This window comes from Otolemur garnettii, unplaced genomic scaffold (assembly GCF_000181295.1).
Source record: "Otolemur garnettii isolate 467f Iridium unplaced genomic scaffold, OtoGar3 scaffold00010, whole genome shotgun sequence".
NCBI lineage: Eukaryota > Metazoa > Chordata > Mammalia > Primates > Galagidae > Otolemur > Otolemur garnettii.
Genome location: NW_003852405.1, coordinates 2,036,473 through 2,108,047, shown reverse-complemented (window position 1 = coordinate 2,108,047; position 71,575 = coordinate 2,036,473). Strand labels below are relative to the sequence as shown.

The window sequence follows — 71,575 nt, the reverse complement described above, 5'->3', positions numbered from 1 at the left end:
AAAAAAAAAAAAAAAAACCAAACACCAAAAAACTCCCTTTAGTTTAACAAAGCTGAACTTTTGAGAAATGACTCTGAAACCTTGTGAATGTCACAGTACAGGTTATGGTCCCAGAACAGACATTACTATCATCATTTTTTGGAGCAAACATTAGACGGCATTTCAATAGATATACCTGAGAAATTCCTTCTTATCCAGAAACAATCTGTTTAGTTCCCAAATATTATATAAATAACATTTGCTTGGAAGGACAATGAGGATTTTCATTTCAGGGATACAAAAACAATGTTGTGTTCATAATAAATATAAAGGTATTATAAACTTCATCCTATGTTCCCACAAATAAGTATTTGCTTAAATTAACATAAACACACACACTCCTATATGCTCTTCCTTCCTTTTCCTGTATTGTTCTGGCCTTTATTCAGGTCAAACTAACCTCCCTGGATCTAGCTCCTCAGGTTGCTAGGTAGATATTAAAAGTGTGCTGAGCCCAGGTGTGGTGGTGGATCACACCTGTAATCCTAGCACTCTGGGAGACTCAAGAGGGTATTTGAGACCAGCCTGAGCAAGAGTGAGACCCTGTTTCTAAAAGTAGCTGGGCACTGTGGCAGGTGCCAATAGTCCCAGCTACTTGGGAAACTGAGGCAAGAAGATCTCTTGAGTCCAAGAGTTTAAAGTTGTGGTGAGCTACGACACCATGGCACTCTACTGAAGGTGACAGAGTAAGACTGTCTCAAAAAAAAAAAAAAAGGTGTGTGAGTGGGAAAGTCTGATAAAAATTTAAAATGGCTAGAAGATGTTTTCAATTAACTCTTAGACTCCATCATGTCTAAAAATGGGGAAACCTATGTTCCCAAGTGTTGCTTAGTCAAATACCCCTCACATATGTTATTGATCTCACCTTCGATACAGCTTGGACTGTCCAAAAGTCATAATTACCAATGGTACATGGAAGGTAGTCAAGACTAGAATGACCTGGAGAGAGACAAAAACATTCTGTAAATAAGATATTCCAATTACATGTTTATGTGCGATGAAATTAAGTCAACACCCGAAATATTTTTGCAAGTTCTATCCTATAGTAGCCTATATTGTAATATATTCCCAAACCAAGAGGGATCAAGTCACTAGGGCTTACAATGATTCAAGAAGTCCTCGGCTCATTTGCTGCAATGATCCCTATCGCTTACACTTGAAGCAGTGAGGCAAAGCTACTCAAACACACATTATAATAAAAGAAGTATTTAACTATTTTATATTCAAGGTATTCTCAGGCAAGAATCATTTCTTTTTTCTGCTTACAGAGGCTAGTGTGTGTGTCATAGAGGTCACTATGTCACATATATCTATGTTTCCTTTTCTTTTCCCTACTGTTGGTTTTCTATGAAATTTATTTTTAAATAATTATTTTTCTACAGAAAAATGTGAATGAGGAAATGATTCTGGATAGATTTATAGTGGTCTAGAGAGTCTCAAAAAGCCATATGATAAGACAAAAAAGATAGAGACTTCACATCTTTTGTATTAACCTGCACTGAGGTGAAGAATATTCTTTTTAGTAAAGTATCACAAGAATGGAAAAGCAAGTATCCAATGTACTTAATATTAATATGGAACCAAAAGATAACTATACTCCCACATGAGAGAAAAACATAAGTATATTCAAACGGGGGGAAGGGGTGAGAGAGGAGGAGGGAGAGAGATTGGTGTACCCCACCTAATGGGCACAATGTAAGGGTATACAGCACATCCCCTGGGTGAAGGGCTCAACTTTGACTTGATCTTTACCTAACAAATGCAGACAGTGTAACCTAATCATTTGTATGCTCATATCAATCTGAAATAAATTAAAAAATGTTTTAAAGCCATAAAATAAGAAATCTTGACGATATCAACTATCTCAGAAATTAGGATATAACCCCAAATTTTAGAAGACACTAAGACACACTTAAAGAAATTCTACTGGAAGCTTAAAAATTAATTAAAACAAGATATTCACAATTTATTTTTCAGTACGGAATTTTATTTCTTTTGGTTTCTGATACAGCTGTCAAATGCCTCAATGTTAGTACCTATCCGCTACTGGAATACCAGGGAGCATGAGACTGCCCTGATTTTGTTCAGGCAGGATAATACCAGAGCCACGTAATACCGAGCCCTGAGTTGAGAGACCTGGGACCAATGTGTCCCCAGCATATGCTCCAGGGGGAGACCAGCTACATAGTAGGAAGGACAGGAGCTGAGTGAATCTCCTTCTGCTCCCCCAACCCTGGCAGTACCTTCCCTCTGTGGAAGGGGCAGGCACAACAGATGGAGCTGAACAACTGTGTGCCCAGCCCTTCAACACAACTGTGGAAAAGGACATAGGAATAATACAGTTTGGAGGAAAAATACCAAGATGCATAAGGCACATTTTCTGCTTCTAAACAGGAGTTTCCCCAAGTATTATGAAGATCCTATCTTAACATACAGCATTCACTTTCCTCTTTCTTCTTGCTCATCTTGATGCGAACACCACCAAGGACTAAAGGTATCTATCTTTCCACTAGGGAAAAAGGTGGTCTCATAATGTTCCCAGTTCTAAACCAGCTACAACTTTCTGAAAGTCTGTCCTTCAAACACATGCATTTTCTACAAATGAATTTGGAGATGGTTTCAGAAAGTAATGACGTTAGGTGCTTAAACTCCCCAAATCTATATCATCTTCTTGCCAGGCTGAAATAACCAATTCAAAATATGACTTACCCCAGTGCTATCTCCAACCCAAGATAAAGATACTGAGCCTCTGAGATCATCAAACACATGCTATAAGGAAAAAGAAAATAAAATTAATTTAGAAATGACATCATTTTCCTTTAATTATTTACTTCCTTAAGTAATTCATAACTCTATTACAGTTCAGAGTGATTAAGTTCATAGTTATAGGGGGATATGGATTCCCAGAACACAATTTGGGAGAGAGGGGATTTAACTACTTAACCTGAATCACAAATAACTTGGAAATTTAAATTCTCTCTCATACAAAATAAGCCAAGCAGATGAGTTTTCTTCACTGCACCAGATGGGGAGATGGAATAATCTAATTGCTTTCTCCAAAAGAACGAAATAAAAAGATATAGCAATGTATTTTTAGGATGCTTTAAAACAAGAGATCAGAGCCCACATTGACAGACATAATTGTAACCCAATCAGCATAATTGAAATTTTTCTGGGAAGCCTTCACAGTATAGCTGAATAATTAGTAGCTGGATTCCTTCTGCTTCTAGGCTAACTCACTCAAAATGACAAGGGGCAAAATGAGAAGCAAAAGCCCTTGTTTTATCTTTTTATTTACCACTAATGGCAATAATAATAATAACAGAACAATCTTAATAGAGTTGCAGTGAGAGCAGAGAGACAAAAAAGGGGAAGGTCATATATGAAAAATATGGTAAGCATGCTAAAATATAGTTATAATAATCATTGTAGGCATTTTCAGGTTTTGTTTTTTAAATACTTCCTTTTTCTTTTTATTAAATAATATATATTCATCATGGAAAATATAGACAATTATAAAGAAAATATGTCATTCGTAACCCTTCCATGTAGAGATATTCAAGGTTAACATTAGATGCACAATTTCACAGTCTCTATAATTTTTTTTTTGAGACTTTGTTGCCCTCAATAGAGTGCCATGGCATCATACCTCACAGCAACCCCAAACTTTTGGGCTCAAGCCATTCTCTTGCCTCAGCCTCCCCAGTAGCTGGGACTACAACACCTGCCACAATGCCCAGCTACTTTTTTTAGAGATGGTGTGTCACTCCAGGTCAGGTTGGTCTTGAACTCCTGAGCCCAGGCAATCTGCCTGCCTCAGTCTCCCAGAGTGAGCCTTCTATAACATTTTTAATGTATAAAAAATTAAAAATTCCAAAGAGGCAATACCAGCACTTGGTAAAAACTTCTAATCATTGATCCTGCAATTCCTCTACTAGTTGTATATCTAAAAGACCAAAAATCACTTTATAATAAAGATATTTGCACCAGATTGTTCATTGCAGCTCAATTCATAATAGCCAAGTCATGGAAGAAACCCAAGTGCCCATCGACCCATAAATGGATTAATAAATTGTGGTATATGTATACCATGGAATATCATGCAGCCTTAAAAAAAAGATGGAGACTTTACCTCTTTTACAGTTCACATGGATGGAGCTAGAATATATCCTACTTAGTAAAGTATCTCAAGAATGGAAGAAAAAATATCCAATATACTTAGTACTATTATGAAACCAATTTACAATCACCCACACTTTCATATGAAGAATAGATTACAACTATGGCCCAAGAAGTAGGAGGGAGGCGGGGGGAGGGGAGAGAAAGGGAAGGTCAGCTCAAGGGAGGGTGAATGGTGGGATCACACCAACAGTGCATAATGCAAGGGTACATGCTGGATCTATTAGTATAGAGTATAAATGTCTTAACACAGTAACTAAGTAAATGAGATGAGGTATATATTAACCAGTGTGATGTAAAGCATTCCTAATTCTATATGAAATCAGCACACTGTATCCCATAAATGCATTAATGTATACATGATCTATGTGATTTAATATAAAAATTAAAAAAAACTTCTAATCATACAAAAATTACACACTATATACAGTATACACGTGTATAACAAAGATCCTTCCCTTTTCAGCCACATGCTCACCACTCCAAGCCCCATTCTTTGCAGGGTTTAATAGTTCAGTGTATATTTCTACTAAATGTTGATGATTATCCTTTTTTAAGATTTATATCTTAAGATTTAAAAATTTTAAACATGCTTTGCCTTCCCCCAAATGAGAAACTCCTCACAAGCAGAGGATGTAACTTCATACTTCTTGGTACTCCCTGTGCCTACCGCAAGTACTCAGTAGCATTTGTAGAAAATAATTATATATCCTTCCCAACCCACAAACTCAATCTCAAAATAGAAGATAAATGGTGGGATGCCAACTACTTGGTCACTAAGCCACCAATCTCAACAGAGAAGTCCGAAGAACTCAAAACATAAACTATTATATTTTGCTTGTCTTCTAATTTTCTCTTGTGATCTTCCTGAATGGGCCTCTGAATTTTACCTTTGCTGTCTTCCCTCTGACTGTAAGTACCTTTGAGGTCAAAAGGAACTCTTGTATAACCTCTGTAAGTAGTATAATCAGCATCTCACATAACTCTCAAATGCTCAGCACGTGTTTCTCATAGCTGCTGCAGGACAGAAAGGCTATTCAGAAACGCAGACTCACAAAGCATCTGAGAAAAAGTAGGGCTGCTAGAGACACCTGGCACCAGAAGTTTAAAAGCTGACACAGACGTGTATCTTATAGTAAAGTTTACACTGAGGAAGACCGCATGGTCTCTTGGGCGAGGATATGGTATCTGAAATTTTTAATCACCAAAATGTGGAAACAGCCTAAATGCCCACCAAACCAGGTATGGATTAACAAGCTGTGGTATATGTATACCATGGAATGCTATTCAGCCATTAAAAAGATGGAGACTTTACATCTTTTGTATTAACCTGAATGGATGTGGAACACATTATTTTTAGTAAAGCATCACAAGAATGGAGAAGAATCCTATGTACTCAATTGTGATATGAGGACAATTAATGATCTAGTACATGGTGGGGGGAGGAGGGGAGAGCAGAGAGAGGGAAAGGGGGGGGCATGGTGTGTGACACACCTTTTGGGGGTAGGACACAATTATAAAAGGGATTTTACCTAACAAATGGAATAAGTATAAACTGGTTCTTTGTACCCTCAATGAATCCGCAACAGTAAAAAATAATAATAAAATAAAAACTGACACAGATGTGTATCTTATAGTATATCTGACATTGAGGAAGACTACACATTCTCTTGAGGCAAGGACACAGTGTCTCAAGTTATATCGGTGAGTAGTTTCTTAAGGAGGAGCTGGACTATCTAGAGCTACCATGAGCACCAGACCGACCACATAGGCTAAAAGTAATCTAAGTGGGAGGATTCTGGTTATGACAACTGACTAGGATAAAAGAAAAATTTCATCAGCTCTGCCACTGGAGTTCATGGTTGTCTTGATGAGACTATAAGGTAGTCAGTCTCAAGCAAATCAGGACTTACAGCTTTTACCTCTCAGGTGATTCTCTATAAACCTGACCTGCACAGTGCAGATCAGCATTATTCACATTTTCCTATTGCACAATCACAGAACGGGGAGGATTACTGGATGTCACTAGCAACTCAGTTTCACCCAACAACTGAAATGATAATTGACCTTGTTCATCATCTGGAGTTTCTTTGGAAATATAGGCCAGATTTAAGGCTAATACAATTGTGTTAACCTTCTCTCCTAGCCCCCAATAACCAATTAATGTTTGCTTTTGAAAATCTACAAACTCTTTGAAAAACTCACCCACTTACAGCAAATTTTTTAAAATACTTGTCTCTACCATATTAATACTAGTGAAAGTTTAAAAAAAAATGAAATCAAGTCTAATTGTAGGCCAAAGCTCATTGGAAAGAAAAGGACATACGGAAAAGAGATCAACAAAGGAGAAGTGGGGGACCAAGAGTCCACACTCAATCCTGCCCCTTCAGTGGGAGAAGGAATATGGACAGCCTGGTCATGGTTAGGAGAAAGAATTCAGCAGAAAACCCCCAGTACTAATCCCTAATCATTTACCATATTTAACACAATTTATATGCCATTCTACATTGTGGTGGCATCTTAAATCTTTCAAAATATGTATGGTACTTTTATTTATTTACAGCAACAAGACCCTTGTCTGTCCCCCTCACTAGATCCAAAGCCCATCTGCTGAAGGCATCAAGCCTACACATTTTAGAAACTAACATACAGCATGGCGCAAAGTCAGCACTCAATAAATACTGAGTCCATTTTTTTCTTTAAGAACTACTTGTAGGCTCGGCGCCTATAGCTCACCCGGCTAAGGCGCCAGCCACGTACACCTAAGGTGGCAGGTTCGAATCCCCAGCCCGGACCCGCCAAACAACGACGGCTGCAACCAAAAAATAGCCGGGGTTGTGGCAGGCACTGTGGTCCCAGCTACTTGGGAGGCGGAGGCAGGAGACTCGCTTGAGCCCAGGAGTTGGAGGTTGCTGTGAGCTGTAATGCCATGGCACTCTACCCAGGGGGACAGCTTGAGGCTCTGTCTCAAAAAAAAAAAAAAAAAAAAAGAACTACTTGTAAAGTTCTGAAAAGAATGATGAAATGAAAAGCTAAGGCCAGACTTATTTAATTTCCCCAAGACAGAAATGAATATGAAATGTAAAAGTTCTATTCTGAGAGGACTTTTGCTATGGGCCAAGACAGAGTGACAGGGATCAGATTTGCCCTCCCATTTGAAATAACTAATTAAAAAAAAAAAAACAGAGAATGTATGAAACACAGTCGTTAAGTACTGGAGGTAAAGAGGGACAATGACCCCTGAAAGACAATAAATGAACAAAGAAGACCCTACAACTGCCCTGCTTTCCTGCCTGGACAGAATTTCCAGGCCATAGTTTAGGGAAGGGAATGCAGACAGAGGTCAGAGTTCTCTCTAAATTGAAGAGATGAAGCTGGTAGTCTGGGAAGACCAAAAGGTCAGAGTTGGCTAGTGAGGACAGAGTTGCAGAGAGAGAAGGGAGATCTCTGGAGATCTTGCGGGGGCCGGGGGGGGGCGGCTCCCCAACCACACACTAAGTCTTCTGCCTAAACACTGATTAGCACACAAATTACCTGATGCCAGGGAATGAATTACCTGAAAGGATCGGAGAGAACACTATATGGACCTCACACAAAACCAAGAATAATTCCTGTTCCAAACAATCACAGTAGGAAATCTCACATTTCAGGAGAATTGGGTCACATACTCAGAAAAGGTTACCTCTATAGTGAAGAAAAATTAACCCTTGACTAAATGCTATTCTGGTTGTGCCCAAAAGAACTTTATAGGCAAGACTGAAAAGGATCAAACTATTCCCAAATAGCCTGTGACCCACAACAAAGTTCATAAGTATTTATAAGAATATGAAAATGTCTAGCGCCAAAAAAGATGAAATTCATAATATCTAACACTCAATCAAAAACCACCAGGCATGCAAAGTAAGAAAACAGAACCCATAAAGAAGAGAAAAAATCAATCAAACTGACTCAGACATAATACATATAAGAGAATTAGTAGACAAAGGCATTGAAACAGTTATAACTGGACTCTTGATGTTCAAGAAGTTAGAGAGTAGGGTAAGTATGTTAAATAAAGACATAAAAGATATTTTTAAAAGGCCCAAATAAGACTTGTAGAAAAGAAAATTACAGTCTAAGATGAAAAATACACCGGATAGGATAAACAGTAGATTGGATGTTGCTTGAAGACATACTAATAGAAACTATTTGAAATACAAAGAGAAAAAAAGACAGAAAAAGTGAACAGAGCATCAGTGAGCTGCAGAGCAACTTCAAGTAACTAATATACATGCACCTGAGGTCTCTGGAGGAGGTTAGGGGGATCAGGAACAGAAAAAGAAAAGAGGAAGAAGAAAGAAGGAAGGAGAAAAAAGAAAGAAGAAGAAGAAAGAAGAACAAGGAAGAAAAAGAAATAACAGCCAAATATTTCCAAATTTGAGGAAAAGCATAAACTCAGAGATCCAAGAAGCCCACAAACCTCAAGAAACCTGATAAAAATGATACCAAAACACATCATACCCACATTATCTAAAACCAATGATACCATCTTTCCACGTAAAAACAACCATCTGGCCCTCAGTTGCCATAGCTCAAAGTCTCCTCTCCCTAGGTATTTTCACAGCACTTACGGACATTCCTTGTAGTGTAACTATTTACATATTTGTCTACCTCTCAAATTATGCTGTGAATTCTTAAGGGCAGACATTATAATCTGGAATTATCCATCAAGCCTCGCATAAACACTTATACATATTAGGTGCTCCACAAACAACTCCATAACAGTTTATTGACACACGCCTTCTACTAACATTACTGATCTGTACATAACCTTCTTTGTACCACAGTTACTACCATAACAGTAAATGATGGTCGAACAGAGGTTATTCCTGCTCCTACAGGAATAACATGCCAATACCTGTTAACCATCCATATGTGTTTTTTGGTTTTCATACATAAAGTTGTGACCTTGCTCCCATCCTTCCCACTGTAGTTACCATTAACTCCATACAGTTAAAGATGACCTGACATCCAAGTGTTTAGTGGCACTGACTATACAGAAGAGAAATTCAAAATTTGAGTATGCAGAAATGCATGTCTGAATACTGAGATTTAAGCAGAGCTTACAGCGGTGGGAGCAGATACAAGCAAAAGCAAGATGGTGGTAGAAGGTAACTGTGCAGGTAGAACAAACAATACGATCCATGCAAGACTACCAGCTTCATGCTCTTGACAATTTTCAAAGGGTAACACAAATAAAATCTCAATATCACCAGCTATTACAGTGATGAGTATACAGGCTCTATGAAGCACTTGTTAAATAAGAATTTCAAGATCTTATAAACAAAGTTAAGGTTGAAACAGAAGGAAAATTAAAACAGCGAAAAGGAAGCACGTTCGAGAAGACACCTTAGGAACACGACTTCTGCTTGAAAGACTCCAAGAAAGCTGAGATGAGGACACGGGATCACTCACTAGACAGGAATGTTTGCCACTGGTACACAGAGTTGAACATAATCAACCAACAAGTTATGGTTCAATTGTTTTAATAAACACAATGGAAGAAGAATAAAAGAAATATGAGCAGAGGATAAGCTTTGTGGCTAGAAAGAACTGAAAGGCAGAATAATCCCTTGAGGAAGAGAAAAATAACCTCCCTGACACAATATCACCAATGAATATTCTACAACATTAAAATATTGAATCACATAAAAACATTTAGGACTAGGCAAGTCCAGCCAACAGAAGGTTGAGTGAACGTCTACCTCAAGAACTGTTATGAAAAAAAAAAAAGTTATGTGTTAGTTGTACAAATGACAAAGGAACTGGAGAGTGTGGGAAGAGCTGAGGCATGTTTTACTTTTGGTAAACAATAGCTGTGCTGCTGCAATGTTGTATACCTGAGAAGTAGATTATTTAGTACAAAGAGAACATGATCTGGTCACTACGTATCTTTAAGGAGTCAGCCAAATGTATGCTCTAAAAGCAGCTCAAAATTAAAGAAAACTATATAAATCTTGTTTCTCTGATTGACAGTCCAAAAGTCAGTATCCAGAACAGGCCCAGAATAAATGCAGTAGTGCAGATTACCTAATCATGTCCTAGGGAAGGAAGCTCAGAGACCAAGAAGTTTAATACCAGTTGGGTAAAATGTCAGGTTGAATCTATCAAGAGCAGATGAACATGAAACTATATTATGCTTCTGGAGAAATGTATTAATCCTGTGGCACAGGTCCTGGCACAAGAATGGACAAGGCAGATCAATGGAACAAAACAGAGCCCAGGAATGGATAAGTTTTCTTTTAGCATGTGATAAAGCCCACACTTAGAGTTAGTAGTAAAAGAACATTGGAAAAACTGGCTATTTGGAAAAAAATAAAAAGCTGAATTCCTAACTCTTTTTTTACTATTGTCAAATAAATCCCATGTAGGGCAAAAATTTACATGTAAAATGTTAAATTATGAAAATACTCGAAATACAAGTGAATATTTTATAATAGTCTTAGAATGTGAAGATTGTTCTAAAAAATGAAACAAACAAGGCGTGGTGCCTGTGGCTCAAAGGAGTAGGGTGACAGCCCATATGCCGGAGGTGGCAGGTTCAAACCCAGCCCTGGCCAAAAACTGCAAAAAAAAAAAAAAAAAAGATACAAACAAGGCAAGAGAATCGCGTAAGCCCAAGAGTCTGAGGTTGCTGTGACCTGTGATGCCTCTACTGAGGGTGACACAGTGAGACTCTGTCTCAAAAAAAACCCAGAAAGATACAAAATTCAGAAAAAAATAACATAAGGATTTACTTTGACTATGCAAAAAATTAAAATAGCAAAATGCCAAAGAGAAAGTGGAATAAAACTGGGAAAAATTATTTACATGTATAACATAACAAAGAGTTAATATAGAAAGGAATTTCAAATCAATAAGAAAAAGGCAAAGACTTCAAAACAGGCAAAGGACTTGAACACACAATTCCACACACTTCATCAAAGTACATAGAAGTGGCCAATAAACATGAAAAAGAATTCAATCTCTAAAAGAAAAACAATGTGATCATATTTTCAGACTGGCAAAGGTTATAAGGTTTGACAAAATGTATTCAGTGAGGCCAGCTCAGTGCCTGTAATCCTAGCACTCTGGGAGGCCAAGGCCATGGATTGCCTGAGCTCAGTAGTTGGAAACCAGACTGAGAAAGAGCGAGATCCCATCTCTAAAAACAGCGGGGTGGTATGGCAAGTGCCTGTACTCCCAACTACTTGGAAGGCTAAGGCAAGAGGATCACATAAGCCCAAGAGTTTGAGGTTGCTGTGAGCTATGACACTATAGCACTCTACCCAGAGAGACAAAGTGAGACTCTGTCTCAAAAAAAAAGAATCCAGTGAGGGTATGGAGATCAGAGCACCACCTTTCTGTACTGTGAATGGGAAAATATAAACTGCTACAATTTTTCTAGAGAGCTGTTCCGTGATGCAAATTAAAACTGAGAATGGGTGGGGCACATTAGTGCACATCTGTAAGCCCAGCACTTTCACAGGCTGAGGCAGGAGTACTGCTTGAGGCCAGGAGTTCAAAACCAAACTGGGCAACACTGCAAGACCTTGTCTCTACAAAAATGAATAACAACAACAACAACAACAAAAACAGAGAATGTTCATACCATGTGACCAAGCTCCTAGGAATTTGTCATAAGGGGATAATTACATATCTTTACCAAAGATGTCACATACTTGGAAGTTTACTGCATCTAACAACTACTGAGAACTCTGTGTGTCATCTTCTGTACCAGGTATCTTACACACATTATTATTTAATCCACATAATAACCCCCATGAAATATGTATTACTATAGCCATATATTATAGATGAAGACGTAAAAGTTTGTTAAATAAATTATTTTATGCTATTAAAAAAATAGTACTTGGACAAAATGTGATGAAACTATAAAAAAACTAAGTGCTATTAAAAATGTGTCCAGTATCTACTGACATTGAAAGATATTCATTAACATACTGAGTAAAAAATCAGGTTATAGAATGCATGCAAAATCATTTCTGTACAGTTATGGTTAAAAAGCTATCTGGAAGGACACCCTTCACAATATTAATAGCACCTGTCTCTAAGGGGTAGAATTTGTAAGGATGTATTCTTTTTTATAGATTTTGTAGAATACATGAATTATGCCCATCCTACCTCCAATTAGCAGGAATCTTTTTTTAAAAAATAAAATTAAAAAGCAAGCAAAAATAGGTTACTAAAAATAAATTAAAAATATGAAAAAGTGGCTTGATGACTGTGGCTCAAGTGGCTAAGGTGCCAGCCACATACACCTGAGCTGGTGGGTTCGAATCCAGCCCTGGCCCGCCAAAACAACAATGACAGCTGCAACCAAAAAATAGCCAGGCATTGTGGTGGGCGCCTGTGGTCCCAGCTACTTGGGAGGCTGAGGCAGGAGACTCGCTTGAGCCCAGGAGTTGGAGGTTGCTGTGAGCTGTGATGTCACAGCACTCTACTCAGGGGGAAAGCTTGAGGCTCTGTCTCAAGAAAAAAAAATATAGGTGGTACCTGTGGCTCAGTGAGTAGGGTGTCAGCCCCATATACCAAGGGTGGTAAGTTCAAACCCAGCCCTGGCCAAACTGCAACAATAAAAAAAAATCGTTTTAAAATAAAAAAAATATGAAAAAGTATGCACATATATATGAAAAGGGTGATATAACAAGTACACACAGGCCATGCCGATTTATTCTTATTTACATAATATTGGCTAACAAACGTACCCAAAGGTTATGGGATAGGTCAAAGAGCTCCTGCTATACTGAGGCACAGTAACACGGGTGGTCCTGATTGAAAGTAGACTTCCTATTGCCATATCCTAACAGCATTACCCACTAGTAAATTAAACCACCTTTTCAGAGTCACATTCTGAGCCCGTTGTCTATCACCTGTTGAATGGTGATTTCTGGTGTCACAGATGGTACCAACAGTCATCTATCACCCCCAGTAGGGGAGCTCTGGGCAGCAGGGAGTTACTGGCTGGCATTTATAGTTGACATCCAACTGCCAAATAGATTTTCAGGAACTCATGTTAGAAAGCAGGGACAGCTTGCACTAACTTCTCTGCAATGCGCTCACCTTGAGAGTTGTTGATATAAGCCTCATCCATCCACTTACTGCCTACCATCACGAAACAGGAGGCTGTGAATTAACACAATGTCATCTTGTGGTCATGTGGACAATCCCTGGTCTGTTCAGAAATGGAGAAAGGCCACAAAACACAAAATTCTTTATGGAAATAACTTTATCTTCACATCTAATTAAACTAGAAGCCTATAAAATTACTGTTACTATAAACTTGAAGAACCTAAAGTTGATCCTAAGAGTCCCTATAGCTTGGAAAAAAATTCAATATGAGAAACTTCTGCCTCTCTTTTGTTACACACCTGATCAGAAGTAAAATTGAATTCAATGATGGCTCCCTTCACACATATCCCTTCTTTTAACAATGCACCAGACCCTGTGTGGGGGACTGGGGAAATGGTAGTGATACACGTAATACTTGTTCTGAGCTACTGAAGATTATACTCTATAAACCACATGCAGGAGTCAAGACTAATCATACGAGACAGTTAATCCACGGAGAGGCTGTCATAGTAAAAATAAAACTACAAAAGGGTGTTGGCTCACACCTCTAATCCTCACACTTTGAGAGACCAGGGCAGGAAGATCACTTGAAGATAGGAGTTTGAGACCCACGTAGGCAACAAAGCAAGACCCTGTCTCTACAAAAGAATAGAAAATTTAGCTAGACATTGTGGTGCATGCCTGTAGTCCCTGCTATTCAGGAAGCTGAAGTAGGAGGACTCTGCTTGAATCCAGGAGTTGGAGGTTGCAGTAAGCTACGATGATGCTACTGTATTCTAGCCTGGGCAACAGAGCAAGACCATGTCTCAAAAAATAAAAGCCTAGCCCAGTAACTAACTGATTGGGAAAGTAGAAACAAATCATTTTCTGGCTTAAGAATCCATTTCTGCAGGAGTAGAACAAAGTTATGCTCCTTCACTTGTAGGAATAAGAGTCAAGTAGAACAGCATTACAAAGGCAAGGTATTGGTGATTCCCAACAAGGGGACGCAGGGAGAGGACACACTGATATGCAAGAGAGGCCTGGAATACAACATGAGAGATGCTCTCGCAGGCAGGAAGCAAATCTTAGCAGAATAAAGTTCTGTTAAATAAGGCACTGCTAGGATCATAAAACATGGGCCAAAAATAAGATCACAAATGTTCCAGCTCTCACGGAGACTATTCTTAGAAATGAAAAAGCTAACCATAAAATAATGTACAAGTTTTCAAATCTATTCAATTATTCAGGGTTTTCTGAGAGGCAGGATGATACAGAGGAAAGCACTGGGCTAATAATCAGTCGACCTAGATTTGATTTCCAGCTCTGCCGAAAGCTGGGTGAAATTGGGCAGCGCAACTCAAATTGTCATTAAGGTGAGGGGGCTAGAACAACAATCTTTTGAGTTTCCCTAAGCTTTAAAATTCTATGACTGGTCAATAATTTAATCGTTCAGTTTGCTCTTCACTGGTAGTTACCTATTTTTTTTTTAAGGCCAGGTACAATAGCTCATGCTTGTATACCAGCACTTTGGGAGGCAGAGGTGGGAGAATCACTTGAGCCCAGGAGTTCGAAGTTACAGTGAGCTATGATCATGCCACTACACTACAGCCTGTGCAACAGAGCAAGACTCTGTCTCAAAAATAATTATTCAAAAGATCAGCTCCCTGCACACAATATGCCAGTAGGAAAAGGAGAGGGTGACCAGCCTGAGCAAGAATGAGATTCACCTCTACCCAAAGTAAAAAAATTAGCTGGGTGTGGTGGCATATGCCACCGTACTCTAGCCCGGGTGACAGAGTGAGACTGTTGAAAATAGAAAAGAAGGGAGAAAAGGAAAGGGGAAAGGAAAGACAGGGAAAGGGAGGGTAAGGGAGGGAAAGAAGGGAAAGAGAGGGGCAGTAGCAGACCCATCATCATCTAGACACTTCAGTAACCCTGACACTCACCAAAAGGAAGCAGGGGAGACCTCTGATGCCACTATCTGTTCATTAAGCATCTACACATTCAACCTCTAAGAGAAACTTGTAGACTGTCACTCTAATTCAATTTACTAAATCTGCTTCCTTAACATACAAAGCAAAGCAAATTTGAAGGTGATGTATTTGGAGACAGACAGGAACAGCAGCAAGAAGGAACAGGATATCACAAGGAGAATGTGATTTCTGCAAGGGCAAAAAAGTAAACTTAAGCAGAAAACCACACTAAACTTATAAATCTGAGCCATTCGAAATGTGAGAGAATAGCCCCACATGTCTCAATAGTGCAGTGGGCATTCAATAATGTGAGTCATGGTCTTTAGCCCATTTTACGTTGCTATAATAGAACACCTGAGGCTAGGTAATTCAGGGGTGTCCAACTTGTTATTCTGTCACACACTGGAAGAATAAGAGTTGTCTTGGGCCACACACTACATACACAAGCACTAACGAAAGCTGATGAGCACAAAAAAGGTCCATGCTTACTCTTTGTGCTGACACCAGAGATAAGCAAAAAACATCCTCACAAAATCAACATGTGGCCCACAGGCTGCAGGATGGACACCCCTGGGAAGAAACAAATTTTATTTAGCTCACATTTCTGGAGGCTTAGAAGTCCAAGAGCATGGTGCTGGCAACTGGTGATGGTCATTTCATGGTGGAAAGTGGAAACAAACATACAAGACAGAGAGAGAAAATGGAGCCAAACTCCCACTTTTTATAATTAACCCACTCCCAAGAGACCCACTCCTGCAATAAAGGCTTTAATCCACTGAGGGCAGTGCCTTCATGAGCTAATCACCTCCTTAAAGGTACCTCTCTCAATACTGTTATGCTGGAAATTAAGGTTCCAACAGATGCACTTTGGGGGAGGGGGCACATTCAAGCCACCATGTTCTTGAACTAGCACAATTTAATCTCTGCTTAGTAATCTCGAGTCATACTGTTGACTAAGAAAACAGAAACATACTAGAAAGATTTCCATTAAAAAAGCAAGTAAACAAAACCTTTGGCCCTTAAAAGGATATGCTTTAGTTTTTGAAAAATTCACTTCCATGCAATAATTCATTTCTAACCGTGCTCAGTGAAAGAGCTACATTTCAAAACATTTAGCATTAATTTTTACATTGTGTATCTTATACCAGTTTGAAAAAAGTGATTAAGAGATATGAATTAGAAATGGTTTTATTTTTTATAGCTGTAAATTATTTAAAAATATTTAACTATACATACTTGAAACTACTAGAACCAGGTGACCAGGTATCTGATTATTGCTTCCCCATTATTAATCTGATTATTATTTTCTCCTCCATCTCTCACAGCTTTAAGAGAGACACTTTGGATAAATGATCTCTCCTTGATCCTACCCCCATCCATTTTTTTCTACACTGAGTCCAGCTATATAAGTAGTGTGTGTATATATACATTTCTTCTCTCTCAGAGATAGGGTCTTGCTGTGTTGCCCAGGCTGGAGTGCAGTGGTCATTCACGGGTACAAACAGTGCTCTATAGCCTTGAACTTCTGTGCTTGAGTGATTCTCCCACCTCAGCCTCCTGAGTAGCTCGGGACAATAGGCAGCTAATATTTCTTAATCCAGATTTGGTTCCTGTGAGTGACCATAATAGTTGTCTAGGAATACAACAGCTATGAAGAAAATATTTTAGACACATACACAAATTACGCATCTAACTGGTAATGCACCAGAAGCTTTATGAAGATAATCATTACAAGAAATCTTCAATAAAAGATGAAAATACACTAAATTCCACAATGTCTCCTTATCTTCACGATGACCCTAAGTTAAGGTAAGTATTAGTACTTCCATTTTGAGCTGACAAAACTAAGGTTCAGAGAGATTTATTTGTCCTTAGTCACCACAAAAGTCTGAACCCAAGTCTGACACCTGGGATTGTGTTCCTCTCTAAACCACGGCCTCAAAGAACTATCAATCATATTAACAATTTAAAAATTTGATATAATCATGAAAGTTAAAAAAAGAAGACAGCTACCACATATGCTTCTTACATTTCTGCCAATCTTGACTCATTCTCACTCTTGCCACCCCCACCCAAGCCTGTCATCCCACACTGCCAAGTGAAAAAACCAAACGCATGTATGCCTCATTTGTCTCCTTTAATGCATACATTGCTGGTGAGCTGGTTTGAGGGTGTATTTACCAGGATCGTTTGTCTGACAGCTGGGTCCTGTGAAGGCATGCCAGATCAACAGGCTTATGTGCATTAAGAAATTATACAAATCAGTGCTGGTAATCCTAGCACTCTGGGAGGCTGAGCAGGGCAGATTTTTTGTACTCAGGAGTTCAAGACCAGCCTGAGCAAGAGTGAGACCCTGTATCTATTAAAAACAGAAAAACGGGGTGGTGCCTGTGGCTCAGTGAGTAGGGCACCAGCCCCATTTACCCAGGGTGGCGGGTTCAAAGCCAGCCCTGGCCAAACTGCAACAAAAAAATAGGTGGGCCCTGTGGTGGGCTCCTGTAGTCCCAGCTACTTGGTAGGCTGAGGTAAGAGAACTGCCTAAGCTCAAGAGCTAGAGGTTGCTGTGAGCTGTGATGCCATGGCATTCTACCGAGGATGAGAAAGTAAGACACTGTCTCTAAAAAAAAAAATGGAAAAACAAACCGGGCATGCTGGTACACGCCCTATAATCCCAGCTACTCAGGAGACTGAGGCAAGAGGATTGCTCAAGTGCAAAAGTTGAAGGTTGCTGTAAGCTATGATGTAATGGCACTCTACCCAGGGTGACACAGTGAGACTCTGTCTCAAAAAAAAAAAAAAAAAAAAGGAAAAGAAATTATACAAACCATATTCATATGATACATCAAGATTTTCAAAACAGCTTCATACATATTTTCTCTTCAAAACCTCATGATAATGCCCCATTTCATATGGTGGGGAATTGAGGCTTAGAAAGCTCAATGACCTCAAGGAATGGAGTAGAAATCACGACTCTATGACTTGTTTATAAATGGCATCTATAAGCTTGCCTTTGCTTTAAAACAATGAACCTGTGAAACATTTGCAAATGCAGCACCATACTGAGATGTCTGTGTTCTACTCCCAGCTCTTGGCCCCCGAGTAAGTCTAATCCAGTCTCATCAGCTCTCAAAGTTAGGGCTCTGGCAAATGTCCAAACATCTATGATTCAAACTGTTAAGCGCATTATCAGCAACTTTTTGACCTTATCCTTGTTCACAAATGTTCAGAAAAGAGAAATCTGTTCATGGGCATCACTATCTTAGTTTCTTAAACCTTGGCTCATGCTCTCTTTCAATAAGGTCCAGAAGTTTAGGAGTGTTTTGGGGGAACGTTTAGCACTTAACATATAAAGGATGGTCTGCCCTGCCCTCTGTTCTGCTTTCCTGTTGAAGACATGCTTCCAAGATCCCAGCAATGGCCAGCCTATGAAAAGACAACTCTTCTCGTGTTCCCATTGCCACCTCAGGTTTCTCCAGCTCTAGCCCCATATCGAACATTATCTGTTAAAACTCTTTCACAAGTTAAGTCCTGGGGGGAGGAGGGAGCGCCTGTAGCTAAGTGGTTAGAGCGCTGGCCCTATGTAGCAGGGGTGGCAGGTTCTAAACCTGGCCTGAGCCTGCTAAATAAATAAATAAGCTAAAAAAACCAAGTTAAGTCCTAATGCCAAGCTCCCTACACACACCTCTCCCAGTTCCCTCCCCCTAAAGAGCTATCTCTTTTTACTTCCCTATATGTTTTCCTGGAAACCTTAATCATACTCCCAATAACCTCTCCCTAAAATAAAGCTTCCATTGACCATCCTGTGAGCATGTTGTTGATCTTCCTACCTTCTCCACGCCTTTACAAGTCTCTCAGAATTACCTCCAACTTGGTTCTCTTCATCCAGGAGGCCTTCCTGGAACATGGCACTGCAGTGGGCAAGCCTTCTTCCCAACCCCCAGCAAGCTCTCTGAACACCTAAATCCACGTGATGGCATCAGTGCTTAGTTTTGTCTCTGCACAGCCCTGGGCTCCTCTCAGTACACAGTAAGTAGCTTGTAAGTCTCTAAATGAATGGCATGTACATAATACTTTATATTGAGCAAAGCACTTTCATAAAACTTTTTATTTGACCCTCCAAACCAGGGGTCCTCAAACTTTTTAAACAGGGGGCCAGTTTACTGTCCCTCAGACCGTTGGAGGGCCAGACTGCGGGCTCCGGGACAAGTTAGCTGCTAAACAGGACAGGCAGCAGCAGCAAAAACACCCGGCAGGCCAGATAAATGTCCTAGGCGGGCTGCATGTGGCCAGCGACTGTAGTTTGAGGACGCCTGCTTCCAACAATCCTAAGAGCTGCTTCTCTAGTACATAAAATTAACTGTAAAAGAGAAGTGATTATCCAAAGTCACACAACTATGAAGCATCACATCCAGGCTTCAATGTGGGGTTTTGAGATCACTTCTGAATTTTGTACACCACATACCTATGTTTTGAATCCCTTATGACCAATACCAAGTGCCAGATAAACATTGGAGTTGAACTACCTTTTCTGGGAAGTATGAAAGTTAATAAAAATATTCCTTCCCAGTTCAGTTTCTCTTGGTCCTTCAGGGCAATCTTACTGTTGAATCAACTTGCAAAAAACTGGCACAAGTACAACATTAGAAAATAATTTTTTAGAACATACAAGAAGAACAAAACTCTTAGGAGTAACAAATATAAGAGGGATAGTAATATTCACATGCCCTAGAAGGAATGTACATTTTCTTCTGATGAAAATAAATCAAGCCCATTAATCACATGTAAGCTTCTACTTGTGAGTATATGTATCTTAAGCTGATCATCTATTTCCAAACACAAAGCCAGTCAGGATGAAAAAAGCCCCAGTTTTGGAAGAGTACTATAGGAAAGGGAAAAAACAATAAATAAATTTAATGCTACTTATCTATTGAATGATTTACTTTTAGATTATTCAAGCTAGCAGGTTTTTTTTTTTTTTTTTGCAGTTTTTTGGGGGCCAGATTTGAACCCACCACCTCTGGTATATGGGTCTGGTGCCCTATTCCTTTGAGCCACAGGCGCTGCCCTAAGCTAGCAATTTTTTAATTAGCATTAGATTTTTTAGCCAACAAGGAATCATAAGGTATTATCCCAAAAATAAAAGAGAGAAATGTCTTTCATAATTATATAAAAAAATATTCCCACTATCTTTAAGAACACTTATATATTTCACTGATGCGAGCTCTGGGGGTGGTAACAAATCACCCCCAGATGTGAAAAACATGCTATGTTCAAGTTCCACTGGGAAGCCAAACAGCCACAATTTGCTTCTAAATTCAAAATCAACCAATAAAAAAATTTGTGATCATAACCTCTGGCCTCTTTTTCTTCCATATGAATCCGATTTTTTTAGAAATTTTAAGTTAGTCCAAAACTTCTCATGTTTGTACATGAGGAATTGAGGACCAGAAACTGGAACACAAACCAGAAAATAAATTACATTCACAGAACACTTTCTCAGCAGAACACCACAGTTCTGAATGAAACAATTTTGTTTTTACTGAGGTTTCCTGAGACCAGGATTGGGGGTAGAGAAGGAAAAATAGCTTAAATCTTTAAATGAAGCCATGTGTCCAGGATTCACCCAATAAACTTTTTAAGTGTGAAGAATCTGTCATGAAGATTTATTCAAACTATCTCAAAGCCACAAACATGCTACTTTTTTTGTTTGTTTGTTTTTTGAGACAGAGTCTTACTCTGTCACCCTGGGTAGAGTGACTTGGCATCATAACTCTCAGCAGCCTCAAACTACTGGGCTCCAGCAATCCTCTTGCTTCAGGCTTCCAAGTGGCTGGGACTACAGGCGTGTGCCACTATGCCTGGTTAGTTTGTCTTCTAGTAGATACAGGGTCTTGCTCTTGTTCAGGCTGGTCTTGAACTGCTGAGCTTAAGCAATCCACCCCACTTTAGTCTTCCAGAATGCTAGGATTACAGGCCTGAGCCGCTGTGCCCAGCCCACATACATATTACTGACCCAACACCGACTGTAGTCACCATTAAAACAACAAACAAGCTACCAAGAACTGGCTGAATTTGACCAGCTTGTTCTTCAAGCCCCATTACTCCTCTAACTACCTACCTACAGATCAATGAGACCACAAAGTGGGAAGAAGTTTTTACCAAGTTTCTAAAAAGACAAGTAAAAGATGCAATAGAAACAGTGGTTACAGAGGGACAAAAAGGGAACTGAAAATGTGCTAATACAGTATGAAATTCATGATATTTTTAGAGCCAATGCCACATAGTCTTTTTTCTAGAAAAGCTGTATTTTTTTTTTTTTTTTGCAGTTTCTGGCCAGGACTGGTTTTGAACCCGCCACATCCAGCATATGGGGCCAGCGCCCTACTCCTTTGAGCCACAGGTGCCACCCGAAAAGCTGTATTTTTAATTACATATCAAATTTGATAGTTTTTTCTGCCCTAATATTAGCTCCTAATTAATATAAAATATCTGAGCCTCATTTCTTCAGCCTGAAAGCATAGTTTACTATTTTTTTTTTTTTTGGCAGTTTTTGGCTGGGGCCAGGTTTGAACCTGCCACCTTCAGTATATGGGGCCAGCACTCCATTGAGAGAGGTAGGGGTAGGTAGAAAGGAAGGGAGAGGAAGAAATGTTACTCTCTTGCTCTGGCCACCACAGCTTAGTGCTAAAGATTGTCTGGAGTCACAAAATGCTAACAGAGGACAAAGTTTGCAAGCATAATCTCTGCAGTCACCCACTGAGAATCCAATGTCTGTTAACAAAAGTTGATTGGAAATTGGCAGGATGCAGAAGAAATTGTTAATAGTCTCTGAACCTGACATCAAAGATCAGATCAAAACAGCAAGGTGGAGAGCCTGTTATTATTATTATTACAAAAAGAAAGTAGCTATTAGAAATTGACCAGAACACAAACCTCCTTCCAATTATTTCCATAAGCAGACACGAAACTCAGATTTCTAATTAAAAATCACTCTGCACAAGCCAAATATTTGAGTCAGCAGAGAACTTACCTCATTGTTACACTGCATTCCCTTTGAGCCTTCTGTCATACCTGGCTAGATTTCTGCCCTAACCCCAACCAAATCTCAGATGAAATCTAACCTTTTCCCAGACAAATTATATTCCATCAAATCTGCTGATACTTGTCTTGAAATCCTCAATGCATACATCATTTTAATGCCCCTCTAGGGGTTAAAAGTCTGCATAATCTTAGTACATGCATGGGAGAAGATTTTGCTCACTCTGCTCAATCAGGACCAAGAAGGAGATTCTACAGAATTCCTAGTCCCTGACCCAAAAATGAATAGAAGAAACAGAAATCAAGGGAAGATTAAATAGAGTGATGGTGGGGTGCTGGGGAATATAGTTTAAAGAGAGGCTAAGTATTAGAACAAATGAGACAATCAGGAAGTTCTGGGATAATTAAAGGCACTGACCTTCAGATTTCCGGGTGTTATAAAGGTCTGGTGATCCACGAGAACAGGCCGAGACTCCCTGAAGCCTCCAACAGGCACATTCAGTCCTGTAAGCCTGGATTCAACCCTGCCAGAGCCAGCAAACAAACACACACATTCTTCCCAGAGCTGACACCCCATACAACACAGCCTCTCTACAGGGCCTGTTTATTTAAGAAACCAGATGCTTTGATGTTGGGGTAGAAGTTGGGAAGTTATGTGTAAAGAAGTAGTTAGAGACAGAAGCAGAGGGAGGAAAGAAAATGAGCAACAGTTTCTGGCTTTGGTAATCATAAGTTTAAAAAATTTTAAGGAAACTGTCAAATGGTCTGTACATAAGAATGAGAAATAAGGAAATTATGTCAGCCACTGTCATAACTCTGGCCGAGGCATTTCATCTATTTAAGACAGAATTTCATGCCTACCCTCAAAGGGGTACTTACAGGAGAAATGTTTTTAAGCAACCCAACTTAGCAACGAATGTTAATAAAACCTTCTAGCCTGGCTCAATTTCTCTCCTGTACAAAGGTTATAAATGTTATGAATGCACCAAACACATGAAGAGAAGAATTAGTTAAAAGTGTGGCATGAGAGCTGGGCACAGTGGCTCATGCCTGTAATAGCACTCTGGGTGGCCGAGGTGGGTGGATTGCCTGAACTCACTGGTTCAAGACCAGCCTGAGCAAAAGCAAGACGCCAGTCTCTAAAATAAGCCGGGTGTTGAGATGGGCACCTGTAGCCCCAGCTACTTGGGAGGCTGAGGCAAGAGAATCGCTTAAGCCCAAGGGTTTGAGGTTGCCATGAGCTATGATAGTACAGCACTTTATGGGGGTGACAAAGTGAGACTCTGTTTCAACAACAACAACAACAAAAAGTATGGCATGAAAACAATTTTGGGTTAAAAGCAAAAGGAAGACTATTTATTGAGCCTAAGAAAAGGATATGTATAAATGATCCCTAATAACTAATTAATTATTGTGCGCTAATTATGTGCCAGACATTGTTCTATTGATTTATTACCTAGTACATTTCATACACAAACACTCACTTCATTCTCACAACCGCTCTGTGAATTAAGTACTCTTACTACGTCCATTTTTACAGGTTAGGAATTGAGATATCGAGAACTTAAGAATTTAACCACAACCATTATAAGTGACACAGCCAGGGTTCAAACGCAGACAGGCTGGCCTAAATGCCTGCAGAGTGCTACAACGCCATGATACATCAAACTCTCATAGAAAATTAGGGAGCAATTTTTGGAAAGGTGTAAGTACATTACCTCTCTCTTTTGCTTTCTTGTCATCCCTTTTGTTTTCTGTTTTTAGTAATAGCCAGTATTATTATTTTATTTATTTATTTTTTTTGCAGTTTTTGGCCAGGGCTGGGTTTGAACCCACTACCTCTGGTATAAGGGGACAGCGCCCTACTCCTTTGAACCACAGGTGCCACCCAATAGCCAGTATTTTTAATTTCCACTTTTTCCCCATGAGTTGGGTATAAATTATTTATACTATAGATAGGAAGGAAAATGTTTTCCTCCCCTGCCTCAAATCCCCAAATAGAGCACTTAATCATTATGATTTCTATGTGAAAAATATATACTATGCACATTAGACCCAACATATTGGGTCTATGGACTTTAAATCCATAGATTGAAGAAAAGGATACAGAGAAACAGGGAGGCTTAGGCAAATAAAATAACCTGTTGGATTTCATGAGCAAAGGAGCAGCAGCCTGAGTTACAGATCATTAGGACACAAGTCTCCTAAAACCACTATTAATGTAAAAGCACTATTATGATTTAGCTTCATTTTGCTTTCTTAAGACTAGTTAAATGCTGCTATGTTCTCATAAGCTTAGAAATAAGTCTAAGAGTTTGCTAAAACCTTCTGGGGTTTTTCATTCTCCAGTCTGAATGATCTTTTCTTTGTATCTTGGCACTTCCAGCATGATAGATCTGGGAATTTACAGAGCATTCGTATACACTGATTCTATAAATTAATATGGGTTGAAATGAACAGAATCCAGTTATAAGAAGAGGAAATTCAGTAACTTTTCATATTTGGGGGGAATTTGGCCCCGTCATATTATAGGGGAACAAACGCTCTAAATGGTACTTTCCTTCCCTCTCTGTACAAGTATACAATATCTCTTGACAAAAAGTTGTTGTGTTGTGCTGATACTTTTATTTTTCACTGTTTAAAAAGGGTCCAAACATACTAGATCTCTTCAATATAGCTCAGCATAATGTATTATGACTTTTAAAAACAATGAATTGGAAAGCAGAATAAAATAGTACATAACAATTCTTGGTTCAGGAAGCAGAACCTTTAAGAGCTACTCTACTCAACTATTTCTGAAGTGGAAGGACATTAACAGAGCTGCCATTTAAAACAAAAACAGATACACAAGTTACAAGAAGGATGGGATCGTCATAGAAGAGACCAGGGATGATTTAAAAAATGCAAAAACAGTTATTTTAAATAAAGTCACTTAAAAAAGACTTGGGGAAAAAAGCAAAAATCATTGGAAACAGTAGCTAAAATGAAATAGAAGGAAATTTCTTACATAAGGACTTCAAAGAATGAATGTTTTCAGATCTGCTCTTAAGTAGATTTGGCCAAAGGACCCCTGAACCAGTCAGTTTTCTCAGCCTCTTGCTTTGTAATCAATATATTGTAATTGACTTATCAATTCAATAACTAGGAAGACTCTGACTAAAGAAGTAAATCCAGGAGTTAGTGGCTGACCTAAAGGTAGGTCAGCCAGAGAAGAATCTGAAATACGGAGTAAGAACCCTGTGTCCAGCTGGCTCAAGGAAGGAAGTGGTCCAGTATAAATTAAGCATCAGCAAAGCCTTTCTCAACCCCCAACTGTGAGAAGGAAGTTACACATTTTTTTTCTCATCAAATAGGAAGACTTCCCAGTCCTCATTCCACCCTATCTATAGCCGCCTGTCCCAGCCCTAGAGAGGCTGTCTTTATACAACTGCTGCCTGGACTGCATTAAACACAGTTATCCCTGAATATTTACGCCTTGTGACCCCCGATCTGAGAATTATGCCACAGGTAAAAAATATGGTCCAGAAAATTAGACAATCCAAGCAGAGATGGAGGCTCTACCGATGCTGGAATGTGTTTACACAAAAACAAATGCAGGTATGGAGGTTTCCTCACCCATCTCTGTTCAATTAATTCTCTTTGAAAAGATGAAAAGACATAAGGGAGAAAATATATTAAATTGAAAATACATTATGCAAATGTGGGCAGGAATAATTAAATTGTTAATTTTAGGAAACGATGAGAAAGATTCCCAAGTTGTATTAAAGGAAGAAGTCCAGGACTGTCTTAACTGGTTTTGTCCAGGTTGAGCTGCTTGTCCCCACGGACAGAAGGGTCACAATTTTGAAAGCCTTTTGACCAAGCAATTGGCTCAAAGCGGAATATGTGCAATGTGTTTCTTAACTATTGAAAACCTTATTACAACAGGATATAGACAGCCTGGTCAGAGTTCGATCCCACGACAGAAGGTCAAATTTGAAGTAAGATCACATAAATACTGCCATTTCATTTCCAAGTTTGTTCCTTCACTATTAAAATATGCACCGTGACCTAAAGATTTCCGAAGGCCAGCCTCACCACCCTGAAACTACTGACCCAGAGAGGACACACCTTCCCTTCTGTGCCGCCAAACTTCTCCTGCAAGCGCTTTAAGGGGTAATTATTCCTCCAGCTTCCTGGTGCCTAATAGCATTACCGGATCTTGATTATTTACACAGACAGAAAATAAAGACGCTCTAGAGATGTCTGACAACTTAAAAAAAAAAAAACAAAAAACCAGAATGCCGTCGAAGTCTAAGATTGCCTCCCCTGTGACGAAACACAGCCCGTGGACTGCGGGGGCCTCCCAGGCCGACTCCGCCCGCCGCCGCAGTTTCGGGGCCACGGCCCGGGGGCGCGGGCGCGGCCGGGAGGAAAGGGGGTTGGCCGTGAGGGGCCCGGGGCAGCACCTCGCAGTCCGGGCCTTAAGTAACTTACCCTTGCTCACACAGCTCCTAAGTGACACAGCCAGGATTCGAATGCAGACAGCTGGCCTCGAAGCCTGCCCGCCGTGTTGTTCTGCCTTCCCATGGTGTGTCAAACCCTCAGAACAAAACCGGGGAGCATAATTTCTGGTGAGGCCAACAATTTTGGCCCGGCGCCCGCTCACCTGGTGCGTGTTGTTGGCCAGCTTGGCGTCGAAGTCCCGGTCTCCGCCGCACTCCTTGTCCTCCCCCGGCGCGCTGCGACGCCAACGGCCGCCGCGGGGGAACGGGCCCCCGGCCGCAGCCGCGGCCGCGCGCAGCCCCCAGCTCACCCCGATGGGGCCGGACCAGCGCGGCAGCGGCGCAGCGGGCGGCGGCGGCGCGTCTAGCCGGTCCTGACCGAGGGTTGCCGACGGCAAGAGCTGCAGGAGAAAGAGGAGGCCGAGGCCGTGGAGCCAGCGCGAGAGGCCGTCCGCAGCTCCCTGGGGCCGCTCCATCGCCGCCGAATGCCGAAGCCGCTGACACCTGCCGCCCGGCGCGCCCGCCCACCCCCGCCGGCGCCGCGCCACACCCCCGAGCCCCAGTCGGCGCTCCTTGGATACGCGCAGCCGGGCCTCTCCGCCCCCATAGGCTGGCCGCCTGTCCTTCTCTCCCGGCCCACTCCTCATTGGCTCGCGTCGCCTCCGGCTTCGGGGGTCCTGGATTCGGATGCCAAGATGCGCAACTGATTGGCTGGAACGTGGCAGCGCCCGTGAGGTCATCCTCCACTCGCCCTGCGTCTCTGGGGCCGGGCTTCCAGAGTTCGCGCAGGGGCTGTCCTCACCTTCCCCGCACCGCGAAGCCCCCAGCTCCGTGGCCCCGCGACCGCCTCGCTATTCCTCGAACACCCCCAAGTTGAGACCAGGTCATTCCCCTTCTCCCCCCCATACACCCCTAAAATTCCTTCGGTGATGCAGTGCCTGGAAGATCTCAGGGAACCTCTGAGCTTGCTAACCCTTTAAAGGGGGCTTCGTCAAGAACCGGTGCTTCAGGTTTCCAGCCCCCGCTGTCTGGAGCGCCCATTGTCTGCGGAAGAAGCGGCAAACCGATGTGGGCCAGATCCTCTCCACATCTGTGACTCAGGCAAGCCTGAAGAGGACTTTTTTCACCACGTTTGGCTTCTCTCGCCTTCCTCTTCTCCGGGGAGATAGGCCAAAGGCGGAATTACTTACTGGTTTTCCTGCACGTCAGATGCCGCTTAGGAATTAGGCGCAGGTAAAAGGGGACAACAGAATTTGCCCAGTACTTAATCAGTTCATGAGAGGCACATTTATCTTTACCCAAAGTGCCTTAACCCTGCAGTGACTGCTTTGCACAAGTTTGGTTCCAGTATAATGCACCCTAAATTAGCACCCCACCTCAATAAAACAAACCCCCGACGTGTTCTCTTTACCGCAGAAATTGTGCATCCAACTTCCAGAACATGCTGCGCAGGAAAAACCAGTTCTAAATCCTTAACCTTACTGACTCCATCCCTTTAGAACGCCATAAGTTTTTCAGGAGAAAAGGTAGCAAATAAAAAGACAGAATATGCAAAACGTTACAACTTAAAGTAACTGAAAATTACTTTTAACTAAACCGGCGATAATGTCAAGTGAGGGCATATTCACTGTAGAGCAAAATGGTGCAGTGCATCAAACCCAATATTTACATCAAAATACTTCTGGTGATGTTAATTTGCAAACAAAAAGATTTACAAATGTGCATTTTTTCCAAAACCACAAAAGTAAAAGATGAAAAGTGAAAAAAATTTTTAATTGCTACCTGAGCAGAATACTCAAATCACCAGAATAGTCCTCCAAGTTCTCAGCCACTGGACTGATAAGATAAAGCTGATGAAAACTGGTGAACAATTTGTTCCTTTACATAAATACTATGTGTCAGATTATTTTTAAAAGTAGATTATTTTTTAATATATGCCAGTTATGGAGTAGATCACAAGACAGTCAGTTCCAGTAGCATGTGATTAGTTGGGGGGAGAAGAGGGGCTATAAAGGAATATTTCTTTGTTTGGGTGACACAAAGATGAAAGATGAATAGTCTATTGTCTTACTGTCGGAAAAGAGAAAAACCAACTCAATAGTGCCATCTCCTGGAGAAATTACCAAATACACTTTTTTTTTTTTGGAGACAGTCTCACTTTGTTGCCCTCAGTAGAGCGCTGTGGCCTCATTAGCTCACAGCAACCCCAAACTCTTGGGCTCAAGTGATTCTCTTGCCTCAGCCTTCTGAGTAGCTGGGACTATAGGTGCCTGCCACAATGCCTGGCTAGTTTTAGAGAAGGGGGGTCTTGCTCTTGCTAGGGCTGGTCTCAAACTGAGCTCAAGCAATCCACCCGCCTGGGCCTCCCAGAGTGCTAGGATTACAGGCATGAGCCACTGCGCCCAGCCCAAATACACTTTTTTAACGCTTATTAAATATGTTGCCATTATCTGTGCCTTCTATTTAATGCGTTGCTTTTCTATTTTTTAGACAGTATCGCATTGTCACCGTTGGTAGGGTGCTCTCACGTCATAGCTCATAGTAACCTCGAACTCTTGGACTCAAGCAATTCTCTTGCCTCAGCCTCCCAAGTAGCTGGAACCACAGGCACCTGCCACAGTGCCAGCTATTTTTTAGAGATTGGTGGGGGGGGTCTCACTCTTGCTCAGGCTGGTCTCCAACTCATGAGCTCAGGCGGTCCACCGGCTTCGGCCTCCCAGTGCTAGGATTACAGGCATGAGCCATAGTGCCCGGCCTATTGCTTTTAATCATTATGCTTAGAGTACCTATCTGGTTCCTTCCCCAAACTCTATCAGCTGCTGGGGACATGGTAACTTGATTTAACCTCATGCTTAGACTACCTTATTTCCTTCCTCAAACTCTTATCAGCTGCTGGGGATGTGGTTAACTTGATACGGCATTGAGAAAATGTTTGCCTGAATACAATTTTTTGTCTAACACAGGCATGAAATACAAAAGTTGTACTGCCAGTTCTCCTTAGTGAAACACTGCACATACAATCATACTTTATTTACAGAACTAAAATATGTAAATTATGGGCCATGCCTGTGGCTCAGTGAGTAGGGCACTGGCCCCTATATACCAAGGGTGGCAGGTTTGAACCCGGCCCCGGCCAAAATGCAACAAAAAATAGCTGGGCATTGTGACGGGTGCTTGTAGTCCCAGCTACTCGGGAGGCTGAGGCAAGAGAATCACCTAAGAGTTGGGGCACTCTACTAAGGGTGACAGGGTGAGACTCTGTCTCAAAAAACATAAATATATAAAATATAAAAACCATAAAGCAATTAAACATCATCTTTTCCTAGTAAGATGAGTTCTTTGACACAAGAAGAAAACTTGATTTTATATTTAACCAAAAATCAAAGTTCTCTGAGTGTGCTCTCCCCTTTACTCTGCCAAAAAAAAAAAAAAAAAAAAAAGTTCTCTCTTTGAAAAATGTAGAGGATATAACATTTACCAGTTAGTGTGAAGTACAAATATACTAACCAGCCAGAGGTAGGGAAAAGTGTAAGCTGAAGCTAAGAGAGATAGGCTAAAAAGAGCTATTCTTTAGAATCTGGGTTTCCCCCCCATGTAATGCAAGTGATTATGGACACGACTCACCTCTTTCTAAAGTGGCTTGTGCTTTGGCCATTTCTGCATTACCCTACCTAGTTAAAAAAGAATGTCTGTCTGGTTCTCCAAACTAGATCTAAGTTTCATAGGAGCACAGACCCTACCTAGCATTCTCATAGCTCTTTCCCTAGTGCCTATTACTTGGCATAGAGTAGGTAGGTACTCAATAAATTGGTTAAATGAATAAAAAGATGTTGAGACAGGAATTTCATTTAGTACTTTCTATTATGATTTAATAAAACAAAGTGATCATGAGGGAAACAAACCTTCTAATCAACATTTTACATTTAATAGGGTTTAAACCACTAGAGAAGTCTCTGAACATTATTGGTATCAGCATCTTCTAGTTCTCTTCTTTCCATGTGTTATGTCTAAGGCAAAATTCTTTCCTTCCAAATGCTTTCTATCACTGCAGTTGCCAAATGTAAGCACAAGTTGTTTTTTGCTGAACTACCATATAAATTTAATATGAATTCAGCCTACTCAAACTCATGATTTTAACATCAGGAAGTACAACTTCCTACACATCCCAATAAATACAGAGTTCAGTAAGTAATTCTAGGGTGCTCATTAGTGAATTACAGTCAACTTGGCACCACCCACATATGCATTAACCCTGTTGTGGATAGTGTGAGTACATTTCAGATCTCCAGCTTTCCCTATTCTTCAAGAACTAGTGATTTGAAACAAGAAAATCTGAGCTGTTCAATTTTCTATACCCATAGGTACACAGCCTGAGATTCTTCATCTATTAAGTAGTGACAATAATACCTACTTCCTATGGTCATTTTTGAGACTCAGGTAGAAAGATTCTTTGAACAGTCTCAGCCAATCATTTGATGGCAGCTCTTATAGGGGAAGTTTATAATATATTCTAAAGTCTAATGTAAATGACTTTTTTTTGAGACAAGAGCCTCAAGCTATTCCCCTGGGTAAAGTGCCATGGCATCACAGCTCACAGCAACCTCCAACTCCTGGGCTTAAGCGAGTCTTCTGCCTCAGCCTCCCAAGTAGCTGGGACCACAGGCGCCTGCCACAATGCCCAGCTATTTTTTTTTTTTTTTTGGTTGCAGCCATCATTGTTTTTTTGGCGGGCTGGGCTGGATTTGAACCTGCCACCTTAGGTGTATGTGGCTGGCGCCTTAGCCACAGGCTCCAAGCCTGTAAATGACTTTTGCATTTTATTTTCTTCTTACTGATATGACTAAGCTTTGTTATTAATTGCCTATGAGGCCAAGATCCTGAGTTTAATTTTTTTTTTTTTTTGAGACAAAGAGTCTCACTTTGTTGCCCTGGGTAGAATGCTGTGGCATCACAGTTCATAGCAACCTCGGTCTCTTGGGCTTAAGCAATTCTCTTGCCTCAGCCTCCCAAGCAGCTTGGACTTTAAGCACCCGCCACAACTGAATTTAATTCTTTTACCGTCCTTAACTTCATAAAAAGTTTCTTTCCAAATTATAAAGATCAAAGAACTGGTACAATATTGTAGATGGCTTACTCTAACCCACCAGTGTTTTGGGGAAGACCTCAAAACATGTTTCAGTTATCAATTAGTATCATCACCTTCACATAAGGTAGCAAAAATACATATTTACTCAAGAGAACTACAGGACTGAAATGGATTTACAGTGGTATTAACTTCTAATAACCACTGGGAGGTTAACTAGTCTTGAGTTCATTTACCAACACCAAGAGATTCCTAGATACCATTGATTCTAAAAGTTTTAGAATAGATACTTTCACAAGACAGGGATATTAATACCATCTCCTTTTGGCCTGCTAGCCTGCTAAGGTATACATTTCAAACAAAAGACTGCATCATAAGAAAACAGACATCTATTAAGAAATATTTTAAAACTTTCTTTATTTCAGAACTGCCTTTATATGTACAGGTATCATTAAAAAATGCACATACATTGGGAGATTTTCCAAGAAACAGGAGCTGGAAATAAAATTTACAGGCAATTAAGAGGTCTGAAATCATCCCAGAGAAGTTCTGAGGATCACTCCTATTTAAATGTCCTTGATAACCTCTTCAAGTTCTTCCTTCGTGAACATGTGGAAATTCTGGCCAGGCTGTACTGTGGCTAGCTGGAAAGAAGCATAGAAGGGTTAATAAACTGGGCTCACTTATCTTGCTGATGGCCCTATCATGGTCAGGAGAAGATGTGCTGGTGGTGCAGCTGTTCATTAGGAACTAAAGGATCTGCTGTCCCAAGGATATCCTTTCCAGGCAGCAGGATCCTAAAATAGCCCTCTGGCTCCAAAATAAAAATGCTTATTGACCAAGTTTTCTATTTGAGGTTAAATCACCAACCTAATAGTTAACCAAATACACAGCACCTTTGTTACTTTTTAAAGTTACTTCAACAAAGATCACAAAAGCAGCAACAAAGTGTAAGGAGTCAGTACTTTTTGTTAAAGAGTCCTTTGGAAATACATTGGAAGGCATATTTATATACTTAGAAGTTGAGCTTGTGCTGGGTTGGGTGTGGTGAGGCCCACCTATAATCCTAACACTCTGAGAGGCTGAAGTGGGAGGACAGTCTGAGCTCAGGAGTTCAAGACCAGCCTGGGCAAGAGCAAGACCCCATCTCTATTAAAAACAGAAAAATTAGCTGGGCATTGTGGTGGGCTCCTGTAGTCCCAACTACTTCGGAGGCAGAGACAGGAAGGTTGCTTAAGCTCAGTAGTCTGAGTTGCTGTGAATCAGACTGATGGCACTGTACTCTAGCCCCAGGCAACAGAGTGAGACTTTGTCTCAAAAAAAAAAGTTGAACTTGTGTGTGAGACTTTAGGTTACTTAGCTACTGTGCTTCTATTCCCTTATCTATAAAATAGGGATAACGATACCTAATTCATAGTGTAAAATGGCTTAAATGTTAATATATGTAAAGTGCTTAGGACGGTGCCTAGAACATAATGCAATAAATAATTGTTAACTATCATTGTTAGATATTTTCTCTAAAATTGTCCATGTAGCAACTTAATAAAAGTTTCTTCTGTCTTTTTAAAAAGACTAGTCATGAAAAGATTCCATTAATATTGGCATAGGAAATCAGTTGTGTAAGTAATAACCAGCAGTCCAGATTATAATCTATTTATGCAATTAAAAAAACTATGGTCAGATGATAGTTAATTTTAAATTTAACTAAAATGACTAGGTTTTCTGTCATCTCTGCTGATCACATAGTCCCACATTTTGGGGTAATATAGAGGAATAGGTGACACTTCACATTTGCCTCGAAAGCTTTGTGCTTTGTTTTAAATGTCATTTTCTCATATATATTAAATTTTAATTTTATTTTTTTATAAGAGATAAGGTCTCATGTAAAACTCTGTCACCCAGGCATAGTCACAACTTACTGTAGCCTTAAACTTCAGGATTCAAGTAACCTTCCCACTTCAGCCTCCCAAGTAGCTGACACTACAGGAGGGCACCACCATACCCAGCTAATTTTTTAGTTTTTTGTAGAGATGGAGGTCTCACATGTTGTTCAGGCTGGTCTTAAACTCATAGCTTCAAGCAATCCTCCTGCTCTGACCTCCCAAAGTGCTATGATTACAGGTCACCATACCCAGCCTTTTAATTTTAAAATTAAATGTAACAGGGCATTTAAAAAGTAATGCTCATTACTGATATTTATCATAATTTGAAAGTTGTCAGACAATAAACATAATCCACTTATATGGTGCATATTATTCTCTGCCTCATTTATAATAAAATTCAGAGGGAGGGAGATGGGAGGGAGGGTGAACGGTGGGACTACACCTATGGAGCATATTGCAAGGGTACAAGTCAAATCTATCAAGTATAGAACACAAATGTCTTAACACAGTGATTAAGTAATGAGGTGAAAGCTATGTTGACTGGTTGGATGTAAGCGTTCCGATTTGTACAAAGAATCAACACATGGAATCCCACCCAGGCATAAATGTATTCATGATCTATGTAAATATGACTTAATAAAAGGAAAAATAAAATAAAATTCAGAAAAAGACTATCACACATCTTAAGACAACTGATGATGTAGTGTGGAGAAGAGACTAAATAAAAATGTTCTCTTCTCAAGTCTGTAGTCTTCTCTAGATTCTCCTGAAAGATAGATCCAATTACATGAAAATGTCAGAAGAGCCCCAAATATATTTGCAAAATATATGTTTAGAATTTACTCATGTCCATATAGGCCATGAGTTCTATTCTAAGGATATCTAAAATATGTGATTAATGCTTCTTTTAAAGTCTAATATCTTTGCTTGGTGGTCAGTAACAAGAGGACAGAGATTAAAAGGGCAGGATTTGAACCAAGTACTGCCTTCAGGAAGTTACTCATCACTAGATGGGTAAAAATAATCCCTTATTTTGCGTAATGATAAATATATTTATGTAATGAATATGAAATATACTTTTCTATTTTTTAATCTCACTTTACTTTTGAATACCATCTGTGAGGCAGGTAGAACAGATATTTTTCTTTCATATATTCCATCAATAATAATTACTAAGTATCTATTAACTACTTACAGATGCATTAGGGACTAAGGATCCAAAGATGAGGAAAATCTGTCTTATTTATTGAGGGCTCTAGATGCCAAATGCTTTCAGTGTCAGGTAAACGTTAGAGCTAAGATTATGTAAAACGGTGATCTGGGGAATTCCAGGTAGCTTTAAGAAGCAATCTTTGAGTTGTACATTAAAGCATGGCACCGATGGGTGAGGCAGTCAAAGGGGGTTGGGGGGGGGCAGGCTGAATGTGCACCAGCATAGAAGCATGAAACAACATGATGTATTTGCAAAACTGAAAGAAAATTCTGTATGTATTAAGAGAGCAGATGTTGGACATGGAATCTGAAATGAAAGGGAGAGGGAGATGAATTCAGAGGGAGATAGTATATCAAAATGGTTAAAAGTACAGGAACCTAAAATGGATTCAAATCCTGGCTCTATTATTTCCCAGTTCTGTTATTTGGGAAAGGTCTTACCCTCTCAAAGCTACAGTTTCCTCCTCTATAAAATGGAAGCAGGAATATCTACCTTATAGAGTTGTTGTGGGGAATAAAAGAAATAACTGCACGGAAAATGCTTTCTAAAGTGCCTAAAAGATTAAACATATGAGTTCAGAAGTAGTAAATTACCATGCTATGAACAGAAGTTTAGGATTTATCTCTTAGCAGGAGCCAGAAAAGATTTTTTTAAGTGGAGAACAATTAAGATTAGCTATGCATTAGAAAATTCACTCAAGTAGCATAATAAGGAAATGAAGGAGGGCAAGGCTGGAGGCAGGAAGACTAAGAGACCTTGGAAAACATACAAGGTAAGAGAAAAATGAGGACCTGAACAAAAGGCACGGGACGTAGGGACGGAGAAGGGGCACTGACCTGAGAGTTATTTAAAAGGGGGCAAAGGTACAATTTAGTGAAGGGAAGGGAAAGTCAAAGTCTTCCCACTTTCAGGTGCAAAGGACAAGTACAACGGGAGGTGTCATCAACCAGAATTAGAAATATTAGAAGAGGAAATGGTTTCCAGGAAAGATAATGACTTTAATTACAGAACTGTCAAATTCTAGTTGAATGCTTCAGAAAGGTCAAACAATAACTCTGAACAGTGACCATGAAATCTGTTAAAAAGGAGTTATCTTAGCAAGGAGCAGTCCATGGAAATAGTAAGAGCTGAAACAAATGGTAATAATTCAAACAAATTCAAAACAAATTCCACATTTTTATTGTGGAATAAATGACAGGTAAGGCTATGAATATACTAAATATTAATTCTGTTTGGAAGAGACATAAGAATAAAGGTTAAAAAACAGTTCCAATAAATAGCACTCAGCAATAAAATGTAACAAACGATACAGACAACATGGATGGATCTCAAAATCATTAAACTGGGTAAAAGTTAGACACAAAAGAGTACACATTGATTGACTCCATTTATATGAAATCTTAGAACACAAATCTATAGTCCAAAAGAACAGTGGTGGGGCAAGTGACTACAAAGGGGGCATGAGGGAACTTTGGGGGAGGATGGAAATGTTCTGTATTTTGATTGTGGTGGCAATACAGAGGTTATACATTTATCAAAATTCACCAAACTATATACTTTAAATAGGTGCATTTTACAGTATATAAATTATACCTGAACAGAAAAGACAGATAGAACATTAGGTAGAGAGAGGTGTTAATAAAGATGGTTTCCTTTTTTTTTTTTTGAGACAGAGTCTCACTCTTGTGCCCTGGGTAGAGTGCCATGGTGTCCTAGTTCACAGCAACCTCAAACTCTTGAGATCACATGACCCCTTCCCTCAGCCTCTCGAGTAGCTGAGACTACAGACACCCCCTACACGGCCTGGCTAGTAGTAGAGATGGGCTCTTGCTCTTGCTCAGGCTGGTCTTGAACACCTGGGCTCAAGCAGTATACCCACCTCAGCCTCCCAGAGTGCTAGGATTACCGGCATGAGCCACTGCACCGGGCCTCCTTTTTTTTTTTTTTTCTTTTAAGAAAGAGGTAACCTGGATATTTTCCTTTCCACAGAGCAGGGATCCTCAAACTTTTTAAAAAGGGGGCCAGTTCACTGTCCCTCAGACTGCTGGAGGGCCAGACCATGGACCCCAAGATGAGCTGGCTGCTAAGCAGGACAGGCAGTGGCAGCAAAAACACCCAGCAGGCCACATATGGCCCACAGGCCATAGTTTGAGGATGCCTGCCATAGAGGAAGCAGCTCATAGCAAGGCTGGAGAATAGAGGGGCAAATGACAGAGTAAGGACTTAAAAGAGATGGAGGAAGAGCTTAGAACAGTGGTTCCCAAGTGCCTGTCCTCCTTAGACCATCAGAATTACCTGAGGAGCTGGTACATCTGGGCCTCATTTGCAGCCATTCTCATGGACAGAAAGGTTTGAGAACCATGAGTTAGAGCACTGGTAGTTAGTCTTGGACAAGTGAAGTGCCTTCCTATCGCCCCTTTTAAGAGCGGAAGTCCCACTCTGTCACCAGGTGGAAGTGCAGTGGCACAATAACAGCTTACTGTAGCCTCAAACTACACTCAAGGGAGCCTCCAGTCTCAGCCTTCTGGGTAATTTCTTTTCTTTTCTTTTTTTTTTTTTTTGAGACAGAATCTCATTCTGTTGCCTCGGGTAATGCCATGACATCACAGCTCACAGCAACCTCAAACTCTTGGGCTCAATAGCTCCTCTTGCCTCAGCCTCCCCAGTAGCTGTGACTACAGGCACCTGCCACAACACCAAGATAGTTTTCTATTTTTAGTAGAGATGGGGTCCTGCTCTTGCTCAGGCTGGTCTTGAAAGCCTGGGCTCAAGCAATTCTCCCACCTTAGCCTCCCAGAGTGCTAGGATTACAGGCGTGAACCACTGCGCCCAGCAGCCTTCTGGGTAGTTGAGATTACAGATGGGAATCACTGCACTAAACACCCCTTTTTTAATGCGAAGGAGTATCTGGTCACAGATGGTTAAGGTGGTTGATGACAAAGTCTGGATGAGATGTAGCTGACAGTCTTTTCAAAGCAATACTGTAGTGACCCTGAAACCGAATGAACTAGAATAGTGATTTTCAACTGGTGGTTAAGAGGATCTTAGGTGTGCTGTGAAAATTTTAAAGATCATTCTTTAAATTATTTTCAAAAAAAGTTCAAAGCAGTGGTCTTTTTTTTTTTGAGACAGAATCTCAGGATGTCACCCTGGGTAGAGTGCTGTGGCATCACAGCTCACAGCAACCTCCAACTCTTGGGCTTAAGCGACTCCCTTGCCGCAGCCTCCCAAAGTAGCTGGGACTACAGGCGCCCGCCACAATGCCCAACTATTTTTTGGTTGCAGTTGTCATTGTTGCTTAGCAGACCCGGGCCAGATTCAAACCCGCCACCCTAGTTGTATGTGGCTGGCTTCCCTTGCCGACTGAGCTATGGGCACCACCCAAAGTAGTGTTTTTTTCACTCTTTTTCTTGACCAACACAATTTAAGTGTGCCCTGGAAGTTTAATTATAAGTTTAAGTGTGCAGTGAGATAAAAAAAGGATGAAAAATAATGAACTAGAAAATAACTTTGCATTTTCAATTGAATCAGACTTTAGAGCCATCATTGAGAAATCAGCAGAGCTGCATTTGAATTCCTCAGAAGTGGCAAAGAGATATTCCTAGTAGAAGTGCCAAGACCCTATCTGGTTCAGTAATAAAGAAAACAAAGTACTAGAAAGATACTGTCAAAATTCCTCCTAAAGGTCAGGGTGGGAGTATTATTGCATGTGTAGCCCCTCATCCTCTTAGAAATTGGCAACAAGAGGAAGTTATTTTCAAATTTGTGTTAGAAGATGAAAAAACACTGTATTTATGAAGTAAATTTTTCCACTGAGGAACCACATTAAACCATCCCATTAGTGCTCAGGAAGCAAGCCAATCTCCTCCTACTATCCTTACACTCCTCAGTTCCTCCCAGCACTTCTAAGGACAGCCTCCTATTTTACCCCTTTCACCACAACCTGTGAAACCTGGTTCTACTGATGAGCCATTCACCAACAGTGGACACTCTCTAGCACTTGCCATTCTTCTGTTCTGACCTAGTCATCTCCTACCCAGGATTACTCCAATCATCCATTTTCTCATGAGCATAGCTGACAAATATCCCAGTGGGTGCTGACTGGTGTAATTACTGATTTATAATTATAGCCTCCACTGGCCTTTTTAATTGAAATATAGGCCAGGCATAATAGCTCACACCTGTAATACTAGCACTCTGAGAGCCAAGGTGGAGGATCCCCTGAGCTCAGGAATTCGAGATCAGCCTGAACAGGCGCAAGACCCTGTCTCTACTAAAAATAGAAAAATAAGCCTGGTGCTGTGCCAGGCGCCAGTAGCCCTAGCTACTTGGAGGCTGAGGTGGGAGGATCCTTTGAACCCAGGAGTTTGAGGTTGCTGTTAGCTAGGCCATGGCATTCTAGCCTGGGCAACTGAAAAGTCCCTGTCTCTCTCTCTCTCACACACACACACACACACACAAATATACACACACACAATGTATCTCCAAGGGTAATCTCTATCCTGACTTTTTAGAGTAATTTGCTTTGCGATTCTAGCCTCAACCGTCTGTGACTCAGCCATCTTTTTACTCTTTCCTCTCTTTTCCCTCTCCATAATTACCTTTCTCAATATTTCTCATTCTCCTTAATTTCATTGTTTCATTCACTTACCCTCAGCAGATGACCTAACACTCAGCAGGGAAACGTAAGACATCTCTCTCAACACATCTCCAAACCTACCTGTCATTAATTACCCATCATTATTTCCTTTTCTCCTATGTACTCTTAGCATTCTAAATAAGGACACTGAGAATCTGGTCCACACTTCCCATCTCACCTGTTGCCACTTCCCCTATCTTCTGTACAATCCACACCTCAGGAGTCAGACGAACTCTCACATTTCCCTTTGTGCAGTTATTTTTGACATCTTTGAGCCTTTGCACATACTGTTCCCTCTTTCTTAAATATCTTTCTGCTCTCTTCTCTAGACAGCCCCTCTTCCAGGAAGCTTTCCTAATGCCTCAGTCAAAATTTTGTGTTCTCATGGCCATCTCTTCTTATTGCTATTATAAAGTATCATCCTAAGCTCTTATCATCTGTTATGTCCCCCATATTATACAAGATACTACTTGAATAGGAATTGAATTTTTCTGTGTCTATATCCCTACATCTAGCTCTCTATCATGTAATGGTACTTAATATAATGCTGAGTGAATTTCACTTTTCAAAACCAACTCCTTCCCCTCTTCTAGAACTTTTCTATCACTATCCTAACTTCTTTTATTTCTTTTAACACTTTTCTATCTACTAATTTTTTCTCAGTTTATTATTTTCAAGACTTTCTTCATTCTTGAAAAGACACAAACTCTTTTCTTTTATGCTGCCTTCTGGGGACACTAACCAAACTTTGGTCATTTTGGTAACTTTGTTACCTCCTTTCACTCTTAATTTTGGCTTCTGCCATCACCACTTTACTAAAGCTGGTTACTCAATAGTTACCAATTCTTTTTCAAGAAATGAACAAACAAAAATGTGATTTTCTAGGAGCCAAGATGGTGGACTGCAGCCAGCTTTTTACAGAAGCTCGCATCCAGAAGGGGGCTGAAAGGACAGAAGCTTAGCAAATTAGCTGATGGTTTGGAGCAGAGACAAGAGAGAAGATTGAAGAGTGCACTTCAACCTTCCTGAGGCGAGCTGCGACCCCAAAAATACAACCAAAAGCTGCTGCTGTTCCACTGCACCCCGGCTGCCCCAGCACCTGAGAACTGGGAGAAGACAACAGACACCCTCTGCCTGTCTCTCTGGGCAACCAGAAGAAGCCATCAACTGAAAGGTTCTGATAAGGCCTCCAAACAAGGTAAACTCAGCATGGGGCGGAACCAGCGGAAAAACTCTGGCAACTCAAATAAACAGAGTAGATCAACTCCTCCAAGGGAAAATAGGGAAGACACAATTGAAGACCCCATCCACAAGCAAATGGCTGGGATGTCAGAAATTGAGTTCAGAATGTGGATAGCAAATAAGATTAACAGACTGGAAGAAACGAAGGAATTAGGAGCTCAAGAAATCATTCAAAAGATTTCTCAAGAAATTATTAAAAAGATATCTCAAGAAATTATTCAAAAGATGACAAAAATGTGATTTTCTTGATCTATTCAATCCTCAGCAATGAGAATTATGATACCTGAATAGAAACAATAAAACAGAAAAATACCTCTATGTTAGTTGCATTCAGCTTTTCCTCCATTACTTGTTTGAGGATGATGAGCGAAGATTTGATGGCTTCTTTCAGAGTCATAGACTTGAAACAAGGTGAGACAAAAACCCATTAATTATACATAATACCTCCTTCCTTCAGAGATTTCCCATTTATATTAATGAAGAAACGATTTAGTAAATACTCATATATAAAATATTTTAAGTAGTACAATACAAGTATCTCCAGAACTCAAATAAATGGTGAATAAGTAGAGTATTATTTTGGGGGGGGGGGCATATTTTGAGCCAAAAGAAAGTCCTCAAATCTTTAGTGATCTTTGAAGGGGAAAGGGCTACCCTCCTCTAGTGTACATCTGAATTCCTCTTAATATAGAAGATAATATGGGTTATACCCTGCAAATAATAATTAATACCCAAATGATCTAAGAAGGTAACCCAATGGTTTAGGAAAGTCATTCTTTGTTTTTCCCAGAGAAAGGGTCTCACTGTTGCCCAGGCTATAGTGCAGTAGCACGATCATAGCTCACTTTTGCCTCAAACTCCTAGCCGCAAGCAGTCCTCCCACCTTAGCTGCCCAAGTAGCTGAAACTATGGATGTATGTCAATACACCTACCTGATTTTTTTAAGAAATGGGGAATTGGGTGGCGCCTGTGGCTCAGTGAGTAGGGCGCTGGCCCCATATACCAAGGGTGGTGGGTTCAATCCCAGCCCCAGCCAAACTGCAACAAAAAAATAGCCAGGCATTGTGGCAGGCGCCTATGGTCCCAGCTACTTGGGAGGCTGAGGCAAGAGAATCACCTAAGCCCAGGAGTTGGAGGTTGCTGTGAGCTGTGATGCCATGACATTCTACCAGGGCAATAAAGTGAGACTTTGTATCTTAAAAAAAAAAAAAAGAAAGAAAGAAAAAAGAAATGGGGAATTGCTATTATGCTGTTGCCCAGAATGTTCTCAAACTCTTGGGCTCAAGATCTTCCTGCCTCAGCTTCTCATAGCATTGGGATCATATAGTGTGAGCCACTGTGCCCAGCCAAAAGTTCACTGCCCCTGCTCCCTTTTCTATCTAATTTCCTCCATAGTTAAAATCAATACTATTAGGAGTTGATGTGAGCAGGCATCTCTTTATGAACCACCTGCATGTTAAATATGCCTTCAATCATATCAATGAGCTCCTAAATGATTCAATCATACCAATGATTCCTAAAACCAAATCTTCCCATCCTACAAAGAAAAATACCCAATGCCTGCTTCAATCAAAAGCTAGACTAAGAAGTATAAATCACTACATAAAGCCATAGGACAAAGGATAAACATTATGGTACATCCATACCATGATATTCTTTTTTTTTTTTTAACTTTTTTTTTTTTTTTGCAGTTTTTGGCTGGGGCAAGGTTTGAACCGGCCACCTCCAGTATATGGGGCCGGTGCCCAACTCCTTTGAGCCACAGGAGCTGCCCATACCATGGTACACTATTCAGCAATAAAAATGAACTATTGATACAACATGAACAGACCCCCAAAATAGTATGTTGAACCAAAATTTAAAAAAAAACAAATCGTATGATTCCATTTATAAAAAAGCACAAGAACGGACAAACTAATGTATACAGATAAAATGGTGGCAAGGGAAGGGGAGACTGGCTGAAATGTGGATGACCATTTTTGGGGGGGTGACAGAAGCAATCTCTATCTTGTTTTAGGTTGTGATTTCAAGAATATATACCACTATCAAAACTCATAAAACTAACTTTTAAGGTCTCTATGTTTTGTTACACATAAATTATACCTTGATTTAAAAAATAATAATAAAAGTTGGGAGAATGCTTAATTACCTTATGGTAAACTTCTTGTAAGGAGCTCTGGGCACCCTCTGAAGCAGAGCCAATTGCTCGAGCATCACACTGTACAAAGGTCCCAGAAGGGTCCATATGAAACCTGTAAGACCCCCCCCAAAAAGGAAGATTAAAATGTTTAAGAGTGGTAGCACTTTATGTAATAAATATCTTACTAAAGAAAAATACAAATGCTTGGTCCCACAGCCCCACAGCCAGGTAACACCACGAAAATACTGAGGCACAGATCCAAAGGATGTTCTATGTCTGGAGAAACCAGGTATTTTAAAAAGTGTTTAAGAAAAGCAGTAACTTCTTCAGGAATTAAGAAGAAAAGTATAGTATATATAAATATGGCACTTGTTTATGCCTATCTTAGTAACATGTTGAGGATGAGGATAATATCAACATCCCAGAGCAAAGCTCTAAAACATACCCTGCCTATAATAATAATGTTATTTCTGATTCTTTCCAAAATTAGCACTAATTCCAATAGGGGAGTTCTTCATGGATTTCCCAGGTGTGCTTTTATCACTGAATTTTAGAGTTAAAAGCCTTTCTGTTTTTACAACTCTCCAATAATCTTCTCAGTTGATGGAGACTACCATCCCCTACCTCCCCTCAGCACCTCCTATCAAAAGTAGGAAAAAAATCCCCTTCAAAATGGTACTTACAGCTGGGGCCCTTTCTCATCAACTCCTCCAAATAACAATGCTACTCCAAAGGGACGAGACTAGAACCAAAAAGAAGGTTAAGATAAGTGGCTATGAAGTACCGGTGGGGAGAGGGGCTGGGAAAGTTATGTTCAGAGGACAAATGTCCTAAGTCCCATAGGGTAGTAAGACAACTGCACAAACATCATACCCACCATGGCACCTGGATCTGCATCTTCTTCTCCAAACTGTAGAGCCAGATTGGACACAGCCTGGGTCACACTCTCCACCGTCATTGTTTCATTATAGGTAAACCAATGGTTCTAGAAGAAGAATGAAGAATGATACACCTTCTAATAAGAAGGGCATTAAAGCAGCCCACCATCCCACTGCACACATCCCTTTAAACTGTGGATAGATATCGAAGGCTCAAGTGTGTTTTTCTTAATTAACACTACACATGAGTACTTGGGACTTCATGAGAAGACCAGAAATAGCTCTGGAAATAAACACTAAAAAGACTCTAAGCAATGACAGACTAGAGGATTACTCTCTTGAAAAACAGGGTTAACCCCTCAAAGCACCAAGTTTATTCTTTTCACAAAGTAAATGTTGATAACCAAGTGCCACTTTCCTTCAAAGGTCCTGTGTTACTCTGTTGGTGTTAAATGACTTATTCTCACTTAAGTACTGACAGCAAACTTGCAAATAAATGCAAAAAATTTTACCATAAGATATTTTTTTCTTACTAGCCTATTCTCCAGGCGGCAGGTACTCAGTTTAAAAAATAAAAAAAGAAAAATCAGCATTCCTGACCAGTATTTGTCACCTGGTACAAATCATTACTCACCAGAGGAGAGCTGTACTTGCAAGCCTGGCAGCAAAGGCAGTTGGGGGGAGAATGTCCTTTAACTATGCCCACCTCCTGCCATGGTGCTCCCACAGAAAGTCAATTAGGAAACAGAATGCAGTGCAATGCATGCTTTATATAAGGCAATCCAAAAGAAGCAAGAGACTGTCAGCACTACTGACCAGAGCTTCCTGAAAGCTGCAATGGTTGGATGGCTAAACTCCAAGCCCCAGAAAGTTAGAAACTGGGAATTCTACCCAAAATCACTCCCAAGAGCCACATCTAATATTGACACAGATACCTGCAATATAGCCCAGGCAGCTATATCACGACTAAACAAGGAACTCAAGCATCATGGTGAAAAGGAGATGATGCCAATTTTACCTGTGTCTCCACTCTGGCTTTATCAATTAAAGTCTTAGCATCAGCAATTAGCCCACTCATGGCACAACCTGCAATGTAAAAGCAACAGTGACCCAGTGGCCAAATCCTTGTAGAGCTCTTTCATCCACTCAGGAAATCCCAAAATTCTGGAATGGAACCATGGCAGCCATTCAGCCATCCCATGGCATTATACCCAATAGTTTAGATATGAAATGATCTAGGCTCAACCCAAGTATAATGTTACAAGCAAAAAAACCATCCACAATGACACGAAGTCCAGAAAAGAAGTCAGAAGACATAGAAAAGCAGCTAACCAAACATGAATTTCCACATATACATCCTTAAACATCCCTTTAGCACTCTTTGTAGACTATGATACCATTTTTTAATTAAGCAAACACTAATGCCCCAACTTAAAAAATAAGGAAGACAAAACCATCTTACTGCGGGCTATAGTGGAAGACCCAAGAATAAAAGCAAAAGTCTTTTTACCTTCCTGTCCCAAACACAAACCAACTAATTACATTAAAGAGGAAGTTTGCCAGATTATGGCCATAGCTATTATTTTATATGCCATGACACAAATCTAAATCTCCAGCCTAGGTCTCTTCTTCAAGTTTCAGAATTTATAAAGCCAAATGACTCCCTTGATATATCTACATGGATATACTACACAATTCATCTTATTTCCCTTCTAGACTCCTGTCTTACTCTTTAGCCCTCACAACCAATCAGATTCCAATTTTTGTCAATCCCTATCAGATTAACTTGTCCGGCATTAGTCCCTTCTCTATTCTCTGGCCACTGCCTTAGTTAGTGCCCTCACCACCTCTTTGATCGGACTATTACAAAAGCTTCTTAACTAGTCTCCCTGCCTCCAGTCTCAGCCCATCAGTCTACCTTTAACACTGTTATCAGAAGGTCTTTCTAAAATTCTAATGGGATCATATTACCTCAGTGCTTAAAACCCTTCCCATCAATACAAGGATCAAGTTCAAGCTATTTAAAAATGGTAAAAAAAGGACTTCCACTCTCTGATCCCAGACTCATCTTTTGCCATAGTTCACCTCCCAGTCATAGTAAACTACTTGTACCACAGTATTTTGTGTTTTATACCACCATAGCTTTAGTTGTTGCTGTTTCCCCTGACTAGGATGCTCTGTCCTTGAGATACCTAGACACTTGTTTGCCTGGCAAATCCTGCTTTATCTTTCAGAATTAAAGTTGGCTCAAGCATCACCTTCATGGAACCCTTTTCTCAAAGTCCCACCACCACTGACCCAGGCAAAACTAATTATTTCCTCCTTTGAACTCAAACTGAGCACATACCAGTGTCTTTCTTAATACCTGTATCATTTAAATGCATTGGCTTATTTACATGTTCACTACCATGATTAGACTTGTATGCTGGAAACCAAAGACTATGTCTTATTCCTCTCTGTATCCTGGTGTCCATTGTAATATCTGGCACACTGTTGGTTCTCAATTTGTTGAATCAAGTGACAATGTCCCATCCCCAAAAGACAAGTGACTTGAGATAAAGTAGATAAAATATTCTAATCTTAAAAGATTAAATCTCAGTTTCTACATCTATAAAAGAGACAATACCAAGTCCCAAGAGTCATCATTGCATTTGGTTCTAATGCCTTCAAACAATTAATTATTTTACCAATGTTTGACTAATTAGGTGACTAGACAGGTTAAGAAAATTTGGATAACCAACTAAAATGACATGCTATAAATAAGTAAAACTACTCACCCTGTAAAGCTACAATAATGTATCAGGAGCCAAGGCAGGGAATTATAATAAAGACCAAAAAAGGGGGGGGGGGATGAGGGGACAAGGAATAAAATAAAAGTCTAAAAACAAAGAAAGAAGACTGATCTAGTCAAAGCCTATTAACTCTCTGAAGCTTAGTCACTCTGAAGATCTTTGAGACTTCCTCTTTCTCAACAGACACCCTACCTTCTTTGCACACATGATCTTTTGCTCCTGGCGGCCTCCTACCAGCCCTAACATTATGCATCAATGAAGACTCAGCCATAGTAAGGAGCTGGCCTGACTCAACCTTTACATGTTTCAATAATTATATTTGCCAAGTCTAATTCTGAGGGAGAAAGGAACCTCTGGGAGCAGGGTGAACATAAATAAGTCTTGCAACTGTCCTAATCCTAAAGTTATGCATCTGGCCTACTGCCTGCAAAACAATAGCTTAAGGGGGTGGGGGGAATAAGGTATTCATCTCATGCACATGCCTTAGAATATCACAGAGGACTAATTAACCTAGGTCAGATCCTACTGAACATCTTTCTTTTCCTCCTTACCTATGTGAGCATCAATCTCTACAATTTTCTCAATGCTGCTGGGCTCCATGAGTGGGGAGGTAATTCTCTTCTCCACAGCTAGGCACACACCCTCTGATGTCTGGATCCCAATGGCTGTAGAACCAAGCTAAAGAGAAAGATGTTATGACTACCATATACAAATCAAAGAACAGTCTCACATACTCACCAAATAGTTCTCTATCTTCGTAAGATAAAAGCTTTAATTGGCCTTATCTACTATGCAGAGAGAACAAGAAGCACTCTCATAAGTAATATACTGTTTCTGTCAATAGTACGAACATTGATTTATAGAATTTTGTGCTTTTATAAGAGCAAGTTCAATAAAGTCTTAAAAAAATCTGGAAAATCCACTCCCTAATGCCAATATTTGAGAGAGGGGAGGATTCTAAAGTGCTAAACATAGTGGGTAAGAAAGGAATAAAACTAATTTTTTTTGTGGACTTGGTCGCTTTTCTCCTCTGCTATCCAAATTGGACTGTCCCAAAAGGTGGTATTTCCCAACTTTATGTGACCTCCAGAAAAGAAAGAAAAAGGAGAGTGGGGATGGGGGGGGGAAAGAAAAAGAAACATGACCATCACCACCAACAACATAAAAATACTAAATTTAATCATTCAAGGCCACTAGCAGTCCACAATATATAATAGCTTAAATTAATCTCATCATCTCCATTCCACCTTCCCAGTCATCTACCTCTCTATGCCTCAGTTTCCTATAAAAAAAAAAAAGAGGATAATGATAACAATACCTAGGTCAAGAGGGATAAACACCTTAATACATAAAATGTTTAAAACGGTACCTACCACATAATACATGAACAAATGTTATTCTTATTACAAGTCTAGATTACTTCAATAGCTTCTTCCCATCTTTGATCTCTCTCCCAATGAATTTTTCATGTGATAAGCCTAATTTGGCTAATAAAATACTATTATATTTCTTCTCTCAAGAAATAACATCTTCCTATGCTGTCCATAAATGAAATCCATATAAGTTTTCAGGACCTTCATAATCTGATGCCACTTTTCCCTTCCAACTTTATTAACTCATTATTCTCCAACAAAATTCCTCAAATATAGCTCAAGCCATTTGTTCAAGCTGTATTATCCCCTACCCTTGCACCTACCCAGCACTGCTTGTGCTGTCTCCCCTGGCATACACTCTTCTGCCTATCCAAGTTCCACTCCTCATTCATGAAGCCTTCTGTGATTGTGCTCTTTTGAAAGTCCCATTATAATTACCGTAGTTATTTCTATGAAGGAATCACTGACAAGAGTGAACGCTGCAAAGCATTCTAAAGAATTCCATGACCATATCTCACACATTTTTCAAGTCTGTAACTTGAAATTTCTTTATTTAGAAGTGTTATTAAATGTATACCAGCTTTTTTCTTTTTTTAGAGACAGGGTCTTGATTTGTCGCTTTCAGTGGAGTGCAGTAGTGTCACAGCTCACAGCAACCTCCAACTCTTGGGCTTAAGCGATTCTCTTGCCTCAGCCTCCCAAGTAGCTGGGACTATAGGCACCCGCCACAGTACCTGGCTATTTAAATATATACCAGCTTTTTATCATTTAATTTCTTAATCAACAGGGCAGCACCTGTGGCTCAGTGAGTAGGGCATTGGCCCCATATACTGAAGGTGGCGGGTTCAAGCCTGGCCCGGCCGAACTGCAATCAAAAAATAGCTGGGCGTTGTGGCGGGCGCCTATAGTCCCAGATACTCAGGAGGCTGAGGCAAGAGAATCGCTTAAGCCCAGGACTTGGAGGTTGCTGTGAGCTGTGACGCCATGGCACTCTATCAAGGGCAGCAAAGTGAGACTGTCTCTACAAAAAAAATAAAAAAAATCTTAACAAGTATGTGCACAATTACAGGAAATGACTTGTAAAAAAATTTATGTAAAAACTGAGTGCTAATACTTCTAATTTAAAGATGCAGACTAAATATATCCATTAGCCCTACTCCTTCCTCTGGTCTGTTAATACAAAATTAAATGGCTTTTTTAAAAAAAGGCACGATTCTACTAAAATGAAGAGAATGGAAGAAAATACAGCAACAAAATGTTGAAGCTAGAAAGAAAAGTGGTTAGTGAAAATTTACTTAAGCAGACTGAGAAATTCAAATCCTAAAACAGCGCTAAAGAAGGTCAAAAAGCAACCTAGGCCAGGCACAATGGCTCATTCCTGCAATCATAGTTTGTTGGGAAGCCAAAGTGAGATAACTGCTTGAGGTCAGGAGTTTGAGATCAACCTGGACAACACAGCAATACCCTATTTCTAAAAAAAGAAAAATTAGGCTCAGTGCTTGTAGCACAGTGGTTATGGTGCCAGCTACATAAACCGAGGGTGGCGGGTTCAAACCCAGTCCAGGCCAGCTAAACAATAATGACAACTGCAACAAAAAATAGCTAGGTGTTGTGGTGGGCACCTATAGTCCCAGCTACTTGGGAGGCTAAGGCAAGAGAATCACTTAAGCCCAAGAGTTGGAGATTGCTGTGAGCTGTGATGACACAGCACTCTACCAAGGGTGACACAGAGAGACTCTGCCTCAAAAAAAATACAAAAATAAAAATAAATTAAAAAAATAAAATAAAAAATTAGCTGGACTAAAAAAAAAATTTTTTTTTCAGTTTTTGGCCAGGTCTGGCTTTGAACTCACCACCTCTGGTCTACAGGGCCAGTGCCCTTCTCCTTTGAGCCATAGGTGCTGCCCCTGGACTAAAAAATTAATGGGTGGCACATTCCTGTAGTCCTAGCCACTCCGGAGGATGAGGGGGAGAGGATGAGGATTAGTTGAGCTCATTCAAATCTGTGTCACTATACTGAAGAATGGGCCACCAAGTAAGAGCCACTTAGAAAACAAAAACAGAAAAGACAATCTGATTTATATGATAAGACCACCACCAAAAAAAAAAAAAAAAAAAAGAAAGAAAAACGGAAAGAAATAGTGGCAACAAGGACTTTTGGAAATGGAAATGAGGGAGAAGTTAAAAATTACAAGGTAGTTCAACATCTGTTTAAGAAACAGAGTCCTCATCCCCTCCTCTATGCCCTAAAGCTAGATGACTCCCCTCATTGCCACACCTGCAGTAAATTTCAGGCTTCTCTGGAGAAGGGAAAACAGAGGGTCTCTGGACTAGGGAACATAAAGCCATCTAAGGCAGGAGTACTCTACTGAAAACTGGGGAATTATGTAAAAATTTACAAACCTAATGTTAAAACCCCCAGCCCAGCCTTCTTTCTCCACTGAGCTCTCAGAAGTCAAAAGCCAGAAATACCATCCCAGCATGAAACAAGAGAGGAGGCTTTCTCTAGAGTAGTGGTTTTCAAACTTTTTGACCAAAATTTATACTAAGAAAGACATTTGATATAATAACCAAAATGTGCCAGATATAAATACATACCAGAAACAAAGTTTCATGAAAAAAATACTTACCAATACTATGGGCAAGGCATTATGATATTTACTGCTCTAGTCCACTTAAAAAAGAAATGCTCCCTCCTCATGACCACTAACCCGATTGCAAGGTCCACTAACAGGTCTATACCTGCAGTTCAAAAAACACAGCTTTAAACTATCTGACTAGCTCCAAAGGAAAAAAAATTCTTTAAGAAAAATAAAATAGGCTCCGTGCCTGTGGCTCAGCAGCTAGGGCGTCAGCCTGTGGCCATCTACATCAGAGCTGGTGGGTTTAAATCCAGCCCGGGCCTGCCAAACAACAATGACAATTACAATAAAAAATTAGCCCGGCGTTGTGGCAGACGCCTATAGTTCCAGCAACTTGGGAGGCTGAGGCAAGAGAATCGCTTAAGTCCAAGAGTTGGAGGCTGCTGTGAGCCGTGATGCCATAGCACTCTATCAAGTGAGACTGTCTCAAAAAAAAAAAAAAAAAACGAAGAAAATTAAAATGTTTTTATAAACTACTGGAAAAGAGTTCATACCAAACTAAGGGAATAAAAAAAGAAAAACAACAACATGGGATCGAACACAAGACGGAGTTAAAGGGAATGCCTAGATTGATGCTGACAGAAAATTTCAAGTCTATAGCTGAGCAGCAGGCCCAGACAACTACCAGTACAGACTGGAGTAGGTCAGAGGGCTCCAAGATTTCTTTAAGAATCCTTAACAGGATACTTAATGTACCTGAATGTTTTGAAACTTTGGAATGAATTATTGTTTTGTAATTTAAAAATTAAGCAAAATGTTAAAGAAAGAATTATCAACTCAGAAAATGATGTGCAAAAACAGAAAAATAATCATGGAACACACAATGGCTCAACTGTGAACAGCGTTTATAGTCATTCTAAGAAACTGTTGACTAACAATCTAAAAAAATGATGACATGCAGGGTGGCCATAAAGTTCATGTGCAATTATGTAATATATAATATTATATAATATTATAATACCTTTTACTAAATACCTTCTCTCAAAATATTGACTCTTTTTTGGATTGGAAGCCTAGGAAGTTATTTAAATTAGAGGCCATATTGAATAGGCTGAGAATTTATTCCGAGGGTATGAGAGCACTTCCTTCACATAGTGATTGTAGTACCCAGGGACTGTTGACATTTTGGAGTAGATAATTCTTTGTTTTGGGGTGTATAATATACACCCTTATATAATATATTGAGAAGAATGCCCTACCTCCACTCTAGTAGGCAATTGGGTGTGGTAGGGTTTGGGGGTATGGGACAGAAATCTTCATTCACTGTGGATAATGCCTAAAAAAAAAAGTAAACCCGCGTTCTAGAGATATAGAAGTACCTAGAACATTATCAGCTAAAATAATTTTAAGTTTTGCTTCTAAAAAACTAAAAATAGATGGGGCAGACCTCAGGAATTGCTGTTGTTGTTTCAAGATTTATATAACTATTTTAACTTTTTAAAAAATTTATAGAAATAAACTATGAAAGTTTTTTTTTTTTTTTTTTTAAAGAGCCAGAATCTGGTTCTGTCACCTAGCTGCAATGGCATAATCATAGTTCACTGTAGTCTCAAACTCCTGGGTTTAAGTGATCCTCCTGCCTTAACATCCCAAGTAGCTGTGACTACAGTATGCACCAGAGTGCCTGGCTACTTTTTTTTTTATTTTAATTTTTAGAGAGACAGAGTCTCCCTATGTTGCCCAAGCTGGTCTCAAACTCCTGGCCTCAAGTGTCATCTTAGCAGTGCTAAGATTACAGGTGTATCTTACCTTTTGACTCTAACACTACATCCATGCATACCTTAAAAATCAAATGAACAGTAAGAAACTACTGCCAGACAATTTATTTAGCACTTACTGTGCTCCAATTGTTTTATGTAAACTATACTGATTTTGAATGCCCAATTGAACAGGACAGGAGAGAATTCACATCTACTTTTTAATTTTAACTAGAACAGTGGTTCTCAATGAGAGATGGTTTTATCCTGTATGGACATCTGGCAAAGTCTGGAGATATTTTTAGTTGTCACCACTAGAAAAGTGAATGCCACTGACATCTAATGAGTAGTGGCCAGGAATGTTGCTAAACAACCGGTAATGCATAGGATAGTCCCCCAAAACAAAGAATTATCTACTCCAAAATGTCAACAGTCCCTGGGTACTACAATCACTATGTGAAGGAAGTGCTCTCATACCCTCGGAATAAATTCTCAGCCTATTCAATATGGCCTCTAATTTAAATAACTTCCTAGGCTTCCAATCCAAAAAAGGGTCAATATTTTGAGACAAGGTATTTAGTAAAATATAGAACCTCTGTAAGCTGACCATCCAAGGGACTCTAACAAATTGATCAACACACAGAGGTGGTCAACATAAGGAACTAACCCTACTGTACTGATATGCACATGTGGTATGTGTCTGTCTATGAAAATAAGGTCAACTTAAGGAGGTGGTCAATGTAAGAGAGTGGCCAACTATGGAGGTTCTTCTGTATATCAAAATTCAAGATAATTTTCCCCCTCCAGATATTTCAATATTACAATTCTGCCTAAATTTCTTCCTCCAACACTCTTCATGGAGACTAGGGAGAGGGAGAAAAGAAGATAGGGAACATCTGAACTAAATGTACACAGTATTTCCTGAATATAACTCATTAGCATAGTAATCAATAACTAGATGCTCCATATAATACAACAATTTTGACATTATCACAGATTTCTATTCCCTCTCCTAAGAAACTTATTCCAAAGGCATTTTTTTCTACCTCTGCTGGCTATATCTTACCCATGCCATTCATATGGCAACTCCAAGTGAAAATTTCTGTTAGCCATTTTTAGCTATTCTCCAATTCCTTTTATACTACAAAAGCCTTACAGTTATCAAACTCCTTTCCCATTGGTTACTCACAAGTTGCTAAGGCAACAAACAATTTGTTTAGACTCTTAAGTGCCTGAATTTTCACATAAGTTAAGTCTTATCCATTACGGGCTACCTCACTATCTCTCACCTAGCCCAGCTGAACACTACAGAGATCAGATACCACCTAGTCACCTCTATACAATATGGAAATTACTAGCCCTAAGGAATTTAAAAGCAAGATCCCAAAAAACTGAGGATTACTCCTTACTTGCAAGTCTTAACTAAAGCTCAAAATAAAAGCTACAGCTTAAAATTCTCATACACCAGCATTTCATAGTAGTATGTTTTTAATATAGGGGCAAAGATTACTAAATATAAAAATAGGCACTTATAACTAGCTGATCATTTTCTGTCCCACTAATTATCACAATGCTTCCACTTTCACTTCCGCCTTCAACTTCAGATTCTCTTTTCCAGATTCTCATATGGAACTCCAAGAGTTCCCCCAAGGCACTCTTTCTAGAAACACAACAGACCTCTTCCATTATGTGATGAATTGTCTTATGGAAGAGGTTTAAACATTCTATGTGGTTCAAGTGCAAAATCAGTGCCCACGGGAAACAGAAAACTAGACTTTTGATTCATTACAAAGGCAAATTTCCAAAATCACCATGAACTGCTCCAAATAGAATGAGTTATTCTGTGAGACAATATTGTCACTAGAACTATACAAATAGAGATTATTCAAATAGATGCTGTTTGGGAATATGAGAGGTGATTCAAGCAGAGAGAAGAACTGGGCTAGATCATTGATTCTCAACCCCTGTCAGAAATTAGAATAACTGGAGCTTGATACCTGGGTCTTACAACTAGGTCAGAATTTCTAGGATGGGGCCTAGACTTCTTTTCTGTTTCTCTCTTTTGAGTGTTTGCCAGTGATTCTTTTTCAACACTAGATTTAAAGATCTTAACTACCCATGTTTTCCTCATCTCTCTGTTTTTCTGTTAGGTTCCTCTTAAAGATCCACCAACTGAAAATCTATTTAGATTACGCATAATCCAACGAATATAGTTCCCACATGATAACTAACTTTAGGTACAGATAGCTTACTTTTTAGTTTTGGGAATACTGCTTTGAACTACTTCATTTTATGTTATTAGATTATAGGACACACCTTTTATTCATTCCCTAAACTGTCTAGTACAAATGTACAACTTTACCTAAACAGGGATACAGAGGTGGTCAGTTACATGAGTTGCTCAAGAATACAAAACAGAAAACAGGTGGCGCCTGTAGCTCAGTAGGTAGGGCGCCAGCTACGTAAGGCTGAGGCTGGCATGTTGGAACCCAGCCCAACCCTGCTAAACAATGACAACTGCCACGAAAAAACAGCCAGGCGTTGTGGTGGGTGCCTACAGTCCGAGCTACTTGGGAGAATGAGGCAAGAGAATCGCTTAAGGCCAGGACTTGGAGGTTACCGTGAGCTGTGAAGCCACAGCACTCTACTGAGGGTGACAAAGTGAAATTCTGTCTCAAAAAAAAAAAAAAAGAAACATATATATACATATATATAAAAATAAAATAAAGCAGATACTAACTTTGAACTTCCACACACCTCTTTATAGTCAAGAGAATACACAAACATGTCCCTCCACTCCCACTGAGAAAAAGCTACTTACATAATTATGTAGTTACCTGCTCAAAAAGTTCTAAAATAAATGTCAGCTATAGGATTGAAATTGTTATAAAAATGATTAATAACAGGGCGGCGCTTGTGGCTCAAAGGAGTAGGGCATCGGGCCCATATGCCGGAGGTGGCAGGTTCAAACCCAGCCTCGGCCAAAAAAAAAAAAAATGATTAATAACTGTAGCTATGCTGACTGACGGGGGTGGGGGAGGTGAGGAGGGAAGGTTAACAGTAGTTGAGTAGAGGGACATAAGAACATTTTCTAGAAGAATAAAATTATTCTTTTTTTTGTCGTTGTTGCAGTTTTGGCCAGGGCTGGGCTCAAACCCACCACCCTTGGCATATGGGGCCAGTGCCCTACTCCTTAAGCCACAGGCACCACCCTAGAAGAATAATTAAAACACATTTACTCCAATTGTTCTGCCAGCAAAAGGTTAGGTTGCTGTGAAATTTCAAAACTAGGCTACTTGCTACTATACCTTGATCGCCTCAATGGCATATTCCACTTGAAATAATCTTCCTTCAGGAGAAAAAGTATTCACGCCCCTGTAATTAAAAAAAATTATTTTAAATTTCAGAAACACTGGTCATATAGACACTCGAGTTTCTTGACAACTAGGTCAGATGGCAACAGCTTAAATACATGTTGTCAGTATTCTCTACTTCACCCCCAACAATCGGTAGTAATTTTTTTTGTACATTAACCATTTCTCAAGGAAATGAAACTTATATATAGAACACTTCCACCCCACTCCCAGAGTCTTCCTAAACTGACCAAATGAGAGCAAGTGACTTTTTTTTTTTGCCTTAATCCTGAATCGACATACCAAATCCTTCAGTTAAGTTCATGCCCCAAACTATCAGACAATTCCCAAGAAAATGTTTGTTTTTCCTTATCCTCCTCCCATTATATGCATTTGATAACATCTTAATTTTTAGTGAAAGTCAGTCACAGAAACATTTCTGCACTTATTTGTATGATTTAGTACTGTTATCGTAACACTAAGTTGAGAGTTCCTAACCTAACCTAGTTCATTCACTCAAAAGATATTGATACCAATTACATGCCTTTTCTCTCTGAAACATGTCCCCATCTTTCCTTGCTCCATTGTGGTGGATGAGGCACATGCCTGTGGAGAGGCACCAATCATGATCTTAACTATAAAAGCTTTGAGCATACAACGAACATTTTAAAATATCTGAACAAATGAATGAATATACTACAGTTATAATCCTTGATTTATGAAATCTGGACTTTATAACAGGTAATGATATATATATAGTACAGTATTTTCAAATTTGTTTTAGCATAGCTCTTTTTAAAAAAGAAATTTTATATGTAATCCTAAAATATAAAACAGGTAATAATAAAAGCTGATATTTACTAACTGCACTTTAAATGATTTAACTAACTTAATCTTCAAAATGACCCTAAGAAGTAGTCTTTTCTAAGGCAAATACTATTTTACAGATGAAGAAGTTGAGACATAGAGAGGGGTTGAGTAAGAGGCATATAAGAAGACAGAGCTGGAAATTACAATTTAGACAATGTGACTACAGAGACCAAGCTCTCAGCTATTCCACTATTTTGCCTCTGGGAGTTAGCTTGACTAATTCAAAGGTATAGAGGGAATCTTACTATCCCAGCACCCAGATTTGCTCCTGAGACAATATCCCTGAGGCCATTTAAAAGGGAGCTTAGGGCTCTGAAGAGCAGTTTAAAAAATCACTGAAACAAATGTTTGAAGTCAAAAGACCTGGGATTGAGTTCTAGCCCTGTCACTTACAGATTTAATTCCCTCATCTGAAAAAATACTAATGCTCATCCTGCCTCTGTCACAAGACAACTGAGTATTGCATGGCACAGAGTATCAAAGAACTGACTACGCATGGTGGCTCATGCCTGCAATCCCAGCACTTTGGGAAGCTGAGGTGGGAAGATCACTGAGGCCAAGAATTCAAGACCAGCCTGAGCAACAAAGTGAGACCACCTCCACCCCGCCTGACATCTCTATTATTACAGAAAAAAAAAAAAAGAAAAGAAAGGAAGGAAGGAAGGATGAAAGAAAGAACGAACGAACAAACTTTGTAAACTGTGAATCACCATGTGATTGTAGTATTTTTTTCATGCTAGTTTAGAAATGTCAACATAGTGAGGTATTACTATGTCCTCCCAAATATCAGCTCTGTGCTCTCGGCCCTCTTCACACTTTACTGTCTCTGAGTTCTTTCATCTACGGCAAGCATGAACTACTTCTAAATCTCTATTACCAGTTTGACCTCTTTCCTAATTAATCCAAACGCCTGTCAAACATTTCCATTTGCACATTCCATTAGCACCTAACACTCAACATTTTCCAACCTGAACGATTATCTCTTTAAATCCAGTCACATCAGCTTCATCTCCTGCCATCTCTACTTCAGTTTTAACACATCTCCAATCTCCCATTTACCCAAGCTAGAAAGTTGTGAATGATTTGCCTCATTCCTCCTCATCTTCTCCCATATCCAACCATATCCCAAGGCGTATCAATTAATATCAACTCCTCCTCTACTGTAATGTATCATTCTTTCTTCCATTCTCAATATCCTCATTGCCTTTCACCTAACTATTGCAATACCCTCCTAACTGGTATTTACTAGCTCTTTCCTCTAATCCAGTTAAGTGATCTCTATAAAACACAATTATGATCATATAACTTCTTAAAATGAAAATTAAAGTTATGTAGCTGCTTATAGAATAGACCCAAATGCCTTAACCTTGTAATAAAAGCCATCTATTATCTAGCCCCATCCTGTGTTTCCCATTATCTCCTGCTATTCCTGTACATGTATCATATATGCCAGACTGGACTTTTCCAAACACACATGGTGCTTTTTCATTGCCCCCTTTGGTAATCCTATGTTCTCTGACTCAAAACCACTGAATCTGACTGTCTTTATTAAAATCATACTGTTTCTCAAGTTTCTTTATTTTTGAGACAGAGTCTCACTCCATGCCCTGGTAGAACGCCATGGCATCACAGCTCACGGCAACCTCAAACTCTTGGGTTTGAGCAATCCTCTAGCCTCAGCCTCCTTTCACTCAGTCTGATCTCAGCTCCTGAGATCAAGCAATCCACCCACCTCAGCCTCCCACAGAGCTAGGATTACAGGAATTGAGCCACAGCACCCAACCTCAAGACTCAGTTTAAATATCAGCTCCTTTGCGAAGTTTTCCATGATCGTCTAACATTGAATGCAATCTCATCAAAACTTCCATAGGGTTGATCTGAATTACTCTAATGGCATTAATACATTTTTGACTCATACCACAATTACTTCTGTAAACATTTCTTTAAAAGACAGTCATCTATATGATAGCAAAGATAGTGATTCCGTCCAATGCTATATAACCAGCACCTACAATACTGTCTTTTACACAGCAAGCACTCCAGTATATTAGCTAAGCGAATAAGAAAGGGATGTGTTGGTCAGGTGTGATGGCTCATGCCCATAATCTCAGCATTTTGGATCCCAAGGAAGGAGGATCACTTGAGCCCAGGAATTTCACATCAGCCTGCACAACACAGAAAGACCTTGTCTCTATAAAAAAATTTTTTTTCCAACAATTATCTGGGCATGGCAGCACACACCTGTAGTCCCCTCTGTTCAGGTGGCTGAGGCAGGAGGATTGCTAGAGCCCAGGAGTGTGAGGCCACAGTGAGCTATGATGATGCCACTGCACTCTAGCCCAGGCAAAACAGTGAGACCCTTCTCTAAGAGAAAAAAAAGAAGAAAAGGGGGGGGGTATATTTAGGCATTGGGAATATACACAATAAGTAACAAAGCAACCAATACATATGTCAAGTAAATGATCACAAAATTTAATAAAGGCATTCTGATAAGGAGAATAATTGCCATGGTACACATATCTCAGAATATCTTCCAAAGATGATTCTGTTCAATGCTTTGGAAGCTAATATTGATTAATGAAGTCGTTTTATAGGATAGCAGAAAAGACATCAGTTTTAAGACTTCACATACATGTAATATGAGTCAGTAAAAAGATGAAAAAGTGGTAATGCCAGGTGACAAAACTTTGACAGGGTCAACATACACCTGACAAGAAATGCAGTCTCTTTGACCTATCTAGGACAAAGAAAACATCTGACTTTCCTGGCTTTAATAATAAACCAAATAGTACCCACAGAGGAGAAAAACTCATTTCAATTCAAGCTGGGGGGGAGGGAAGGGGCAGAGGGGAGGAAAAGGGTTTGGGGTGCTCCCACTTAATGGGCGCAATGTAAGGTGTCCCCCACCCATGGCATACCTTTTGGGTGGGGGACACAACTACAAGAGGGTCTCTACCTAACAAACTCAAATACTGTGACCTGGTTGTAGTCCCACATTAACCTCAAATTAAAAAAAAAAAAAGGAGGAAAATAAAATGAAATAACTCAAACAACAGCTACGTGAAAACTTGATAAAAACAGAAACTGAAAGTAAAAATGTCTACAGCATAAACATGTCCAATTTAAAATCGTCAGCATTTCCAAGTCCTGAAAGTTTTTTTAACTTGTTTTAAGCTTTTTTAAAAGTCAGAAAAACCTAAGTTAAGTGGTATTAGCATGATGAGAAATCTCTTGAAAACCATTCTGAATTTCAGTTCCTTTAAAATCAGACTCCAGACAACATATCCGAGCATTACTGAGAATGCCTTAGAGCTTTCGCTGAAACTACCCATCACAGCACGCCCTACAACAAACCCATTAAACAGTCTCCAGCTGCATAGTCTTCCAAGCACCACCTTTAACTTCTTTTAAAAGGCAGTCACGTTAGGCACCAAAAGATAAACCGGAAAGGGGTTGACCCCTGCCCTTCTGCAGGTTAAAGGTAGCAGTCCCAGCCCCTAAAGCCTTCCTGCCTAAGCACAAACTGGAGCTTTTCACTTCCGTACGGAGTTAGAATCCAGCGGTGACTCAGCGGTGGGCAAGTGTGGACGATATGTCCAAGTCTAGTTTGGGGGATCACGGTGGGTGCCTGGAGAGGGCAAGAGATCCCCAGGCCTGGCCAGCGCTGGATTTCTGGGGCGCCCCATGACACGGCAGAACCCTGGCTGCGGTGCGGCCCCGGGCCTGCCCACTCATAATTCCGAACTGGCTTTCCCCTGCCACACAGACCTGTCGTACTCAGACCGGGTGAGAAACATGGTGAGAGTAGTAGGAGGCGGCAGCGGCTACACGGGGATCCTGAAGACCAACACGACTCCACCAGCACCAACTCACCCACACCGCCACAGAACCAAGGGCCCTGCTCCCAAGTGCGCGTGCGCCCGCGACCTCTTTAGCCCGCCCTCCTATGCCTGCCTCCTATTGGTTGGTCATAGTTCCCCCTGAGGTAATTGGGCCGACGCTTTCCACCTTCAGGACTCCGTTGGTCAAGGGGGGCGGGACAAGGAGCATCTTTCCGCTTTAAATCGCAAGTAGTTGCTAAGGGTGATGGGAATCCAGGGCATGCGGTGAGATTTCGCTTTTTACTGTAGGGGTGAGCCCGCCCCAAGTTTGGCAACAGGGAGAGCTCGCACGGAGAGTTGAGCTGTCTGGATCCTGATTTGATAAGGTCCCTCGCTGGGTTCCGTAATCCCAGCCAGAGCACGTTTTTCTGGTTTTCTCCGCCCTTTGCACCTGCCAGTACTTAACGCGATTCCCCTTCTTCCAACTCTGGTGCAGTTTTCTTCCCCACGCTTTGTAGAGGTCTCAGGACTCGTGATGAGTAAGCTTCGGATATCTGAGCCGGCGCTGTGGCGAGTCCAGTCGCTTCAGCCAACCTGGCTCGTTTGTTGAGAAAAGTTGATGGGTTTTAGTATGTAAGAGTTTTCAAGTTTCCACATGGTTAAGGTAATTTTACCAACTTTCTTGGATCCCTCCTCTCAGTACAGTTTCAGGCCTGATAACCCAGAGCTCAGGATCCCAGATTCAAATTGTTCTCTACTTCTCTTGTTTGTGAAGAATAAGGGCCTATTTCCCTGTATATGAGTTTTTACTTTAATCATTTTATAAGAATATTTTTAAATAACAAAGGTTTTAAACTCAAGGATATTGGAAGATTTAACTAGCTTCAAATTCTTGCAAACCTCTCAAGAAATAGTAATTGACCAGTTCTGGCCAAATAACTAAGCATGGCGAGGGTACTAATGCGGGCCCATTGCTGCATAGTTTGGGACTCCTCTAATGGGCAAATTCGGCTTAAGGACTATCCATATGTCTAGCGGAAACTTTCTTAGAACTGTGCTGCAATCTAAGAAACTGCCTACTCAATCCTTTCTTTTCCTTGTCCTTCCTAAGTGTCAGACTTGTATTATCTGCAGACTCTCTCACCTTCTTCAGATCCCTTCCCTTTTATTCTTCACAGATGTTTCTTCTAATAAATCTCTACATGTTATTATGGGCTGAATTGTGCCCTTCCCCAAATTCAGATATTGAAGCCTAACCCCTAGTACCTCAGAATGTACTATTTGGAGACAGGACCTTTAAAGAAGTGCTTAAATTCAAGTGAGGCCGTTAGGGTGGGCCTCACTTGAATTATTCCAATCTGACTGGTGTCTTTATTAGAGAAAATTTGAACACAGAGACACCAGGGACAGGTGCACACAGAAAAAGCCCTTGAGAAAAAGTTTGCTGTCTGCAAACCAGAGAGAAAGGCCTCGGAAGAAACCAACCTGTCAACATCTTAATCTTGGACTTCTAGCCTCCAGAACTACATTTGTCAAATAAATTCTCAGAAATAAATATTCTTTGATTAAACCACCCAGCCTGTGGTATTTTGTTACAGCAGCTAATACATGTCAAATCCCATCATGGCATTTGCTTCTCAAAGGACCAGAACTAACATGTGCTGGGAGAGATCCAAGGAAACATAAAGTGAGATTTCAGACAAACTCACTACCCAGTGGGCAAAGAGGGTGCCATCTTGAGTAGTGTTGGAGCATGAGTATTTTCTAGTATAAAGTGGCAACCCAGTTGCTAAAGATTTCATCAGTGGTGACCTTGGAGACTATTCCAGTGGAGGATAAAGCTGTCTCAGATACAATTTTATGCATTTGAAATATATGGGGGAACGGTGCCTATGAGGACAATGGAGTTGTCTGGTGACTACTAAGTTGTGTTGACACTGTAAAGAGGAATAATGAGAAAGCAAGCTTAGCCGTCATTAATGGCCAGTTGTAAAAGACAGAGGGCACATTTAGTAGCATACAAGGAGGCTTTTATCCTCTGCAGTGGAAGCGCTGACACAGTTGAGGAGGACATGATAGAGTCACATAGCTCTAGAGACTTTTTCTTAAAAGCGTGAAACAAGTTTATTTAGAGAGAGAAAGATGGATTTACAGAGCAAGATATGTTCACCATAGGCAAAAAACAGGCCCCCATCATGACAAAAAAGGCTTTGGTTGTGGTCTGGGGTCCTGATTTATACTGTCTGGGTGGGGCCTTCCTCATGGTTCAAACATTGCCATGGAACCACTTTGATACCATTTGCTGAACAGTTAATGACATAATAATTAGCTTTCGGTTACTCTAGGTTACTTTCCAAATTCTATTGTACCTGGGCTGCCTGGCCTGCAGCTGGGATTTCCTGTATTCTTTTGCAGATTATCAGGGGTTTCTCCATTCCCCTGGTGGCAGTTGCTCAGGATAGGGGCAACTCTTAAAATGGGGTGCTCTGGTCCTTCTTCCTAGGTGGGGCAACTGATCAAGGCAGTACCAAAGCAGCACTTTCTTCGTCCTCTTTCTCTAGGAGAGCTGGAATCCTATCCACCTAACATTTACCCACTCTATTTTAGAGGCACAAATCATTGGGTAGAGGTGTTAACTGGCTGCTTCCTGCTGAGTGGGGCCAATGATTCCTCTTAGGGTGGTTTCTTGTGGCCTCCCCAGGGGTCTCTCCAGGGGATTTCAATATATGCCCTCACTTAATGGTTGTAATTGGAGGTGCAAGAAGGAGGCAGGTCTGAGACTATAGAGAATGTAGGACCATATTTAGTTTGATGGTCTCTAGGTGGAATGAAATTAATTTAGTTAGAAAATGTATGAGTTATCCCAATATTAGAATTCCTATAGGGTGACCAGGACACTCATGAGGACCTAGAGATCTAACCTCATCCCTGGAGATTGGAGGCAGACTCTAAGATATCACTGATGTCCTGAATCTATCTGGGCTTGTTAACAACAACAACAAAAAAAATGGACAGACATCACTAGCAGTTTGATTGAGCCTTAGGTGTGTTCAGTTTGGTTTATCAGGGCAAAAGGTGTCTTGCCCACAGGTAAACAGTTTGTATTATTTATCTAAAGGAGCCACAGGAAGAGAAGTCCGATTAAATTGGTACCAGAGATCCTCCAAGGGTATTTGTCTCTGGTGTTGGAGTCTTTGTCTGTAGGAGCTAGATGAGTTTCGTTTTGGTCCTTCCATGGCTTCACCTGAGAACATGGAGCACTAGGTCTCCCCACTGACAGAGAGGATTAGGGCAAGAAGGGTCTCTAGGCAGTAGTTTTTGTTTTGTAATGTCCGCAAAAACTGAGCTACTTGAAGGGTGTGTTGGTGTCCAGCCATTTCCTAAGTCATGACACCAAAATGTCAGGGTTCAGGCAGTTATCTGCATTCTTGGTTCTTGGTGTGCTCTTGGCCCACTAAAGAATATCAAGACCCACTAAAAGCAAGGCAAGCATGAAACAAAAGGTTATTGAGGAAGAGAAAGATAGGATTACAGAACAAGAGCAAGGTATGGGTTTACAGATATGTTCACCCTAGACAATGAATAGGCCACTTTGTGACCAAAAAGAGGCCACTCCAGAGACATCTAAATGTGTGACCAAAGGATATCGGGGCCCTGGTTGGGAAAGCGTGAGACTCTTAGACAAGGAATGATTCATTTGGAGAGACATCCTTAAGTACTCTGCAGACCACTGAGTACTTTCAAAACAGCAGAGGTGATCTGCCTCTCTCTGCGTAGAGAGCAGTACTTTCCAATACTGGAACACAGTACAGAGCCACTTCCCCACAAAGAAACAGGAGTTGCCCCTACCTCCTCTCCTGGATGCCATACTGATGGCTAGAGTTACATACAAGCATAACCCAGCTAGGAACATGCTGGACCTGATAAAGGAGGAGTGTGTAAATATTACTTAGCATATGCAGACGGAAGAACAGGGAGTACTCCAGGATTAAATTTTGAGGTTGCTTCATCAAAGAGGCTGGAATATAAAACTGGATAATCAAGATTCATTGACTTTGGGGCACTTTAAAAAAATTTTTTTTTTATTGTTTCAGGTTAATTGAGGGTATAAAGAATCAGGTTACAATGTTTGCATTTGTTAGGTAAAGTCCCTCTTATAACTGTGTCCTGCTCCCAGGAGGTGTGCCATACACCCTAACACTGCCCATTAAGTGGGAGCACACACATCCCAACCCTCCTCCCCTCTCCTGGCTCCCTCGTTCCCCTGCCCCCCACCTTGAATTGATTTGAGTTTTTCTCTTATATGAACATGTATTAGGTCATCTGCTGGCTTCATGTTAGAATTGAGTACTTTGGATTCTTCCTTCTCCAGTCTTGTGATACTGTACTAAGAAGAGTATGTTCCAGATCCATCCACCTAATACAAAAGGTATAAAGTCTATAAAGTCTCCATCTTTTATAATGACTGAATAGTATCATCTTCATTGCACTTTGCTTTGTGCCTATATTATAATATTCTTCTTAATTGCAGTATAATTATTTGGGCACATATGTGTTTCCCAGGTAGATCATCAGGTCTTACATGACCTTGAACCTTCAGCTTTGAAAATATCTCTTGATAAGTAGCTATTTGAAAGAGGATGGAATGTAAAACTGGATGGTCGAGATTTATTGACTTTGGGGCACTTCTTGAGATACAGGATTTAACACCCTAGAGACTCTGGGGAATGAAACAAACTCCTTGCTGGGAGACTCTTAGAAATCTGGGTGGAGTGATGGTGAATACTGAACAAAATAGAAACATCTGAGTTGCTCTGGTACATAACGGAGGAATGAATGAAAAGACTGGAGAGGTGGGCGTGCTGGAATGGATTTATTATGTGAGGCCAGAAGACCCACCAGAGGATTATGTTTCAGAAGGCTCAGAAGACACGTCATTTACTGAGGCCATCAGAAATGCTCTCGTAAGAGCCAGGCATGGTGACTGATAACCTGTAATCCCAAAGCTTTTGGGTCCAAGGTGGGAAGATTGCTTGAGCCCAGGAATTTGAGACCAACCTGAGCAAAATAGTGAGACCTCATCTCTAGGGAGGGGGGAGAGCAGACAGGTGGTAGTCCTAGCTACTTGGGAGGGAGGGTTGAAGTAGGAGGATTGCTTGAGCTCAGAACGTTGAGGCTGCAGTGAGCATGATTATGTCACTGCTCTCCAGGCTGGGTGACAATGCAAAACTATCTCAATTTCTTTTTAATTGAAAAAAAAAAAAGTTCTAGTAAGAAAGGCAACACCCACAAGAGCATCACAAAGTAGTTCTCTGCAGTCCTCAGCTTACAATTAGGGAAGCAGTCACAGAGCGGAGCACTTTAGTAACTATGGGAATGATATCACAGAACTCACCCCCTGAATAATAGAGGCCAGATGGTGGTGCTTAGTTACCAGAATCCAAAAGGCCCAATTACTATAAAGAGCAACAAGATCTAGCAAGAGAAGCGAAGTAGAAATGTCTGAGTTGTCCTGGCATATGGTACAAGCTATCCCCCATTTTAGCCATATATTTCAGTAATTTCTCTCACAGTGGAAGTACCAGAGGCATGAAAAGATGCAATTTGGAGTTTTTGAGGTTAATTTTGCATCAACTTAATCGCCACAGGTACTCAGATATTGGATCAAATGTTATTCTGAGGGTGTCTGTGAGGGTGTCTATAAATTTCTGGATGAAATTAACGTATGAATTGGTAGGCCAGTAAAGCAGAGTGCCCTCCCTAATGTGGGTGAGCTTCATTCAATCAATTGAAGACCAGAGTAGAACAAAAAGGCTGATTAAGAGAACACTCTTCCTATTTGACTACTTGAGCTAGGACATTGGTCTTTTCTGGCCTTTGGGTTTGGACTGTAACATTACCTCTTCTTGGAGTTCTAGTCTATTAGCTTTCAGACTTGAATTTATACAATCTCACCTGGTCTCAGACCTTCACACTTGGACTGGTACTACACATTGGTTTTCCTGGATCTCCAGCTTGTTAATTGCAGATCTTGGAACTTATCAGCTTCCATAATCACGTGAAACAACTCATTACTCTCTCAGTCTCCATTCATTATAGTTTAGATGTTTGTCCCTTCCAAAGCTCATGTTGAAATTTTATCACCCATGTTGGAGGTGGGGCATAATGGGAGGTGTTCAGGTCATGGGATGGATCTCTCATGAACAAATTAATGCCCTCCTTGGGGGTGGAGGATGACTGAGTGAGTTCTCATTCTATTAGTTTCTGTAACAGTTCCCTCAAGAGCTGGTGGTTAAAAAGAACCTAGTACCTCCCATTTCTCTCTTGCCTGCTCTCTTTTTATTATTATTATTATTTTTTTTTTTTTTTGCCTAAGGCCGGGTTTGAACCCACCACCTCTGGTATATGGGGCTGGCACCCTACTACTTGAGCCACAGGCGCCACCCTACTCCTCCTCTCTTAACATGTGATCTCTTTATACGCCAGCTCATCTTCCATTTCTTCAATAGGTGGAGGCCTGAGGCTCCTACCAGATGCAGATGCTGGTACCATGTTTCTTGTACAACCTGTAGAAGTGTGAGACAAATACATATGCACACACACATGCATTATCTACTATTCATTCTATTTCTTTGAAGAACCCTGGATAATACAGACTTTGGTATTGAGAGTTGGGTGCTGCTATAACAGATACGAAAACTGTGGAAGCAGGCTTGGAACTTGAGCTTGGTAATGGGTAGAGGCTGGAAGAGTTTGAAAATGTATGCTAGAAATATAGACATTAAGGGAAATTCTGGTGAGGTCTCAGATAGAAATGAGGAACATTTTACTGGAAACTGCAAGAAAGGTGATCCTTCTAAAATGGCAAAGCACTTGGGTGAACTGTGTTTTAGTGCTTGTGGAAGGTAGATTGAATTGAAGAAAGAATCATTAAGCAAAAAGGAACCAGAACTTGAAGACTTGGAAAATTCTTAGCCTATCCATATTGCAAAAAATTGAGAAAACATGTTCTAAAGAGAACACCAAAGATGTGTTCAGACTATCACCCCATAAAGAGTTTATGAGATTGTATGAGCAGAAGTATTGCCAGTTTGAACTGAAGGAGGTGAAAATAGGAAGAAATGAAGGAAAGCTGTCAGACTTCTTAGATAGGCTGGGATAATAGAGCAACTCCGCTGTGAATGTATACTATCTTTCAAGAAGAAGAAAAAATGACCCCTAAGGTAATTCAGAAACCACCAGGGCCACCTTGGCTTCAACAGGCCAGATGGCCTTTGCCTGAAACCTCAAGGCCAGGACCTTGGCCAGGCAGAACCCTGAGGAAGACATTGCCACCCTAGTGGAACTGGAGTGCAGAGCATTGGACTAAAGAGGATCATTCTCAAGCCTTAAGATCTACTGGAATTTGCCTTGCTTCGTCTCGGACTTGCTTGGGACCTATCACCCCTTCCTTCTTCCTTATTTATGTCTCTCTTATGACTGTCCCAACATTATATTTTTGGACTCCTCTCTCTCCCTCTCTCTTTTTTTATCTATTAGCCATTTAATTAGGTTCTTTTTAAGAAATTTAAAACACCATTTTATGAGGGTAAGCTCCATTTGTCAGAGCAAACACGGATCGCAGGTAGCCTTGGAGCTGAGGAATAGCCTTGATTTTCGGTAAAATTTGCGAGTCCACAGCTTTTTGATCAACCTTGCGCTGTTCTGTTATCTCATAGTTTTCTTTTTCTGTGGTGAAGATCTCACCTTCTTGGTGTCTGGGCTTCCAGAGCTGCTGCTTCTTGAAATAAGCATCAGTAAGATGCTTCGGGATTTGAACATTACTGATGTCAATTTTTGTGGTGGTGGCATTGACAAGTTTCTGGTGTGCCCTTCGTAAAGGAACTCGATTGAGGAACAGAGGTCCAGTCACAAGTAGCAAGCCACTGCCCAGTTGCTTTAGGAAAACCACTGTCTTGCCTCTGTGGCACCCAGTGAGGATAATTAGAACGGTCCCGGTGTGATGCTAGATCGCAGTTTTCTCACATGCTGACTAAATGGGTTTTTGCCCTGGCTCAATAGCTTTCGAGGCGCATCTTCAGTGGGATAGTATCTAGGCATTTTGCGAAGTTTAACCAGCCAAATACCACCATTCTTGTCCCAACCAACTGGTTTTGTAACAGTGGCGAGGACCTTCGCCTTCTTCTTTTCAATCTTGGATTTAGCTGCTGTGTATTTCCTCTTATACATTGACCCTCTGGAATACATGGCAGATCGGGAATATCTGCCTATTCCTCTGACCAGAACAGGATTTCAGCTGCAGTGGGGCACCCCCTTCTTGGCCTTAGGCTTCTTCTCTTTATTAACAGGGTTCTTCTCTTTAGAAACTGGCTTCTCAACTTTTTCACCCCCCATCTTGCAAGACAGGAAAGAGAACTCAGACTCCTCTCTTAATATGTAATCTCTTTATATGCCAACTCCTCTTCCCTTTCCTTAATAAGTGGAGGCCTGAGGCACTTACCAGATGCAGATGCTGGTACCATGCGCTAGTACCAAGCACATAACTTAATTTCATAGGCTCACTGCTGGAGAATCTTGTCTCAGGATGAATCCTACCTTGAGTCTCACCCGTATCTGTTGTCTGGCAGGCCCAGGCGGGGTTTGAACCTACCAACTTCGGTGTATGTGGCTGGTACTGTAACCACTGTGCTACGGGAGCCAAGCCTGCTCTCACCCATATCTGATTTAGATGATATTTAGATGAGATTTTGGACTTTAAAGTTGATGATGGAAGACTTACAGGGCTCTTAGGATGGGATGAATATATTTTACACGCATAAGTTTGGGGGAGCAGGGGCAGAATTTGTGGACTAAATGTTTGTGTTCCCCCAAATTCCTATGTTAAAACCATAACCCTCAGTGGGATGTTATTTAGAGATAAGGCTCTGGGATTAGGGTTAGATGAGGCCATGAGAGTGTGGCCCTCATGATAGGATTAGTGCCCTTTTAAGAAGAGCTTACTCTCTCCACCCTATGAGGGAATCAGTGGGAGAGCAGGTGTCTACAAGCCAGAAAAACAGCCTGGCACCCTGGCCTCAGACTTCCAGCCTCCAGAACTGTGAGAAAATAAGGTTTTGTTGCTTATGCCATCCAGCCTATAGTATTTTATATGGCAGCCCAAGCTGACTAAGGCAGAGCTATGGTAAGCTCAAGCTCACAGTGCAGTCCCTGAGATTCTGGAGCAAGGCCATGCCATCTGCAGCAAAGAATTATATACATCTTAAGAACTAGCTACTAGTGTGATACTAGACCTTTGTGGAGACAATACAGTTAACCATAGAGTACCAAATAACCACATGTCCAGAACTATTAGGGACCAGGTTCTGTTGGTTCAGGTGGACCCAGCAGCATTTGTTACAACATGGAAGTGGTACCTCTGGGATCAAGTCCAAGCAAGACCAGAGGGTACTGTAAATTGCACAGTCAGATAGCCCAGACCACTATGTCACTCACCACAGCCGAACTGATACCATGACCAGCTAGAGGACAAGGGATAAAGCATGGCTTTTATTTATAGATGGGTCAGTTTGTAGGTACAAGCCAAAATTAGACAATGACTGAACTATATACACATTTTTGAGTCACTTTGAAAGACAGCAGAGAGGGAAAATCTTCCCAGTGGGTGGAGTTATAAGCATTGTCCCTGGTTATCTACTTTATGTATAAGGAGAACCAGACTAAGAATATGTACAGGTTTTTTTTTTTTTTTCAGTTTTTGGCAGGGCCAGGTTTGAACCTGCCACCTCTGGTATATGGGGCCAGCACCCTACTCCTTGAGCCACAGCCGCCACCCATATGTACAGATTTTTTTAGCAAGAGTCAATGGCCTGGTCCTCTCGTAGAGGGCCTGGAAGGAAAATGACCAGAAGATAAAAGACAAAGAAGTTTGAGATAGAGTCATGTGAATGAATATACAGGAGTGGGCTTGAAGTGTGAGGATTTTTGTATCTTGCATTCTTGAGGGACAAGACATTAAATAGTCAAGTAGACAAAATGAGTCAGCTAGTTGATATTACCAGCTTAATCATTAGCCACCTTGGAACCAAGGGCACTTGGTTGAGATGATGGGCACTTTTATGAGATGAATTGTGTCCTACTCCTCCCATCCATATGTTAACGTTCTAACCCCCAGTAGCTCAGAATGACCTTATTTGCAAGTAGGGTTGTTGTAGATATAATTAATCCATAAAGATGAGATCACACCAAAGTAGGGTAGACCCCTTATTCTATGTGACTTGTTTCCTTATGAGCAAGACCAAGTGAAGACAAAGATACACAGGGTGAACACCATGGGAAAGATGAAGGCAGAGATCAGGGCGATGCAACAGAAGCCAAGGAGTGACAAAGGTAGCCAGCAAACCACGAGAAGTTAGGTAAAAGGCATGGAACAGATTCTCCTCCACATCTCTCACAAGGAAATAAACTTGCCAACACCATGACTTCAAACTTTCAGCCTCCAGAACTGTGAGACAATAAATTTCTATTGTTTTTGCCACCAACTTTGTGGTACTTTGTTATCCCTAAAATACTAATACTAGTACATAAATGGAGGGGCCACAGTGACAGAGATATCTACTGGCCCAAAAAGCATGGGCTCCAACTTTCTAAGGCTGCTGTAGCTATTGATGTTCTTAACTACTGTCAGCATCAGAGACAATGTTGAACCTCCAATATGACATAATTATTCAAGGTGACCAACTAGGCCACTTGGTGACAAATTCACTACATTGGATCTCTTTCATCCTAAAGAGTCAGTGGTTCATTCTCACAGTGATAGATACCCCTAATTCTGGGTAGGGATTTTCTTTTCTTGCCCACAGCTCCTCAGCCAGCACTGTAGGGAGGTTTACAGAATGTCTGATCCACAAACATAGAACCTTATGTTAGGTAGCATCCAACCAGGAAACTTCCTTCGTGGTGAAAGACGTTCAGGAGTGGGCCCATGCCCATGGTATCTACTGCTCATACCACACCATCCAGAAACATCTAGCCTTAAAGAGAGCTAGAACGACTTTCTTTTCTCCTTCTTTCTTTCTTTTCTTTTTTTTTTTTTTTTTTTTTTTTTTTTTTTTTCCCATAGGACTATGATTTTTCAGCCCTGGGA

General features: G+C 40.5%; 2 protein-coding genes and 1 pseudogene across 4 annotated transcripts in view; all 3 read right to left on the bottom strand.

The window, feature by feature from the left end:
- The window catches only part of SORT1 (sortilin 1), a 78,148-nt gene extending 50,861 nt beyond the window's left edge, over positions 1-27,287 (bottom strand). The window contains exons 1-3 of one of the 3 annotated variants that reach the window (XM_003784070.3): positions 26,971-27,287; positions 2,749-2,808; positions 905-978 (exon numbers count right to left, since the gene is read on the bottom strand). In XM_003784070.3, the coding sequence (XP_003784118.1) occupies positions 905-978; positions 2,749-2,808; positions 26,971-27,282 (446 nt within the window). In that variant the 5' untranslated portion in view covers positions 27,283-27,287. Of the gene's footprint in view, positions 1-904; positions 979-2,748; positions 2,809-22,740; positions 23,059-26,970 lie in introns of those variants that run through there. The other 2 variants (XM_023509875.1, XM_003784071.3) reach the window with 2 other exon arrangements.
- A 5,002-nt stretch (positions 27,288-32,289) lies between these two features.
- On the bottom strand, positions 32,290-60,536 carry PSMA5 (proteasome subunit alpha 5). Its single transcript, XM_003784068.2, has 9 exons — positions 60,380-60,536; positions 55,697-55,763; positions 47,228-47,354; positions 44,903-44,970; positions 43,884-43,991; positions 43,690-43,748; positions 43,016-43,118; positions 41,180-41,266; positions 32,290-32,533 (listed from the first exon to the last, which is right to left on the bottom strand). The coding sequence occupies exons 1-9, from the start codon at positions 60,406-60,408 to the stop codon at positions 32,456-32,458; spliced, it is 726 nt and encodes a 241-aa protein (XP_003784116.1). The 5' UTR covers positions 60,409-60,536; the 3' UTR covers positions 32,290-32,455.
- Positions 60,537-67,955: 7,419 nt separating this feature from the next.
- On the bottom strand, positions 67,956-68,694 carry LOC100961066 (annotated as a pseudogene).
- Between the last annotated feature and the right edge of the window lie 2,881 nt (positions 68,695-71,575).

Excerpts from the sequence above, each read along its gene's own strand:
- PSMA5 (XM_003784068.2), bottom strand. The coding sequence starts at position 60,408 with ATGTTTCTCACCCGGTCTGAGTACGACAG. Across the intron at positions 43,992-44,902 it reads AAGCCAGAGTGGAGACACAG|AACCATTGGTTTACCTATAA; the intron begins GTAAAATTGGCA and ends TTCTTCTTCTAG. Across the intron at positions 43,119-43,689 it reads GATGAGAAAGGGCCCCAGCT|GTTTCATATGGACCCTTCTG; the intron begins GTAAGTACCATT and ends GGGGTCTTACAG.